This window comes from Macaca mulatta, chromosome 2, assembly GCF_049350105.2.
Source record: "Macaca mulatta isolate MMU2019108-1 chromosome 2, T2T-MMU8v2.0, whole genome shotgun sequence".
Lineage (NCBI taxonomy): Eukaryota > Metazoa > Chordata > Mammalia > Primates > Cercopithecidae > Macaca > Macaca mulatta.
In genome coordinates this window covers 148,289,336-148,361,000 of record NC_133407.1, presented here as the reverse complement: position 1 = coordinate 148,361,000, position 71,665 = coordinate 148,289,336, and the positions used below count along the sequence as shown (strand labels likewise).

The 71,665-nt window shown below is 45.7% G+C and overlaps 1 protein-coding gene and 1 pseudogene across 2 annotated transcripts; one reads left to right on the top strand and one right to left on the bottom strand.

Annotated features, from left to right (window-relative positions):
* The first annotated feature begins 14,394 nt into the window (after window positions 1–14,394).
* On the top strand, window positions 14,395–66,993 carry LHFPL4 (LHFPL tetraspan subfamily member 4). 2 transcript variants are annotated; one of them, NM_001194055.1, is made up of 4 exons: window positions 14,421–14,532; window positions 15,373–15,943; window positions 62,869–63,105; window positions 66,462–66,993. In NM_001194055.1, the coding sequence occupies exons 2-4, from the start codon at window positions 15,538–15,540 to the stop codon at window positions 66,560–66,562; spliced, it is 744 nt and encodes a 247-aa protein (NP_001180984.1). In that variant the 5' UTR covers window positions 14,421–14,532; window positions 15,373–15,537; the 3' UTR covers window positions 66,563–66,993. The 2 variants fall into 2 exon arrangements, with proteins under 2 accessions (XP_077846437.1, NP_001180984.1); XM_077990311.1 differs by lacking the exon at window positions 66,462–66,993 and having other exon boundaries at window positions 14,395–14,532; window positions 62,869–63,526.
* Window positions 27,553–28,102, bottom strand: LOC701084 (small ribosomal subunit protein uS13 pseudogene; annotated as a pseudogene).
* Window positions 66,994–71,665: the final 4,672 nt, after the last annotated feature.

Sequence of the window (71,665 nt, the reverse complement as noted above, 5' to 3'; positions counted from 1 at the left end):
TTTACAAAAACCTATAGGGGAAGGTTTACAGTAGCTTTATTTATACTTGTCAAAAGCTGGAAACAACCCAAATACCCCCAAGTGTCCCTCAGATGGTGAATGGACAAGAAAACTGTGGTTCATCCATACAATGAATTACTAATCAGCAATTAAAAAAGACCAACTACTGACACCAACAACATGGTAGAATTACAAACATGTTATGCCAAGTGAAAGAAGCCAGATTCACTAGGGTACATGTTTTATGATTCTATTTATGTGTCATTGTTGAAAAGACAAAACCCACGGGGATAGAAAAGAAGCAAATAGTTGCCCAGGCCTTTAGGTAGGCTGAGTAGCCAACATCAAAGGGACAGCAGGAAATTTGGGAGATGATGGATCTCTTCTCTATCTTAATTTTGGTAGTGGTTAATACTGGTGGTAATACTGAGCCATTTGGTGCCGGTTTAGCTTGTCAATACTGAAAAGGGTGAATTTTTCTGTGCATAAATTATACCTCAATAAACCTGATTTTAAAAAGTTACACTTTGGGGGGCTTTAAATAGAAGATGGAACTAAAAACGCGTAGGTAACAATAGCAATGAAAATAGAAGAGTACGATTCTAAGTTAAAATATTCTAAGATCCATTTCTGTGTAGGAGGCGTATAGAGACCTTGATTTACTTTAAGGGTAAAGTAAATAAGGGTAAGGGTAAAGGCCAGGCACAGTGGCTCACACTGTAATCCCAATGCTTTGGGAGGCTGAGGTGGGAGGATCTCTTGAGGAATTTAAGATTAGCCTGGGCAACAAAGGCAAGACTTGTCTCTATAAAGAATTTTTTAAAAAGTAAAATAAGTAAAATGTAAGGCTAACTAATAAGGTGTAGAAATAAAATACAGATATCTCTTGCTTAACATCAGTAATCTGTGTTAGAAATCAAAAGTTTTGTGTGAAAACATACAATGGGCAGAAGCCTAGTTCCCATTATTTTAAATTAGCTGGGTGTGGTGGCAGCACCTGTGGTCCCAGCTACTTGCGAGGCCAAGGCACGAGAATTGCTTGAACCTGGGAGGCGGAGGTTGCAGTGAGCCGAGATTGCACCACCGCACTCCAGCCTGGGTAACAGAGTGAGATTCCATCCAAAAAAAAAAAAAGGTAGATTCCAGAAATAAACCCTCACAGATATGGTCAGTTGATTTTTGACAAGAAAACCAAGGCCATTCAATAAGGAAATGACAGTCTTTTCATTCATGGTGCTGGGAAACCTGGATATCCATTTGGAAAAGAATGAAGTTGGACACTTACTTTATACTATGTACAAAAATTAACTTATATGGATCTCAGATTTAAGTGTAAGAGCTAAACGTATAAAACTCTTACAAGAAAAGATAAGGGGAAAAGCATTATAACAACTGGATTTGGCAATGATTTCTTGGATACAACACCAAAAGCACAGACAACAAAAGAAAAAGCAGATAAATTATACTTCATTGAAAATTAAAAATATTTGTGTATCAAAGGACACTATTGAGAGAGTGAAGGGAAAAGAATGAGAATAGACATTTCTTAGACTTTTTTTTTTGAAATGGAGTCTCCTTCTGTCACCCAGGCTGGGTACAACCTCAGCTCACCGCAACCTCTGTCTCCCAGGTTCTCCCGCCTCAGCCTCCCAATTAGCTGGGATTACAGGCACCTGTCACCATGCCTGGCTAATTTTTGTATTTTTAGTAGAGATAGGGTTTCACCATGTTGGCCATGCTGGCCTCAAACTCCTGACCTCAAGTGATCCACCCACCTTGGCCTCCCAAAATGTTGGGATTACGGGCGTGAGCCACCAAGTCTGGCTGACAACAGACATTTCTCCAAAGAAGGCATACAAATGGTCAAAAAACACATGAAAAGATGTACATCTCTAGTCATTAGGAAAATCAAAACCACAATGAAATACCACTTCATACCAAATTGATGCCTATTATAAAAACAAACAAGTAAAAAACTGAAAAATAACAAGTGTTGACAAAGACACAGAGAAACTTGTACATTGCTGGTAGGAATGTAAAATGCTGCAGACACTGTGGAAAATAATTTTGCAGTTCTGCAAAAAGTTAAACATAAAATTACCATATAATCCAGCATTTAATTTCTAGGTATATACCTAAAATAATTGAAACCAGGAACTCAAACAAATATTTGTACACCAGTGTTCATATCAGTGTTATTCACAATAGCTAAAAGGTGGAAACAACACAAATGTCCATCAATGGATGAGGATATGCAAAATGTGGTATATACATACAATAGAATATCATCCCGCCTTAACAAGAATGAAATTCTAATACTTGCTACAATGGATGAACCCTGAAGAAATTACGCTAAGTGAATAAACCAGATACAAAAGGACAAATACTCTATGATTCCACTTACATGAGGTGCTTGGAATAGGCAAATTAATAAAGAGAAAGTAGAATAGAGGTTATCTGGGGCTGAGGGAGAGGGAAATAGGAAGTTATTTTTTAATGAGTACACAGTCTCTGCTTAGGATAAAAACATTTTGGAAATGAAAAGTGGTGATGGTCACGAAACATTGTGAATGTACTTAATGCCAATGAATTGTTATTTAATAATGGTTAAAAGGGTAAATTTTATGTTATGTATCTTTTACCATACACACGCAAATCAAAATAAAAAATCATTGTTTCCCAATCCCAAATGAATAATACAGCTGTTCGTGAACAATTGCTTTATATGCAATAACATGATATTGAGGTGACTCTCTTAGTATCAACAATGACTGAGGTTCATACCCTCTTTGTTGACTTGGGAGAATGCTTTTTAAAAAAATTTTTTGTAGACAGACAGTCTCCCTCTGTCACTCAGGCTGGAGTGCAGTGGCTCAATCATAGCTCATTGCAATCTTGAACTCCTGGACTCAAGTGACTCTCCTGCCTTGGCCTCCCAAAATGCTGGGATTACAGGTATGAGTCACGTTGCCTGGCCAGGGAACCCTTTTCAAAGAATACTTGATTCTGATATTCTACCAATAGTAGTTGGAATGTACCTTAAGATATTTTGGCATGAGTGGTGGCTCACGCCTATAATCCCAGCACTTTGGGAGGCCGAGGCGAGCAGATCATGAGGTCAGGAGATTGAGACCATCTTGGCTAACACGGTGAAACCCCGTCTCTACTAAAAATACAAAAAAAAAATTAGCCAGGTGTGGTGGCGGGCGCCTGTAGTCCCAGCTACTCAGGAGGCTGAGGCAGGAGAATGGCGTGAACCAGACAGGCGGAGCTTGCAGTGAGCCATGATCGTGCCACTGCACCCCAGCCCAGGCGACAGAGCAAGACTCCATCTCAAAAAAAAAAAAAAAAAAAAGATATTTCATGCACTGAGTTTTGTTTTGTTTAAAATGTTTTACTGAGTTTTTTGGGGACAAAATTATAAAATTTTGTCACACAAATATTGGTCAAAAAACGTTAAGTTGAAAGATAGGCAGTTTGTGTAAAGCTCTAGTCTTGAAAACCAGGAGAAAAAAGCTAAATGGGGAAAGTCTCACAAGGTATAAATTATAGATTCCCAAACAAGCAGATGGAAAACCAAGAATAAAGAAAATTTGAACAATGAAATGAAGGCTGAATAGGTGGGGGAAATGCATAGAAAAAAACATAGTAAATGTAAAACACAAAATTAGATGGTAGAAACAAATTTGAATTGATCAATAATCACAATAAATGTAAACAGATTAATTTCACCTATTATAAGACAGAGACTTTTATATTGGATTTCTCTATTTCATTTTTACAAAAGGCATGTCAAAAACATATGACACGAAAAGGTTAAAGGTAAAGGAATATACACCAGAAAAATACTAGCCAAAAGAATCCTATTTTGAAGCTAACAACCTAGTCTAAATATATGTAGCAAAACTTGACAGACTCACTGGAGAAACTGGAAAATCAGCAATCACAATGGGATATTTCTTTCCCCAACATTTTAAAATGAAAGATTTCAAACATATCAGAAGTTGAAATAATTTTATAGTGTAAAAGAAAAAGTGAAAAAAATAAAAAGAAAAAATAAGTTAAATAAGAAAGAATCTTACAGTGTACAGCCATATACTCATTGCCTAAATTCTACCAATAACATTTTGCCATGTCTTTATCACATATCTCTTCATCTCTCCATCTTTCTATCTATTTATTAGTTTATTTTATTTTTCATGCATTTCAAAGTAAATTGAAGAATCAGAACTCTTCTCCTTTAGGCTTCACTAACAAAGTTGAATATCTGATTGCAATTTTTTCTTTTGAAATAAATTTTGTAGAAAGTGAAATGCACAAATATTATATACATACTTGCTAAGGTTTGACAAATGTATATACCCACACAACCTAAATCCTTGTTAAGATATAGGACATTACCGGCCGGGCGCGGTGGCTCAAGCCTGTAATCCCAGCACTTTGGGAGGCCGAGATGGGCGGATCACGAGGTCAGGAGTTCGAGATCATCCTGGCTAACATGGTGAAACCCCGTCTCTACTAAAAAATACAACAAACTAGCTGGGCAAGGTGGCGGGCGCCTGTAGTCCCGGCTACTCGGGAGGCTGAGGCAGGAGAATGGCGTAAAAACCCGGGAGGCAGAGCTTGCAGTGAGCTGAGATCCGGCCACTGCACTCCAGCCTGGGCGACACAACGAGACTCCGTCTCAAAAAAAAAAAAAAAAAAAAAAAAAAGATATAGGACATTACCATAACCCCATAAAATTCCTTCATATCAATTTTCTATTGTCCAGTCAATCATAATGGGAGATCTTAATATATCTTTCTTAGAAATTGATGGATCAAACAGACAAATAAATTAGTAATGATCTACAAAATGTGAACAACAAATTAACAGGCTTGAGCTAATAGACATGTAAAAAACTTTCTTCCATTAACAGAGAATGCACATTATTTTGTTTTATTTTACTTTTATGTATTTATTTATATATTTATTTATTTAGATAGGGTCTCACTCTGTCACCTGGGTTAGAGTGTAATTGGCTCGATCGCAGCTCATTACAGCCTCGAACTTCTGGGCTCAAGTATCCTCATGTCTCAGCCTCCCAAGTAGCTGGGACTGCAGGTGGGAGCCACTGTGCCCAAATCATTTTTTTTTTCTTTGGTAGAGATGAGGTCTTGCTATGTTGCTCAGGCTGGTCTCAAACTCCTGGCCTCAAGTGATGCTCCAGCCTTGGCCTCCCAAAATGTTAAGATTATAGATGTGAGCCACTGGGCCTGGCTCACATTATTTTGCAGCACACAAATAACATTTATGAGGATAGACCATATACTAGGCCTCAAAGGGATACTCACAAATTCTGAAATATTAATATCACACAGCCCACATTCTCTGACCACGATGCTGGCAAAGCCCTATTGCCATGGCTTGGGAAGATGTTGCCTGAGCACGCAGAGAACCATGGACAGGAAAGCAGGATCCATGGGAAGGGAATAATTTCACAACCCTGTCACATGAGCAGCTGGATCCTTCAGGAACCTATTCCTGCTGATGTCAGTTTTCATCGGGTCTGTGTCACCTGCACCCCAAGAGTCCTAAATGAGGCAGATGCTTACAAGTAAAGACATGGTACAGTTGTGCAGGCATCTCGCTAGTGTATGACTAATTCCTGACATTTTCCTTTTTCTTAAAGTATAAAACACTTAACTCGGCATGGTGGTGTGCACCTATGGTCCCAGCTACTCAGGAGGCTGATGTGAGAGGATCACTTGAGCCAAGGAGGCAGAGACTGCAGTGAGCCAAGATTGCACCACTGCACTCCAGCCTGGGCAACAGAACGAGACCTTGTCTCAAAAGGAAAGAAAGAAAAAATAAAGCACCCTGTCTTTACAAAAAATTTTTTTAATTAAAAAAGGTATAAAGCACATTATTTTATTTAATCATCCATAAAATAGTATTTTTTGCAATAGACTCTTTGCAGATGAAGCAATTGAGATTCAGAAAGTAAGTTTAGGTGATTCATTCAAGATCTCAGCTCCAGTTGGCCCATTCAAATGGTTCTCAAAATCTCGGAGTGACCCTCTGACATTCTAACTATGCTCCATCTGTTCCCTTGTTCTTCTATTATACAGTGTGCTCCTCAAAGGCATGGAATAGGTCTTATTCATCTTTGTGTCCCCAGTGCCTGGCAAAGGGCCTGTTATAGCACTGACATTTGTTGACATAGGCATAAAATTGTGCCTACCTGTATTAGTTTGCTAGGGCTGCCATAACTACAGACCATGTGGCTTTACACAGCAGAACTAATTTTCTTTTCTTTTTTCTTTTCTTTTTTTGAGATGGAGTCTGGCTCTGTCACCCAGGCTGGAGTGCAGTGGTGAGATCTCGGTTCACTGCAAGCTCTGCCTCCTGGGTTCATGCCATTCTCCTGCCTCAGCCTCCCGAGTAGCTGGGACTACAGGCACCTGCCACCACGCCTGGCTAATTTTTGTATTTTTAGTAGAGGCAGGGTTTCACCGTGTTGGCCAGGCTGGTCTCGAACTCCTGATCTCAAGTGATCTGCCTGCCTCAGCCTCCCAAAGTGCTGGAATTACAGGCATAAGCCACTGCACCTGGCCAGAAATTAATTTTCTCACCGTTACGGAGGCTAGAAGTTCAAGTGTTGGCAAATTGTGTTTCTTCTGAGGCTTCTCTCCTTGGCTTGTGATTGAAGGAATAAATGACTCGCTCCCTAAGTCAAAGAGCAAGAGATAATGTGTGGGATTGAGAGAGGAAAGAGCAAAATACAGCACTAGCTAGGACTGCCAGGAACATGACCCAGAAAACTAATTCAAACCATTATTTGAAATGGCGATTTCAAATTAAAAAGAGAGATCTAAGCAAATCATTGAAAGCCAGGTATAATTTTGGAAAGCCAGATACAGTTTTGATCATAGTATCTCAAACAGCATTAAGAATCTCTCCATCAGCTGGGCACAGTGGCTTGCACCTATAGTTCCAACTGTTCAGGAGGCTGAGGTGGGAGGATTGCTTGAGCCCGGGAGTCCAAGACCAGCCTGGGCAACACAGCAATACCCCTTCTCAAAAATTAAAAAAAAATCTTCCATCTGTCAATCCACCTTCTGAGAATATGTTGACCTTATTTTCTCAGGCTCTGCCACAGAATTGTGGACATGACCATCTGCAACCTAAAGTCAGCATCTTTACAATTTATGATTCAAGGAATGAAAAACTGAGCCCATCTCTCTCTCTCTCTCTCTGTCTCTGTCTCTCTCTCTCTGTCTGTTCTCTCTCTCTGTCTTTCCCCTTCCCCCAGGGAAGATGCTGATTGATTAGGATGGGCTCAGTTGTCCATCCTGAGGCCAAAGCATTAAAGCCAGGTGGGCAGGGCAGTATGATTAGCTGAACTGGAACACACATCTACTGCTATGACCCCAAGAGGGCAGGAGGGGCTATTATCAGAAATAAAGGAGAGAGTACTGGATAGAAGAAATCCAGCCAGGTGTGGTGACTCATGCCTGTAATCCCAACTCTTTGGGAAGCTGAGGCAGGAAGCCTCTTAGCGAGGCCCAGTCTCTATTTAAAATAATAATAACAATAGACAAATCCTACAGGTTTTCCGTTTCAGCATATACTGATGGCTTCATACACACATTTAATTTAAAGACTAATAACCTTAAGATATGACTATCCTGTTTATCTTCACAAGCACAAATTTATCTATTTTATATATTAATGCTTTGTAGACTTCATAAAGAACCTATAAAGAGCAAATTCTATAGGTAAATATGAATTGTTTAGAATTTTCCATCTCTCCCACATTTTCAGAGGAATAATGATTTTTTAAAGGCAGAATGGTTGAATGTTTTCACATCTGCAAACAGACTTTCTTGTTTCTTTCTTTAGTCTCTCTCAGTTTTCTTCAACTTTAGTACCTATGAAGTACGGGATGGGATAATATACATGAAACCTTAGTTATTGTATTTTATGGGCAATTAAGGAATTTTTCAAGGATAATTTATACCGTACACCTCCCTAACTATATTTGTCTTTAGGACCTAACCTCACACAGAAGATAAAATCCTCTGTGCTAATGTTAACTAGACCATCTACTGTGTGGCCAGATCCTTATGTATTTTACCATGTGAGGTTAAGCAGTTGTAGGTTCAATTTTGTAAGTAAGAAAAATGAGGTTCAGATAATTTACGTAAACTCATACAAGAGGAATGATAGACAATGAAGGGTCAGAAAGGTGAGGGGTTGGGAGGAGGAGGATGATGAGAAATTACTTAATGGGTACAATGTACATTATTTGGGTAAGGAGTACCCTAAAAATTCTGACTTTACCACAACACAATCTATGCATGAAACAAAATTGCACTTGTACTCCATACATTTAATTTTTTTTTTTTTGAGGCAGAGTCTCGCTGCCTTGCCCAGGCTGGACTACAGTGGTGTGATCTCAGCTTACCACAACCTCTGCCTCCCAGGTTCAAGCGATTCTTGTGCCTCAGCCTCCCGAGTAGCTAGGACTACAGGTGCACACCACCATGCCTGGGTAATTTTTTTTTTTGAATTTTTTAGTACAGACAGAATTTCACCATGTCAGTCAGGCTGGTCTTGAACTCGTGACCTCAATTGATCCACCTACCTTGGCAACCCAAAGTTCTGGGATTACAGGTGTGAGCTACCATACCTGGCCTGTACTCCATAAATTTATACTTTTAGTTTTTTAAAAAATAACAACAACAACAACAAGTCAAACTCACACAAACTCTTAGGTATCAGGGTTAGAATACAAATATCTATTTATTTGACTTTACAACTCTGATTCCTATCCTTGGGGGCTCAGGAACTTTGGAAAGTTTGATGTAAGGGATGCATGCATGAGGTGTAGTTGAAAACACACATACAGGTTTCATTCCTGGAACTCCCACTTTCTAGCTGTACAATATTAATGGCAAATAGCTTTTGAATGTTTTCCAAGTGCTCAGCACTTTGTGTGCACAATATCTCATTCAATCTTCTTGAAAACTTTTGGAATAAGACACTACTATTGTTATTCCCACTTTAAAGATGAGGAAACTGACACAGTTGATAAGGTACAGAAATGACGCTTGAACTCAGATGGTCTGATGCCAGTGCTTGTGTTTGTAACCAAACGATATGGATATAAAAAGGAAACGAGCAGTTGTAAAGAACTGAATCATAGGCCGGGCGGGCATGGTGGTTCACGCCTGTAATCCCAACACTTTGGGAGGCTGAGGCAAGTGGATCACTTGGGGCCAGGAATTCGAGACCAGCTTGGCCAACACGGTGAAAACCCCATCTCCACTACAAATACAAAAATTAGTGGTGGTAGCATGCACCTGTAGTCCCAGCTACTTGGGAGGCTGAGGCAGGAGAAATGCTTGAACCTGGGAGGCAGAGGTTGCAGTGAGCCAAGATCGCGCCATTGCACTCCAGCCTGGGTGACAGAGCAAGACACTGTTTAAAAAAAAAAAAAAAAAAATTAAATCCACTCTTGAAAATGGTTTATTTGACACTTCAATTAAAAATGTGGGTTTTGGAGCAGATTGCTTGGGGACAAACCCCAGCTCTTCTACTTGCTAGAGGTGTGAATTTGGGTAAATCAAAGAACCTCACTGTCCTCATCTGTAAAATGGGCATACAGTAGTACCTACCTGCATTAGTTTGCTAGGGCTGCCATAACAAAATATTACAGACTGTGTGGTTTGAACAACATGAATTAATTTTCTCACAGTTTTGGAGGCTAGAAGTCTAAACGTTGGTAAATGTTTCTTCTGAGGCTTCTTTCCTTGGCTTATAAATGACTGCCTTCTTGCCATGTCCTTGCACAGTTATCCCTTGGTCTCTGTGTTGTCTGTGTCTTAATCTCTTTTTATAAAGATTCCAGGCATTTTGGATTAGGGCCACCAGTATGTCCTCTTCTTATCTTCATTATCTCTTTAAAGGCCCTGTCTCAAAATACAGTCACAATCTAAGGTACTAGGCAATTGGACTTTAACATATGAATTTTGTAGGGGATACAATTCAGCCATAACACTACCTCATAGAGTTATTGTGAAGATTAAATGAGACGATACATGTAAGGCAATGAACAGGGGACCTAGAATGCAGTAAGAGCTACCAGCAAGTTGCAAATCATTCCTCAGCAGGATATTGGCTGGAAGTACCCAGGGCTTCTCTTCTCATCCAAATGCAATCCGGCATCATACTTGCTTAAGATTTACAGTCCCCATTTGAATCACACAAGTCTTCCATTCTGGTCTGGCCCCTCCCTGGGGTCGATAAGATGTTCTTCTCGTAGAGAGCTCTCAGATTTTCTTTCTGTAACTGCTCCAAGTTTAGTCTTTAAAATGAGAACACGTCCTGTCCCAACTCCTTACGGCTCAGCAAGTGCATTTCTAATACTACTGCTATTTAAACTCTTTGGACAAGTCACTTATTATTAAACTTTAATGATAATCACTTACATTTATAGCCTCTTTCAGTTTACAAAGCTCTTTTCCTATCCATTACCTCCTTTAATCCTTACAACATCTGTGGGAAGGAATTACGTTCTTCTCTATTTGACAGATGAAGAAAACAAGGCTCTGAAGAGTAGCATTGTCATCCCAGGTTACACAATTAACATGTGGCAGAGATGGGCTTCAAATTCTGGTCTTTTACTTTCAATCTATCAGGAGTAGCTCACCCATCCAGGCATTTTTCTTTTTTTTTTCTTTCCTTCTTTCCTTCTTCTTTCCTTATTTCCTTCTTTCTTTCTCTCTCTTTCTTTCTCTCTTTCTTTCTTTCTCAGAGTTTCACTGTTTTTGCCCAGGCTGGAGTGCAATGGTGCAATCTCGGCTCACCGAAACCTCCACCCCCAGGTTCAACCAATTCTCCTGCCTCAGCCTCCTGAGTACCTGGGAATACAGCACATGCCACCACGCCCAGCTGATTTTTGTATTTTTAGTAGAGATGGGGTTTTGCCGTGTTGGCCAGGCTGGTCTTGAACTCCTGACCTCAGGTGATCCACCCGCCTCGGCTTCCCAAAGTGCTAGGATTACAGGTGTGAGCCACCATGCTTGGCCCAGGTACTTTTCTATAAAAGTAGTACACTGGATAAATAATGCCCCTGCTCTCTCTCTTTTGGAGGAATGTAGGTAAGTTGTTGAGGTTAGTTATTTTGATTGGAAGTGATTAAAAACTAACTCAAACTGGCTTAAGCAAAACTTGTATTGGGTAACTTTAAAAAAAAATTTTGGAAGTATATTTTCAGACACAGATGGATCCAGATGCTCAAACTATGTCACCAGAATGTATGTTCTTTCTTTCTTTCTCCCTTCCTTCCTTCCTTCCTTCCTTCCTTCCTTCCTTCCTTCCTTCCTTCCTTCCTTCCTTCCTTCCTTCCTTTATTTCTCTCTCTCTCTCTCTCTCTCTCTGTCTTTCTCTCTCTTTCTCCCTTTCTCTCTTTCTTTCTCTTTTTGTGAGAAGTCTCCTCACTCTGTTGCCCAGGCTGGAGTGCAGAGGCGGGATCTCGGCTCATTGCAACCTCTGCCTCCTGGGTTGAAGTGATTCTCCAGCCTCAGCCTCCCGAGTAGCTGGGATTACAGGTGCCTGCTACCATGCCCGGCTAATTTTTGTATTTTTAGTAGAGGTGGGGTTATGCCATGTTGTCCAGGCTGGTCTCAAACTCCTGACCTCAAGTGATCTGCCCGCCTCGGCCTCTCGAAATGCTGGGATTACAGGTGTGAGCCACTGTGCCTGGCCTCCCTCTCCATTTCATAGCTTCCATTTGTGTCGTAGCTTCCCTTTGTGTCGATCTTATTCTTAGACAAGCTCTCTGCTGAAGCTCTGTCTCCACTAGCTTCAGCTCACAATTCCCTCAGCTCAACACACTCAACAGAAAGAGAACACTTCTTTTCTATAAACTGCAACGCATGAGCTGGATATCATTCTCAACTCTTTGACCTGGGTTATGGGCCCACTTATGAACCACTCACTGTGTCCAGGACAATGGAGTATTCTCATTGTCCAGGCCTGATCATTTGACCCCTCTGGAGTGGAGTATGGTGTGTGTGTGTGTGTGTGTGTGTGTGTGTGTGTGTGGTGGTGTGTGTGTGTGAGAGAGAGAAAGAGAGAGAGAAAAAGAGAGAGAGAGAGAGACCCACTAAGGGATCAAGTGAGGAGAAAGAAGATTCTTCAAATAAAAAGCACTGTTGTCAGGAGTGAGTGGGTGGTAGGCGGATCTCTACAGGGTGTCTTTGCTCTGCAGAGCAACCACAGAGGAACTGGGGGTCCATCTTAGCAAGAACTCTCACTTCTTGCCTTGAGGAAGAGTGATAAGTGGACTTTTATGATTTTTTCCCAGGACTGCTTAACCTGGCTCAGTAGGCTAGACAATAAGGCAATAATTCAAGCAAAGTAAGGAGTAAAGAGTAATGAATAACCTGGTATGTTCCGGACAGGACCCAAACCAGGAGCAGCCCCAGAGGGGACTCTGAGATGCTCTTTGATGGTGGCCATCTCCCTGCTCCCTGCCCCCAGCACCTTCCATCTCCCTGTGAAGCTGTGAGCTCTGGCAGGGACCATGTCTGTTTTACTGACCACCTTCTCCCCAGTGCTTAGCCTGAGGGTAACTGTGCCTGGCACATCACAGGGGCCTCACACATTTATTGGATGATTGAATAAATTAATGAACCAGGTTGATCAGTCTGACTGGCAGGATCTACCTACCTCTCTGGATAAGTCAACCCCCTTCTTTGACCTCTGTTCCCCATCTGTAAAGTGGGAGAAGATATAGAAAGAAACGCTCTCCACAGACCCTGCAGCTCATGATTCCAGGATCGCAGGGTTCTCAGGAAACAGCCAGGATGCCTCTCAAGAAGCCAAATGGAAGGGGAAGTCAAATTTATTGGGCACTTCATGTTCAGGTGCTTAATGAGACTAATTCACATGGTTCCCAGGTCTCCAAATTGTGGGATTTTATGGATCCATAACTTTAATAAAATTTGGGATTGAAATAGGCTACCTATTTTTTATTTTGGCAAATAAAGACATTTTAAAAACCTCCCATTAACTATCACCACTATTTCTTAAAAGAAGAGGGTTTTTTTTTTTTTTTTACACTAAGCAAGTAGGAAATACACAATCTCAAAATAAAAGAGCAGTCCCACTTCCCCACTGGAAAAAAGACAATTGGCAATCTTACATGATTTTTTTTTTTTTTTTTTTTGGCAGATAAAAATGCATTTCTTGTCTCTGTAGCCCAGGCTGGAGTACAGTGGCACAATCATAGCCCACAGCAGCCTTGAACTCCTGGCCTCAAATGGTTCCCCCATCTTACCCTCCCTGGGATGTAAGGGAGGGTAAGTAGCTGGGATGACAGGCACAAGACACTGTGCCCAGCTCCAGATATACATTTTGAGATTGACCCATGTATGGGGTCCAGTATTTGAGACCTACTAGCATGGATTACTTTTTGCCACCCCACCCCACTTACATACCTGTGAAGTGAGACTTAATCCACCCACTTTACAGATGAGGAAACAGATTTAGGGAGACTGGTATTGCAAGGTCACAGAGACAGTTTTAGACTCAGTTTGTCTGGGTTCAAACCCACATCATCTTGATAAATCCTAAGCCAAGGCTCTTTTCCAACAGGGAAAGAAATGACCCACACGGGCTCCCTTGAGGTGCCCCTGGGGTGTTCTGTGACCTAACCCTGTGCCTGGTCTTTGATGCTTTTTCCTTAACACATCTTTATGGTGTGCCTACTTCACACCAGGCGCTGGGCTGGGGGCAGGGGAGAGTGTAGGGAGGGAAACCAAAAATGTCCCAGCCCCTTTCTCTCCTGTCCCCTAGTACTCACTCTGGGTCCCGTTCCCCAGGCCTCCCTCCTTGCCCTAGCAGCCAACGAATCCCCATCGCAGGCGTGGGCTGCTACCAGTTTAGGGGCTTCCCTCTCCCAGGGGTGTTGGCAGTTTCCTAGGAGACTCTGGGAACCTTCAACGCCTCCAAGACCTAAAGGACTGAAAGCGTAATGGTGCAACTTCAGGCACTGTGATAGGTTCTAGGGGAGGTAATTGGGAGTAAGAGATCCAGTTCAAATCCTATCAAATAATACCCCCTCCAGCCCCTCCCCCCACTCCCATAGGCTTTGTGGGGCCTCACAGCCCCTCAGCTCAAGCTGGAAGAAGGGAGTCCCCTACACCAGGGGGCCCTACTGTGGAGGGGTGCTTGCTGCCCCGGCTGGGGGACCCCAGGGATCGTGGCCACCCTTCCCCCCAACTGCCAGAACCAGGAGCACCCTTTCCTGGTTCCGCCCCGCCCCGTCCCGCACGCCCGCGCGGGAGCGCGCCTCCGCCGGGCCGCGCCGGTGCACGAGAGCGCGCGCCTCGGCGCGGGAGCGCGCCCCGGGGAGAACCCGAGCAAGATGGAGGCCGCGCAGAGGCCGCCGCCTGGGCCGAGGCAGCCGCTGCTGGGAGCGCCGAGCCGCGGCGCCTAGGCCGTGCCAGTCCCGGATCCGCTACCCTCGACCGTGCCCAGGTTGGTCTCCCCGCACCCTTTCCCTGCGACCGCAGCCTCGCGCGCGTCCGGCCTGGGCGCGGGGCAGCCGCCCCCCCAACCCCGGCCCTACTCGGGCCCGGCCGCTCCCCAGCCCCCCGGGGACAGCCCCTGCCCACCGCCTGCTCCTCGCGGGCCCCGCTGCCCACCAGCCCCGGTCTTTCGGTCCTTTGGCCTGGAAACCCCCTCTCCCCAAACCTGGCCCGCCAATCCTAGGCTCCCTCCAGCCTACCTCCAGCCCTGGCTTCTGAGGACAGCCCCCCCTCCTCGCCCAGTGTCCAGCAGTCCCAGCCCCCGACCCCCCTCTAGTTGTATCCTAATTCTGCCACTTTGCCCTCTTAGACCCTCATACCAGCCCCCATTCCCCGTCCCAGCCCCCATATCACCTTCCCAACCACCCAGTCCCAGCCTCTTAAATTGCTTCTTCCCCCATCCTAGAAGCGCCCACCACCGCCTCATAGTCCCTTCCTAGACACCCAATACCAGACCTCCTTCTACCCCTTAATACCAGTCCCCAAATTCCCTTCCGAGCTCCCTAAATTCAGCCCCTCTGCTAGTCCTCCAATACCAGTCTCCAGCCTCCATTCCACCTCCCCCTGTCCCCTCCTACTCTCCTAATACCAGCTCCCAAACCCCCTCCTCAACTCCCCCATGGCCACTTTCAAGCACCTTCCCCTACCCCTTCCAGGTCTCATATCCCCATCCCAGGCTCCCCCCAACTTTCTCATGGCCCCTTCCTAGGCCCCCAATAGGAGACCTTTGCCAGTCCCCCTAGACACCGCCTCAACACTCTCATGACCCCTTCCTCTCTCCCCTTATCAGCTCCCAGACGCCCCCAGCTCTGCCCCAGGCCCCGCCCTCGCGGGTTCCTTGACTCAGGGCCGCTTCTCGCGTGCGTCCCCAGCTCCCGCCCGACAGCCCGGCGCTCCGTCCCGGGCCGGCGGCCCCCGCCAGGCGCCGCCGCCGCCGGCCCCGCCTCCGGGCACCATGCTGCCCTCGCAGGAGGCCTCCAAGCTCTACCACGAGCACTACATGCGGAACTCGCGGGCCATCGGCGTGCTGTGGGCCATCTTCACCATCTGCTTCGCCATCATCAACGTGGTGGTCTTCATCCAGCCCTACTGGGTGGGCGACAGCGTGAGCACCCCCAAGCCTGGCTACTTCGGCCTCTTCCACTACTGCGTGGGCAGCGGGCTGGCGGGCCGCGAGCTCACCTGCCGGGGCTCCTTCACCGACTTCAGCACCATCCCGTCCAGCGCCTTCAAGGCGGCCGCCTTCTTCGTGCTGCTCTCCATGGTGCTGATCCTCGGCTGCATCACCTGCTTTGCGCTTTTCTTCTTCTGCAACACAGCTACGGTCTACAAGATCTGCGCCTGGATGCAGCTCTTGGCAGGTAGGGGAGGGGGTGGGCGGAACCCCCAGAACAAGCGCCGGGGACGGGTCTCCTTCCTGCCAGGTCCCCTTCCTGAAGGAGTCAGGTAGATTTTGCTTCTCTGTGTTAAGACACTCACCTCCTTGGCTGACGGATCCTCAGTGGGTACTGGGGAGGGGGTGCGCTGGATAAAGACACCTTAGGGCAGGGGACAGAGCCTTGGGACTAGATAGGTGGGTCTGTGTGCTTGGATATGGGTAGACTGCTTTATTGCTGGGCTAGCATTAAGTTAGTGTCTCCAAGGGTCTCTGTTGGCTGTCTTGGGGGAAATATTTATCTGAATGAGGGGTTACTGTAGGTTTGATCGATTTCTATTATGTTGAAAAAAAGCATAAAAGGTGAATCAAGAGATCTGGCTTGGACTTTTAACTTGCTGACACTATCAACTTGGGTGTTTCACTTTACTTCTCTAAGGCTCAGTTTCCTCATCTGTAAAACAGTGGAGAAGGTGCCAAAAGGACAAATGAAAGAGTGTTTTGTAACCTTTAAAATGCTGTGATAAGGGCGAGAGGCTGTCTATTGTGCTTATCCAATGTTTTGAGATGTGAGTGGTCAAAAGCATTGGGTGACATGGGTCTCTGGAGGGCAGGTCTCCATCCCCACCTCCCGCCCCTGCACCATGCAGGAAAGTTCTGGTGCCATGCCCAATGGGAGTGAGTCCCTGGGACCCTCCAAAATGTTTGACCAAGGCAGTCATCTTACCCTAAGAACCAGAGAAGGGCCTTTTGGGAATGAGAAATGCTGAGACAATTTTTCAGGACCCATTAGAGTCCCCCACTTCCACCCACCTTTCGATCAGAGATAGATTTTGAAGACTCAGCAACTTAGGCTTTTGCCTAATTGCTGGCAGGGAAGAGAGTTGGGCTGAGGAAAGTGGGGCCAGGGGATGGGAGGGGTGGGGGAGGAGAGCTGGTGAAGGGAAAAGTTTGGAGTCTTCCAGGGATGAGAAAGAGAAGGGGGAAATGTGATTGTCATGCTTCAGAGATGGTTTTTTAAAATAAGCACCTCAGGACATTCAACAAGTGACTGCCATTCCAAAAGAGACCCCCTGGAGGAGGCATTATATCACTTTCTGATGATTCCATTGCTCAGAGCATTGCAGGGAATTAACTTTGGAACATGGAGTGTAATCACTTGAATATCATCATTGAGGAGAGACCTCTATCTTTTAAATGAGGACTGTAACTTTTGGAAATGGCTGGAAGTCACTCCAGGTCAAGTATAGAGAATACAATGGGTCATCAAATTGATAATTGTCACTTGAAATGACAGCCACGGTGTGAGGACAAAGTCATGAGGCTGGTCTGTTTCCACAAGAGGACTTTTACAAATGCAGGGAGGAATTACTGCCTCATTGGAAGAATTGCCCAAACTCCTAAAAGGACTACTTTGAAGAAGGCAGATGTGGACATCCTAATGGGCTTGTTTCAAATTCATCTCACTCAACTCAATTTAGATGTGGATCTTTGAAGAGGATGAGAAAGGTGAACTATAGGATGTGAGGGGTATGGCTCCATACTTCTCTGTGGTACCCATGGAGGTGATATTATGTATTTCCGTTCTATTTCTCCTGCAAAGGCAAGCTGGAACCCTCAATTCATCAACCTTAATCTGGAGTCTGCAGATGAGTTGCTGACCTCTTGGCATTCAAATTCTCTGTAATCTGTGTGGGTTTAATCTTGGGGATTTGATGAATTGTCCAATAACCCCCATATAATAATAGAATTTCAGGCACCTTAGAGATCAGCTCCTTCAAATCCCACCTTCCCCTCCCCCTGTTTTAGAGAGAGGAAACTGAGTATAGAGATGAGAAGGGCTTACTTGAGATCACATAGCTGGTAAGGGAGGAAGCTAGTTCTACAGCCAGGGGTTCTTGACTTCTGGCCCAGGGCACTTTTCCTTGCATTACTGCCCTACCCATGTGGGCTGAGGGGGCAGTTGGCAGAGTTGGGCAGTTTATTCCACTTTGTTCAGAGATTTCTGAGTTCTTTGGGTGAGTGACTGATTCACTTTGCTTAATAAAGTGACACCAGGCCAGAGGCCAGAGCACTGGACTACAAGTCTTGGGGGTGGGGGTTCTTGGCTGACTTGGGTCTGTGACTCACCATGCATTGTTAAGTAAGCCTTTTAGTTTAAATCTCAATTTCCCATTTGTACAATAGGGGACTGGGAGCAGGTAGATAAGGTGATTTAAAGTATCTCTTGGCCAGGCATGGTGGCTCACACCTATAATCCCAGCACTTTGGGAGGTTGAGGTGGGAAGACTGCTTGAGGCTAGGAGTTGGAGACTAGCCTGGCCAACATAGCGAGACCCTGTCTCTGCAAAAAATAACATAAAATAAATAAAAAATTAAGTATCTCTTTCAGCCCTGTGGGGATCCTGGGACAACTCTTTCATCAAGATCATTCCATTCAGAAAGTGATAAATCAGTCATCCTCAGAGGAACTGTGGAGAATCAAAGGGCTCTGTTTGTGTCACATAAGAATTAAAGTGCTTATCATATGATTTTGTACCTGTTAACTTTTTTTTTTTTTTTTTTAAATTTTGAGACGGAGTTTCACTCTTGTTGCCCAGGCTGGAGTGCAATGGCACCATCTCGGCTCACTGCAACCTCCACCTCCCGGGTTCAAGTGATTCTCCTAACTCAGCCTCCCGAGCTGGAATTACAGGCGCCTGCCACAATGCCTGGCTAATTTTTTGTATTTTTAGTAGAGATAGGGTTTCACCATGTTGGCCAGGCTGGTCTCAAACTCCTGATCTCAGGTGATCCACCCGCCTTGGCCTCCCAAAGTGTTGGGATTACAGGTGTGAGCCACCGCGCCTGGCCTGTTCCTGTTAACTTTTATTCAAGTATTTTGGGGTCCTCTGAGTGCAGAGCATGGGGGCATTGGGAAAATACAAAAAGATATGTATTCTTTTGTTTGTTCTTCACCTGCTCTGAAACCATCCCTATGCTTAGTCCTGTAATACTGATATGCGTAAGATGTCATCCCTGTCTCCAAGGATCTTAGGTCTATAAAATGCAATTCCTGCTCTCAGGGAGCATACTGTCTGGTTAAGTCACTATATTAGTCAGCAGTCTTTCAGTGGCGAACGACAGAAACCCAACTCGAGCTGGCTTAAATAAATTAGAAAAAAATAAACAAGCTAGAGTTTATCGGCTCACTTAATTTGAAAGTCAGGAGTATTTGGCTTTGGGCATGGACAGATCCAGATGCTCACATCATGCCATGAAGAATCTGTCTCTCTCCATTTCTTGGTTCCTCTGTGCTCACTCATTTTAAATCCATTTCTGTCTTCAAGGTGACAAATAAGGCTACTAGTAGATCTAATTTACATTGTTTCAGCTTAGCGGTGCCTGTGGAAAAAGAATAATTCGAGCAAACGTTCCAGGGCTGAGCCAGATTGGCCCCGCTTGGTCAAGTGTCCACCTCTTAATTAATCATGGTGACTTTGTCTAAGGCCTGAGCGCATACTTATCCTCGGAACCGCACATGGACTGATAGTGGAGAAAGATCAGTTCCCTCAAAGATAAATCAAGTGTGATCACCGGAAGAGGGGTAGCATGGGCAAGACAAGTGCCAACAGAAGTTTTCCTCTGGGCAGTCTGAGCACTAATATGTGCGGGCTGGAAATGCCGTGGAAACCCAGAGCAGCAGAGGGGGCTGCCAGCTTAGTTGGGAAGTGAGGCTTGAGCTGGGTGGGGTGTTACCAGGTGGGAGGTATGAGCGAGCATCCTGAATGGAGAGGAAGATCGTGGGCAAAGACATAGCAGTGAGAAAGACACATCTGGCTTGAGTGTGGCATCCACATAGGGGAGCAGCATGAGGAGAGGCGAGGAAGGAATTATGGGGGCCACAGTATGCTGGGTCAAAGAATTTCAACTTTAATCAGCAGCAGTTGGATGCTACTATGACTTATTATTATTAAAGAAAAATAGCTAACATTTTACATGCATTATATAATTTGATCCTCACAACAATCTTGTGGAGTAGGTACCATTATTCATATTTTATAGGTGAGAAAGCTGAGCCTCAAAGAGGAAAAAGTCATTTGTCCAAGGTCATACAGTTGGTAAGTGGTGGAGCCTGAATTGTAACTTCATATGTCTGACTCTAAAACCTGAGATCAGCCAGGCTTGGTGGCTCATGTCTGTAATCCCAGAATTTTGAGAGGCTGAGGCAGGCAGATCACTTGAGCCCAGGAGTTCAAGACAAGCCTGGGCAACATGGTGAAACCCTGTCTCTACAAAAAATACAAAAATTAGCCAGGCGTGATGGCATGTGCCTGTAGTCCCAGCTACTCAGGAGGCTGAGGCGGGAGGATTGCTTGAGCCTGGGAGGTGGAGGTTGCAGTGAGCCATGATCATACCACTGCACTCCAGCCTGCACAACAGAGCGAGACCCTGTCTCAAAAAAACGAAACAAAACAAAACAAAGAACAAAAATTCCTGAGATCTTGGTTAAAGGAGGATTAATGGTGGGGATAGTGACATGTTTTTGCCAGAAGAGTCAACTGCTAACTAAGTACAGAGGCAGGATATCTCTGCTACTTTTTTACCTGGTTGTTCCCATTTACTAAGAATATCCAATGTGCCAGCTTCTATGCTAGACATTTTCACACTCATTGTCGTTTAATCCTCATCTGTTAAAATAACTTGCTCCAAGGTCACACATTTAATAAAAGGTGGAACTAAAACTCAACACAAGTCTAATACAGATCTAGAACCTGTTTGTATCACTGAACTGGAACCTAAGAAGTGAATACACAAATCACAGAACTATAAGCTCCATAGACTAAATGTTACCTGTGGGCCCGGTGTAGTTAGCCAGGGAACACTCTCAACTGGGTTAGAGATTCAAGCTGAAGTATGGTTAAGGGTCGGGGTGCCAGGATAAGTATGTGCTAGTCGCGTAAGATCACAGGATTATGGCCAGGCACAGTGGCTCTGGCTTATAATCCCAGCATTTTCAAAGGCTGAGGCAGAAGGGTTGCTTGAGGCTAGGAGTTCGAGACCAGCCTGGGCAACATAGTGAGACCCCATCTCTACAAATAATTTAAAAATTAGCCAGATGTGGTGGCACTCACCTGTGGTCCCAGCTACTCAGGAGGCTGAGGTGGGAGGATTGCTTGAGCTCGAGAGGTTGAGGCTGCAGTGAGCCATGATCACGCCACGGCACTCTAGCCTGGGCAACAGAGCCAGACTGTGTCTCAAAAATAAAACAAAACGAACAAAGAATAAAGGACTTAGAATCCCTGCTCTGCCACTTTCCAACTGTGGGCCTTGGAGAAATGGGTTTGCCTCTCTGAATCTCAGTTTCTTCATCTGTAAAAACAGAGATTATCATTGCACTTGCTTTGGAAATGAAGGGGGTAAAAATGCTGAGTGTGGTCCTGGTGTATGAGAAGCATTCGATAAATAGTCGCTGTTACTCTTGTGACATAGTCTGAGGGAAGAGCAGTTTATGAGGGATCCTTGATACTTAGCGTTTGGACTTGCCAGGATGACCAAAGGGCTTAAGAAGGCATAAACTGTCAGCTGGAAAGAGTCTTATCAACCCACTTCCCCAGCTCTCTCATTTTAAAGATGTAAGGACTGGGTCTGAGTCTCAGAGAGAAGGGACAAGTTCGTGGTGACACAGTGAGACTTGTACCCAGACCTCTCCTCATTCCATGGAAGGGAGGTGATTCTGACCACATTCATTCAATACTAAGTGCTCTGGTGCCTGGTCCACAACAGAGAATAAAATGTGTAGAATGGAATGGAAGCTGGTGGACCCTGGAGGTGGGAGGTGGCAGGAAGTGGGGTTTGGGGGACCTACAAGTGAGTACCTTTCAGCCTTCCAGATGTGTGTTCTTTTTTTTCTTTTTCTTTCTTTTTTTTTTTTTTTTGAGACCGAGTCTCCCTCTGTCACCCAGGCTGGAGTGCGGTGGCCGGATCTCAGCTCACTGCAATCTCTGTCTCCCAGGTTCAAGTGATTCTCCTGCCTCAGCCTACTGAGTAGCTGGGATTACAGGCACATGCCACCACACCTGGCTAATTTTTTGTATTTTCAGTAGAGACGGGGTTTCACCACGTTGGCCACAACATGTTAGGTCTCAAACTCCTGACGTCAAGTGATCCACTGGCCTCGGCCTCCCAAAGTGCTGGGATTACAGGCATGAGCCACTGCACCTGGCCCAGATGTGTGTTCTTAATTATCAGGGTCTCCGGACTAGGAACCTCAACCAGGAACTCCGATCACTGTGGCATCGAATATTCATCTACATTTCTTTCCATTTCTTTCTTTCTTTTCTTTTATTTGAAACTGTGCCTGGCTCTGTCACCCAGGCTGGGATGCAGTGGTGCAATCATGGCTCACTGTAACCTTGGGCTCCTGGGCCTAAGCAATCCTCCCACCTCAGCCCCCTCAGTAGCTAGAACTACAGGCACACACCACCATGCCTTGTTAATTATTTTATTTTATTATTTTTGAGACAGAGTCTCGCTCTGTTGTCCAGGCTGGAGTGCAGTGGCATGATCTTGGCTCACTGCAACCTCCACCTCCTGGGTTCAAGCAATTTTTAGCTAATTTTTATATTTTTTAGTAGAGATGGGGTTTCACCATGTTGGCCAGGCTGGTCTTGAACTCCTGTGATCTTGAACTCCAGAGCACTCAAGTGATCTGCTCGCCTCAGCCTTTATTCTATTTTTTTTTTTTAGATGGAGTCTCGCTCTGTCACCCAGGCTGGAGTGCAGTGGCCGGATCTCAGCTCACTGCAAGCTCCGCCTCCCGGATTTACTCCATTCTCTTGCCTCAGCCTCCCGAATAGCTGGGACTACAGGCGCCCTTCACCTCGCCTGGCTAGTTTTTTGTATTTTTTAGTAGAGACAGGGTTTCACTGTGTTAGCCAGGATGGTCTCGATCTCCTGACCTTGTGATATGCCCATCTCGGCCTCCCAAAGTGCTGGGATTACAGGCTTGAGCCACCGCGCCCGGCCTATTCTATTTTTTGTAGAGACAGGGTCTCACTATGTTTCCCAGACTATTCAACTCTTGGTCTCAAGTGATCCTCCCACCTCAGCCTCCCAAAGTGCTGGAATTACAGCCTGAGCCACCGCTCCCAGCACATTGCCCTGGGCCTTGTTTCAGATTTGATTTGGGATTTTATTCTTCCACTGTCTTTGTTGTATGTGCATGATACTGATAAACACATTGAGAGAATTTCTTTCCTCTTTCCCTCCTCCTCTCCCTCTTTCCTCTGTTCCTCTCTCATTTCTTTCTTCCTCCCCCAACCCTCCCTTCCTTCCTTCCTCTCTTTTTTTTTTTTTTTTTTGAGACAGAGTCTTGCTCTGTCTCCCAGGCTGGAGTGCAGTGGCCCGATCTCGGCTCACTACAACCTCCACCTCCCAGGTTCAAGTGATTCTCCTGCCTCAGCCTCCCGAGTAGCTGGGACTACAGGCGTCCGTCACCACTCCCGGCTAATTTTTGTATTTTTAGTAGAGACGGGGTTTCACCATATTGGCCAGGCTGGTCTCGAACTCCTGACTTTGTGATCTGCCCGCCTCGGCCTCCCAAAGTGCTGGGATTACAGGCTTGAGCCACCGTGCCCGACCTCTCTCTCTCTTTTTAGTACTTTTGAGTTGCTGTTTTACCTTCTTTCCTCTCTTCTGTTCTCCTTTCCTTTCCTCCCTTTACTTTTGCCTCACTTCCCTCTCCCCGCCCCTCTTCTTTTCTTTCTCACATCAACCTTTACTGACGGTGTTGTGTGTGTGTCAGACACTGTGCTAGCCTCTAGAAATCCTGAGTAAGAATCCTTGCTCCCAGGGAGCTCATAGTCTGATGGGAGAGGCAGGAACAAAAACAGATCGTCACAATATGGTACAATACATGAAACGGGAGATTCATGCACAGGATATTCTGAGGGCAGGGAGGGGACTTCGAACACAGTTAAAGAGAGCCAGGGAATTCTTCCCAAAAGGGTAACATTTGAGCTGAGTCTTAAAGGATGAGTAGGAAAGAGGAACAGGATGATCAAAGGCATGGAGGTGGGAATAGCTGCTGTGTCTGGGGACTCTAAGCAACTAGGCCAGGAAAGGTAAGAGTTGAGACTGGGGAAGTGGGCCAGAGCTGGACTGTAGAGACCTTCTAAGTCATGGTAAGGAGTTTAAACTTTATTTGGGTGGTTTTTTTTTTTTTTTTTTTGCTTGTTTTGAGACACAGTCTCACTCTATGGCCCAGTCTGGAGTGCAGTGGTGTGATCTCGTCTCACTGCAACCTCTGCCTCCCGGGTTCAACCTCTATCTCCTGCTTCAGCCTCCCAAGTAGCTGGGACTATAGATGCCCACCACCATGCCTAGCTAATTTTTGTATTTTTAGTAGAGACAGGGTTTCACCGTGTTGGCCAGGCTGGTCTTGAACTCCTGACCTTGGGTAATCCACCTACCTCGGTCTCCCAAAGTACTGGGATCACAGGCATGAGCCACCATGCCTGAACCTAGACTTTTATTTGTAGACAGCAGTTCATTGTTGAAGGGTTTTAAAAAAATTTTTATTTTAATTATTTCCAGACTTTTGACTTTTTGGAAAAGTAATACAAGTACACAAGACAAAATTTGGAAAGTAAAAAGGGTACACAGGCAGACATAAATCTCCTTTCCATCCTCACTCCCACTTGTTTCTCTCAGAGACAACCCCCATTACCAGTTTCTTGAGTACCCTTTCCAAGAAATTTCTTAAATATACAAGCAAATGCAAATAGTGTTTTTACATAATTAGTGTATTATTTATCTATAGCTGTATAACAAATTACCCCAAGCTGGGCACACGGGCGCTCATCTGTAATCCTGGCACTTTGGGAGGCTAAGGTGGGCTGATCACTTGAGACCAGGAGTTTGAGACCAGCCTGGGCAACATGGTGAAACTCCATCTCTACAAAAACTAGCTAGGCATGGTGGCACACGCCTGTAATCCCAGCTACTCAGTAGGCTGAGATGGGAGCATCATCTGAGCCCAGAAAGGTCAAGGCTGCATTGAGCTGTGATTGTGCCACTGCACTCCAGCCTGGGTGATAGAGTGAGATGTTCCCTAAAACAAAAAACAAAAAAACCCAAAAACAAAAACAAACAAATCACCTCAAAATGTAGTCGCCTGAATCAACAAGCATTTATGATCTTTGTTTCTATAAAGTCACAGTACTTTGGGAGCAGCTTAGATGGGCAGGTAGCTGTGACTCAGGGTCTCTGATGATGTTGCAACCAAGACCTCAGCTGGGGCTACAGTTATCCTAAGGATAACTGGGTTAGAGGACCCACTTTTAAGTTCATTCATGTGGGTGCTGGCAGGAGACCTGAGAATGAGTGCTCCGAGAGAGAAAAAGGAAGAAGCCACACTGCCCACCCCCTTTTTGTGGTATCAATTGTATTGAGATATAATTCATATGTCATATAATTCACCCATATCAAGTGAACTGTTACATGGTTTTTAGTACATTCACGGAGTTATGCAACCATGACCACAACCAGTTTTAGGATATTTTTCATTACCTCAAGAAGAAACCTTATATACTTTAGCTATCACCCCTTAACCCCTGACCCCCCATTCTCCTCAGCCCTAAGCAACCAGTAATTTACTTTCTGTCTCTATGTATTAGCCTATTCTAGACACTTCATATAAATGGGGTCATATAACATGTGACTTTTTTTTTTTTTTTTTTGAGATAGGGCCTTGCTCTGTTACCCAGGCTAGAGTATAGTGTTGCACTCATAGCTCACTGCAGCCTCAATCTCTTGGGCTCAAGCAATCCTTCCACCTCAGCCTCTCAAGTAACTGGGACTACTGGCACGTGTCACCATGCCCGGCTAATTTTTTAAATTTTTAGTAGAAACAAGGTCTCTCTGTGTTGCCCAGGCTGGTCTTGAACTCTTGAACTCAAGCAATTCTTCTGCCTCGATCTCCCAAAGCCACCACACCGGGGTACTATATAGTCTTTTGTGACTGACCTTTTTCACTTAGTATAGCACTTTCAAGGTTCATTCATGTTAGAGCACATATCAATATTTTATTTCTTTTTATGGCTGAATAATATCCCCTTGAATGGACATACTATGTTTTGTTTATCCGTTCATCAGCTGATGGACATTTGGGTTGTTCCACCTTTTGGCTATTATGAAGAATGCTATAAACATTTGTATACAAGTTTTTTTTTTTTTTCTTTTTGAGACAGAGTATCGCTCTGTTGCCCAGGCTGAAGTGCAGTGGTGCGATCTTAGCTCACTGCAACCTGCACCACCTGAGTTCAAGTGATTCTTGTGCCTTAGCCTCCCAAGTAGCTGGGATTACAGGCACACGCCACCACGCTTGGCTAATTTTTGCAGTTTTAGTAGAGATGGGGTTTCACCATGTTGGCCAGGCTGGTCTTGATCTCTCAACCTCAGGTGATCCTCCCACCTTGGCCTCCCAAAGTGCTGGAATTACCGGCATGAGCCACCATGCCTGGCCTTGTGTATAAGTTTCTAGGTAGATACATGCCTTCATTTCTCTTGGGTACATACCTAGAAGTAGAATTGCCTGGACAAATGGGAACTCTGTATTTAAAATTTTGAGAAACTGACAGATTTTCCCAAAGTGGCTTGCCAAATACAAGATCACAAAGATTTACCCCTATGTTTTCTTCTAAAGGTTTTGTAGTTTTGGCTCGTACATTTAGGTCTTTGATCTACCTTTTTTTTTTTCTTTGAGGCGAAGTTTTGCTCTGTCACCCAGGTTGGAGTGCAGTGGTGCAATCTCAACTCACTGCAACCTCTGCCCTCCAGGTTCAAGCGATTCTCTTGCCTCAGCCTCCCTATTAGCTGGGATTACAGGCACATGCCACCACACCTGGCTAATTTCTGTATTATTAGTAGAGACAGGTTTTCACCATGTTGGCTAGGCTGGTCTCAAACTCCTGACCTCAGGTGATCCACCTGCCTTGGCCTCCCAAATTGCTGGGATTACAGGCGTGAGCCACACTGCCTGGCCTTTGATCCACTTTGAGTTAATTTTTGTATATGGTGTGAGATACGGGGTCCAACATCATTCTTTTGCATGTGGCTATTCAGTTTCCTAGCACCAAGATTATTCTTTTTCTGTTGAATTGTTCTGGTATCCTTGTCAAATGTTAATTGACCATAGATACATAGATTGCTTTCTAGACTCTCAATTCTATTCAATTGATCTGTATATCTATATATCTATCCTTATGCCAGAACAGACTGTCTTTTTAAAAATTTTATTTTACCGGGCACAGTCTTGATTACTGTCACTTTCTAGTCAGTTTGAAATCAGAAAGTGTGAGTCCTCCAACTTCGTTCTTCATTTTCAAGGTTATTCTGGTTATCACACTGCCTTTTATGTCCTGATAGCAGACATCACACACCATCACTTCTGCCACACTCTATTACAAGAAATAAGTTCCTAAATCCAGCCCACATTCTAGAGGAGGAGAATTAGGATCCTTCTCTTGAAGGGAGGAATGTCAAAGAATTTGTGGACATATTTTCAAGCCACTGCTAATGGTAATATACTAAACACTTGGTTCTCTGGCTTGCTTTTTTTTTTTTTTGTATATAAACTATTTATTAACAGACAAGGCCTACAGACTTATTTCTTCTTGGACACACCACGGTGCGGCCACGGCGGCCAGTGGTCTTGGTGTGCTGGCCTCGGACACGAAGGCCCCAGAAGTGGCGCAGCCCTCTATGGGCCCGAATCTTCTTCAGTCGCTCCAGGTCTTCACGGAGCTTATTGTCCAGACCATTGGCTAGGACCTGGCTATATTTTCCATCCTTTACATCCTTCTGTCTGTTCAAGAAGCAGTCTGGGATCTTGTACTGGCGTGGATTCTGCATAATGGTGATCACACGTTCCACCTCATCCTCAGTGAGTTCTCCCGCCCTCTTGGTGAGGTCAATGTCTGCTTTCCTCAACACCACATGAGCATATCTTCGGCCCACACCCTTAATGGCAGTGATGGCAAAGGCTATTTTCCGCCGCCCATCGATGTTGGTGTCGAGTACTCACAAAATATGCTGAACTTTTCAGGGATCACTAGAGACATGGCGGCAGTACAAGCGGCCGCGTGTAGGCCTCCTGTGGAAGCGTGGCTTGCTTTTTTACTCAACAATACATCTTGGAGATAGTTCTATATCAGTGTATAAAGAGCCACCTTTTTCTTAACAACTGCATAATAAACTTTTCTATAGATGCATCATAATTTAATTAATATTTATTTACAATATTTTGCTATAATGCTTCAGTGAATAATGTTATATGTAAATTATAATATCTAATACATATGTAAGTATAAGGATAAAGCCCTAGAAGGGGAATTGCTGGATTAAGTGGTATATACATTTACAATTTCACAGACCTATCAACAGTGTCCTTCACAGAGGTTGCACAAAGTCACACTCCCATAAGCAATGTATGATCGTACCTGTTTCTCCATGTCTTTGCCAACTGAGTGTGTTATCAAATATTTCATTTTTTCCACCCTGATAGAAAACACTCTCTTATTGTTGTAATTTGCCTTTCTGTTATTATCAATGAGATTGAATACCTCTTTTATATATGTAATTGTTATATATATGTATATTTTTTTAACTGTCATTTCTTAAATTTTGAAAATCAATGTAATGGCATTTTTCCACTTTGATTTGTAAGAGCTCTTTATATACTAAGAAAGGTAGCCTTCTGTGTGTGAGATGAGTTACAAATATTGCTTCTCAGTTTATCTTTTGACTTTGTCTATGGATTTTTCCCCCATGGGGAAATTGTTTTCTTTTTACTATAAGCAAATCATCAATTCCCTCTTTTATAGTTGCTGGGTTTAGTGTTATACCTAGAAAGGCTCTGAAGTGTTTCAAGTCTGAGGGGAACATGATTGGATCTGGTTGCTGGTGAAGAGGATGGATTGGAGGTATCAGGAGGATAAGGGTTGAACTATTCTTTTTTTATTTTTTTCGAGACGAAGTCTCACTCTATTGCCCAGGCTAGAGTGCAGTGGCGCAATCTCGGCTCCCTGCAACCTCCACCTTCTGGGTTCGAACAATTCTTCTGCTTTAGCCTCCCAAGTAGCTGGGACTACAGGTGCCCACCACCACACCCAGCTAATTTTCATATTTTTTAGTCGAGATGGGGTTTTGCCATGTTGGCCAGGCTGGTCTGGAATTCCTGACCTCAAGTGATCCACCCGCCTCAGCCTCCTAAAGTGCTAGATTACAGGTGTGAACCACCACGCCCGGCCCCAGAGGAGTTTAATGCATTATGAGTGCCCTGGATCAGTAATCTGTACCTGGCACATAGGTGCTTAATTAATGTCTGTTGAATGAATGAATGAATGATGATACCTGATTTAAGTCTCAGCTCTGCCACCCATTCCTTTGGAGGCAGCACAGTTTAGTGGTCAGAAAACCTGAATTTGGGCTGGGTGTGGTGGCTCACATCTATAATCCCAGCACTTTAAGAGGCCGAGGTGGGCAGGTCACCTGAGGTCAGGAGTTCGAGACCAGCCTGGCCAACATGGTGAAATCCTATGTCTACTAAAAATACAAAAATTAGTTGGGCATGGTGGCATATGCCTGTAATCCCAGCTACTCAGGAGGCTGAGGCAGGAGAATCGCTTGAACTGGGAAGGAGGAGGTTGCAGTGAGCCAAGATTGTGCCATTGCACTCCAGTCTGAGTGACAGAGCAAGACTCCATTAAAAAAAAAAAAAAGAAAGAAAACCTGAATTTAAATTCTGACTGTGGTGTTACCAACTAAGTGTTCTCAGGAATATTACCTGATTTCTGAGTCTCAGTTTACTCACCTGTAAAATGGGGACAATAATAATAACTGCCTCATGGCGCTGTTGAAGGATTGATTGTGAATTTGTGTGCACACCACGGCAGAAACAAAACATTTATTAATTTTAGCGATTATTATTTGTTGTTGTGTGACCAGAATCAAATCACTTTGGCTTCAACTTTCCAATATTCCATGGCCTGTGCTAGAACAAGGGAGAAAGGGTTGAAAAGTGGGAACAGTTGGGAGAGGAGCCTGGAGAAGTAGTTAGAGCTGGCTTATGGAGGGCCTTGACCGTGGCTTTGGAGTTCAGGTCTTATTCCTAGATGATGAACAATCACTTTCAGGCATGGGAATGACCAGGGTCAGATGTGGGTTTAAAAGGATGACTTGGGAGGCTGCTATGGAGAATGGACCAGTTGGAGGCTCGATGGAAGCAGGGAGCCCGGGAAGAAGGCGGTCCAGGTGAGAGATGCCAAGGATGGTGGAGGGAGAGGAGGAGAAAGATTGGAGACCTATTTAGAAGACCAATGGGTGTGTTGGGTTCGAGGACAAGGCAGTTCTTACGATGACTCCAAGTTTCTTACGGATAATTGGGTCTGTGGAGTGACATTCACAAAGGACATAGGATGAAGAACAGACCTGGGGTGGAGGAAGAGAAGGTCTGTTTGGGAAACACTGATTTTGAGGTTCTTATGGGATATGCAAGAGGAAAGGTCCAATGAGTGTTACTGCGGTCTGGGGATGAGGAGAAGGTCTCAGCTGTGGATGGAGATTTGAGGCATCATCGTATGAATCTGAGCATAGACGAAATTGCCCAAGGAGAATGTATGGAGGGAGAAGAGACAGCCTAGGGAACAGCAACCTTAAGGAGCAGGTGGAGGAGGAGGAGTCAGAAAAACCAACTGCGAGACAGGAGTCAGAGCAGGAGGAGGCAAATTAGCAACTGAGGGCCTGAGGAAGATAGGCTCGAGGAAGGCCACATGTCTGCAGGAGAAGGTGGACTTGGAAGGGATGGGGAGAGCAGCGGGAGGGTTTTCACCAAATCCTAGAGGTGTATGTGGCAGAGCCAGCCTAGGACAATAGGGTGACCCCGAGGAGGGACAGATGCCAAGGTTATTAACAGGCTGTGGACTCCGTGCAGGCTGGGCCTAGGGTGGCAGATGAGAGTAAATGCTGTTACCAAATAATTACCGCACAAAGTGATGGGGGTTCCATCTCTCCACAAGTCATCTGTGATGCCAGATGCCAGTATTTGTGTTCCCAACAGTGCCCCCCTCCAAAACTGTGAGCCCCTCAAGGTCTGGAACCATGAGTTGAGACTGAATGACTTAGAGGAAGAGTGTCCCAGGGAGAAGGGGTGAATTTGACACGTTTTCAGGGACAGAAAGGATGGCAGTGCAGCCAGAGTGCAAGCGAGAGGCTGAATGGCACCAGAGGAAATGGAGGGAGGCTGGGGCCTGGAAGCCACTGTCAGCTGTTGTCAGGAATTTACTCTGAATGCCATGGAGAGAGAGAGTTAAGTAGGGGAGCTAGTTTCTTTCTTCTCTTTGAGACAGGGTCTTGCTCTGTTGCCCAGGCTGCAGTACAGTGGCACGATCATAGCTCACTGTAACCTCAAATTCCTGGGCTCAAGTGATCCTCGCATCTCAGCCTTCTGAGTAGCTGGGATTACAGGCTCACACTACCACACCTGGCTAACTTTTTTTTTTTTTTTTGAGGCGGAGTCTGGCTCTGCCGCCCAGGTTGGAATGCAGGGGCGTGATCTCGGTTCACTGCAAGCTCCGCCTCCCAGGTTCACGCCATTCTCCTGCCTCAGCCTCCTGCTAAATTTTATTTTACAGATGGGGTCTCATTATGTTGCCCAGGCTGATCTCAAATTCCTGGCCTCAAGCAATCCTCTCATTTCACTCTTCCAAAGTGCTGGGATTACAGGCATGAGCCACTGTGCTTGGCCATGATACCATTTGTTTTTGAATGTTCATTCTGGATGCTGAATGGGGAACAGGTGACGGTGGGGCAAGGGTAGAAGCAGAGAAACTAGTGTGAAGGTGACTGTGGTGATCAGGGAGGAAGGTCATGGATCTTGGAGCCAGGTGGTAGCTGGCAGTGGAAATGGAGAGAAGGGGTCTGGTGCTGGACGTTTTTTGGAGGTTGAGCCCGTCAGCCTTGCAAATGGATTGGGTGTGGGAGGTGAGGGAAAGGGAGGATCTAGGATACCTCCCAGGCTGGCCTCAGCATCTAGGTTGTTGGATGGGACAGGAGTCACCTCATAGGAGCTGATAGGGGCATTAAGATTGGTCCTGGATGGCTCAGATTTTAAAAGGAGAAGCTCGGTCTCCCTTGTAAGATAAGCCCCTGGCCCTGGATGGGCAGGAACAGAGCCGGGTGCTCAGACCTGGTAGGGAGGGCCTGTGGACAGGCATCTCCAACCCACCTCCTGAACTTCCTTCTCCTAGGGGATCTCCCTGTGAGACAATTGTTACCACGGCCCCCTTGTGTCCTGGGGAAGCCATTCCCTTTGAAAGCTGTGGCCCCCCTGGCCAGACCTGGTGGCTCACACCTGTAATCCCAGCACTTTGGGTGAGGTGGGCGGATCACCTGAAGTCAGGAGTTCAAGACCAGCCTGGGCAACATGGTGAAACACCCTCCCAAAAAAAATACAAAAATTAGCTGAGTGTGGTGGCGTGTGGCTGTAGTCCCAGCTACTCAGGAAGCTGAGGCAGGCGAATCGCTTGAACCTGGTAGGCAGAGGTTGCAGTGAGCCAAGATCACGCCACTGCACTCTAGCCTGGGCGATAAGAGTGAGACTCTATCTCAAAAAAATAACAATAATAAAAATAAAAATAAATGAAAGCAAGCAAGCAAGTTGTGGCCCTAGTGTGGACAGAAATCATTCACTGGACTCCCCTCAGTTCCAAAACCAGCCAGGTCCTTCTGGAAAAACCTTCCTAAATTGAAGGAGAGACTGTCAGAGGACACAAGCAGCTGGCTGTGTATTCTGTGCTACACTGATTCTTTGTATATCTCACCTTTTCTAAGAGTTTTATTGCTTTTAAAAAATTATCATTGTTCTTTGTGGAAAAATTGGAGAATATATTTTGAGCAGAATTACACCCATAGTCTTACTCTCTCAGCAATAGTCATTCTTAACTGCATGGTCTATGCTCGTAACAGTATAGAGTGCTGGTTAGAAGCAGGCTGTCTGGGTCCAAATCCTGCAACTTACCAGTTGTGTGACCCTGGATAACTTGGATAACCTCAAACCTCTTGCACCTCAGTGTCCTCATCTGTAAAAAGAAGATAATAACAGTATCTATGCCATAGAGTTGTAGGGATTAAATGAACTAGCATGTGTAAAGTACTTATAGTGCCTGGCATGGTAAATTCTATATAATTATTTGCTGTCAGTGTGTGAACATTTTTCCCAAAAAGAAATTACGTTATGTGTTATTTTAAAAAGTCTTTTGAGACCTAACACATCATGAGTATTTCTTATATATGATTAAACCTTCCTCAATATACTTTTAGTAGCTGAGTAACACTCCGTGATATGAAAGAGCTGTATTCCCGTATCGATATAGTAGGGGTTTTTGTCTTTCCTCCCTTCCTTCATTATTTCTCCTCCCCTTGCTCTTATACCCTTCCTCCTCCTCTTTTTCTTTTTCCCCTCCCTCTTCCTCTTTTATAAACAGCAATGTGATGAACATCCTCATAGTTAAATCTTAGAGGACATCTGTGAACATTTTCTTATGATAAATTCCTGGAAATTGCCAAGCTCAGTCAAAAGGGGTTTAAAGGTTTCATTTTTCTGTTTTTGAGATTAATCCATGATTTCTATAAGTTACATTTGACCTCTGCATTGCCTGTCTTTGCTGCTTTAATGATTTCATTCCAAGTGAACGAAAATCTCTGGCAATAGTCATTTACTAGCAGTCAACCCCCACCCACTTTATGGTTTCTGTCAGTAATTTATTTACCTGGCTTCAAATTCAAAAGGTGCAACAGGTTATCAGAGAAACATCTCCTCCAGCTACCCAATGCCCCTCTTTAGAAGGAGCCAGGGTTGTCAGTGTCTTATAAATACATCTGAAAATATTTTATGTACCTGCAAGAAAATACACCCCCACATACATATGATTTCCTGCCTCTATTGCAATGGGAACGTTGTGCAGTATTTGTTACTGTGAGCCTTGCCTTTCACTCAGCAGGGTATCCGGACATCATTCCACATCAGCACATAAGGAGCTTCCTCATTCTCTTTAATGACTGATTATATTATTGAATGCTACTACAAAGGGGCACTATACCTAATCAGTTACCTATTGGTGGGCATTTAAGTTATTTCCAATGTTTATTTCTTACACATCATGGTTTGCATCCCCCCCTTTTTTTTTTTTTAAGAAAAGTCTTGCTCTGTCACCCAGGCTGGAGTACAATGGGACAATCTCAGCTCACTGTAACCTCTGCATCTCAGGTTCAAACGATTCTCCTGCCTCTCAAGTAGCTGAGACTACTGCATGGTGGCATGCACCGCCATGCCCAGCTAATTTTTTGGTATTTTTTGTAGAGACAGGGTTTGCCATGTTGCCCAGGTTGGTCTCAAACCCCTGGGCTCAAGCGATCCATCTGCCTCAGCCTCCCAGAGTGCTGGAATTACAGGTGTGAGCCTCTGTGCCTGACCCTATGCAACCTTTTTTTTTTTTTTAAAGTCATACATCTACAGCCCAAAGAAAATCACAAAGTGAACATGACTATGAAAAAAGCACCCAGGTCATAAACCTCATTCCTCCTTCCAGTCACTCCTCCAAAGGTAATCCTGACCTTTTTTTTTTTTTTTTGAGATGGAGTCTCGCTCTGTTGCCCAGGCTGGAGTGCAGTGGCATGATCTCAGCTCGCTATAAGCTCCGCCTCCCGGGTTCATGCCATTCTCCTGCCTCAGCCTCCTGAGTAGCTGGGACTACAGGCGTCCACCACCATATCCAGCTAATTTTTTGTATTTTTAGTAGAGATGGGGTTTCACCGTGTTAGCCAGGATGGTCTGAATGACCTGGTGATCTGCCCACCTTGGCCTCCCAAAGTGCTGGGATTACAGGCGTGAGCCACTGCACCTGGCCTGACTTTTAATCCTATAGACTGGTTTTGCCTGTTTTTGAAATGTATATAAACGGAATCACACTTTTGCTTCACATTATGATTGTAAAATTCATCCAGGTTGTTGCAGGTAGCCACAGTTTGTCCATCTTCACTGCTGTATACTATTTCATTGGATTAAACTGCACAATTTATTTATCCATTACATTGTTAATAGACATTCATGTTTTTTCCAATTTGGGACTGTGAGTAAAGCTCCTATGAACCTTCTAGCACATACGTTTTGGTGAACTCATCTACACAGTTCAGCTGGGGACAGCCTGAAAAGAGGGGTCTGGGTCTAGGGGATGGTTCAGTGGGTTCAGCCCCAGCTGATGCTATGGCAAGCAGCTTTTGGAGACTGTAATACCTGGGGTGCTGGAATATCTTCCAGTGCCTGCCCCCTTTGAACTTGTAGACTTTTTCGTTCTGTTGCTGAGGAGGGTCCTAGCACACAGGGGACACGTGGCGTGGGGTGGGCGAGCGAAGGCTCCTTTGGTAGCTTCTGCAGCCCCGCACTGTCCTCTGGTGCCCCTGCAGCAGCAGAATCTTCTGCCCCCACTGAGGCCTGTTTCTTCCCTCTTGCTGAGTTTCCATCTGCAGGGCCTGGGGGACAGGGACCCAGGTGAAAAAGCGGGAGGTGGCAGATCAGAGAGGCCACATCAGGGGAGAAGGGACTGGGGCCTCCAGAGAGTCTGTTCAAAGACAGAAGACCCTGAGCACACCCAGCCTGATCCCCTGTAACAAGTGGCAGTTGTGTTGAGTCATGCACAGTGGGGCAACCGAACACAAAAAAGGCCTCCCTCTAGGAGTGCCCAGCTCAGCAGGGGCCTCTTGAGGATGGTGTAACAGTGTTTTAATGAAACTATTAAAAAGCTAAGCATAGGCCAGGCACGGTGCCTCATGCATGTAACCCCAGCACTTTGGGAGGCCAAGGAGGGAGGCTTGAGGCCAAGAGTTTGAGACAAGCCCAGAAAGAGAGTGAGACTCCATTTCTACAAAAAATTTAAAAATTAGCTGGGTGTGGTGGCTTGTGCCTCTAGTCCCAGCTACTGGGGAGGCTGAGGCAGGAGGATCACTTGAGCCCAGTTGTTTGAGGCTGCAGTGAGCTATGATCACACCACTGTACTCCAGCCTGGGTGAGAGATCAGGACCTTGTCTCTGAAGTATAATAATAATAACAATAACTCAAGGCTGGGCATGACGGCTCATGCCTGTAATCCCAGCACTTTGTGAGGCCGAGGCGGGCGGATCACCTGAGGTCAGGAGTTCAAGACCAGCCTGGCCAACATGGTGAAACCTCGTCTCTACTAAAAATACTTTTTAAATTAGCTGGGCATAGTGGTGCACGCCTGTAATGCCAGCTACTCAGGAGGCTGAGGCACAAGAATTGCTTGAACCTGGGAGGCAGAGGTTGCAGTGAGCCGAGATTGCGCCACTGCACTGCAGCCTGGGTGACAGAGTGAGACTCCATCTCAAAACAACAACTAAAAAAACAATAGCTCAGCGTAAAATGCATTATGAAAAGGCTTTACACAAAGGTACATTGGTAGTACAAGCTTTAATGAAAACAAGCACCTGGGTGTAAAGTATATGTTCTCTTATTCTTTACCCCTTCTTAGACTCATCCTAGTTTTTTTTTTTTTTTTTTTTTTTGAGACAGAGTCTCACTCTGTCGCCCAGGCTGGAGTGCAGTGGCCAGATCTCAGCCCACTGCAAGCTTCGCCTCCCGGGTTTACGCCATTCTCCTGCCTCAGCCTCCGGAGTAGCTGGGACTACAGGCGCCCGCCACCTCGCCCGGCTAGTTTTTTTTGTATTTTTTAGTAGAGACGGGATTTCACCGTGTTAGCCAGGATGGTCTCGATCTCCTGACCTCGTGATCTGCCCGTCTCGGCCTCCCAAAGTGCTGGGATTACAGGCTTGAGCCACCGCGCCCGGCCTGACTCATCCTAGTTTTATTCCCTAAACTCAAGTAATCTTCTTCCTTTGAACTCTAGTTTTTTGTTTTTTTGGGTTTTTTTTTGTCTTTCTTTTCTCTTCTCTTCTTTTCTTTTCTTTTCTTTTTTCTTTTCTTTCTTTCTTTTCTTTCTCGCTCTGTTATCCAGGCTGGAGTGCAGTGGCCCATCTTGGCTCACTGCAACCTCCCCTTCCCAGGTTCAAACAATTCTCCCGCCTCAGCCTCCCAAGTAGCTGTGATTACAGGTGCACATCACCATGCCTGCCTAATGTTTGTATTTTTAGTAGAGACGGGGTTTCACCATGTTGGCCAGGCTGGTCTCGAATTGTTATTTCAGATGATCCACCTGCCTCGGTCTCCCAAAATCCTGGGATTACAGGCATGAGCCGCCATGCCCAGCAGAGTTTCTTAGTTCTTAAAAGCTCTCCTTCCCCGCCTCCTTCCCTGTCTCCCCCATGCCACTTTTCAGAGGTAACCGTCATTAAGCTGCTTCTGTATTCTTCCAGAAATGCTTAGAGATACGCAAGCTTATATGCAGGCATAGCTCGTTTTATTGTGCTTTGCTTTATTACGCTTTACAGATACTGCATTTTTAATAAATGGAAGGTTTGTGGCAACCCTGAGTCGATCAAGTCTGTCGGTGCTCACTTCGTGGCTCTGTGTCACATTTTTGGAATTTTCACACTATCTCAAACTTTTCTATTATGATTATACCTTTTATGGTGATCTGTGATTAGTGATCTTTGATGTTACTATTGTAATTGTTTTGGGGCACCATGAACTGCACCCATATAACACAGCAAACTTCATAAATAAATGTATGTATTTTGATTGCTCCACCTGCTGGCTATTCCCCTGTCTCTCTCCCTCCTTTGGCTTCCCTATTCCCTGAGACACAGCAGTTTTGAAATTAGGCCAATTAGTAACCCTGCAATGGCCTCTAAGTGTTCAAGTGAAAGGAAGAATCATACATCTCTCACGTTAAGTCAAAAGATTAAAATGTGGGCTGGGCACGGTGGCTCACGCCTGTTATCCCAGCACTTTGCAGGAGGCTGAGGCAGGAGGATTTCTTGAGATCAGAAGTTCAAGACCATCCTGGGCAAATAGTAAGACTGTCTCTAAAAAATAAGTAAAAAAATAAGTAAATAACAAAAGCTGTTAATGATGAAGTAGTGAGGAAGGCATGTCAAAACTGACATAAGCCAAAAGTGAGGGCTCTTGTGCCAGTTGGCCAAGTTGTGAATGCAAAGGAAAAGTTCTTGAATGAAATAAAGTGCTACTCCAGTGAACACATGAATGATGAGAAAGAAAACAGCGCTATTTCAGATACAGAGAAAGCCTTAGTAGTCTGGAGAGAAGATCAAACAAGTCATAGCATTCCTTTAAGCCAAAGCCTAATCCAGAGCAAGGTCCTAACTCTGTTCCATTCTGTGAAGATTGAGAGAGGTGAAGAAGCTGCAGAAGAAATGTTGGAAGCTAGCAGAGGTTGGTTCATGTGGTTTAATAAAATGAGCCATTTCCATAGCATAAAAGTGCAAGGTGAAGCAGCAGGTGCTGATGTAGAAGCTACAGCAAGTCACTAGAAGATGTGGCTAAGATCACTGATGAAGATGGCTAGACTAAACAACAGATTTTCAGTGTAGATGAAACAGTCTTCTGTTGGAAGAAGATGCCATCTAGGTCTTTCATAGCTAGAGAGGAGAAGTCAGTGCCTGGCTTTAAAGCTTCAAAGGACAGGCTGACTCTCATGTTAGGGACCCATGCAGCTGGTGACTTTAAGTTGAAGCCAGTGCTCGTTTACCATTTGAAAATTCTAGGGCCCTTAAGAATTATGCTAAATCTGCCGGGCGCGGTGGCTCAAGCCTGTAATCCCAGCACTTTGGGAGGCCGAGACAGGCGGATCACGAGGTCAGGAGATCGAGACCATCCTGGCTAACACGGTGAAACCCCGTCTCTACTAAAAAATACAAAAAAAAACTAGCCGGGCGAGGTGGCGGGCGCCTGTAGTCCCAGCTACTCGGGAGGCTGAGCCAGGAGAATGGCGTGAACCCAGGGGTGGAGCTTGCAGTGAGCTGAGATCTGGCCACTGCACTCCAGCCTGGGCAACAGAGCGAGACTCCGTCTCAAAAATAAATAAATAAATAAAAGAATTATGCTAAATCTATTCTGCCTGTGTTCTATAAATGGAACAACAAAGCCTGAATGATAGCACATGTGTTTACAGCATGGTTTACTAACTATTTTAAGTCCACTGTTGAGACCTATTGCTCAGGATAGAAAAAAAAAATATTCCTTTCAAAATATTAGTGCTCATTTACAATGCACCTGGTCACACAAGTGCTCTCAGGAAGACGTACAAGGAGATTAATGCTGTTTTCATGCCTGCTAACACAATATCCATTCTGTAGTCCATGGGTCAAGGAGTAATTTTGACTTTCAAGTCTTATTATTTAAGAAATACATTTTGAAAGGCGATAGCTGCCATAGATAAGTGGTTCCTCTGTTGGATCTGGGCAAAGCAAATTGAAAGCCTTCTGGAAAGAATTTACCACTCTAGATGTGCCATTAAGAACATTGGTGATTCATGGCCGGGCGCGGTGGCTCACATCTGTAATCCCAGCACTTTGGGAGGCCAAGGTGGGCGGATCACAAGATCACGAGTTCAAGACCAGCCTGGCCAACATGGTGAAACCCCGTCTCTACTAAAAATACAAAAATTAACTGGGTGTAGTGGTGCGCACCTGTAGTCCCAGCTACTCAGGAGACTGAGGCAGAAGAATCGCTTGAACCTGGGAGGTGGAGGTTGCAGTGAGCTGAGATCGTGCCACTGCACTCCAGCCTGGGTGAGAGAGTGAGACTCCATCTAAAAAAAAAAAAATTGGTGATTTTCCTCAACCCGGGAGGTGGAGGTTGCAGTGAGCCAATATCATGCCACTGCACTCCAGCCTGGGCCACAGAGTGCAACTCCATTTCAAAAAAAAAAAAAAAAGTAAAAAGGTTGAGGGGCCGGGTGCAGTGGCTCATGCCTGTCGTCCCAGCACTTTGGGAGGTCAAGGTGGGCAGATCACCTGAGGTCAGGAGTTCAAGACCAGCCTGGCTAACATGGTGAAACCCCATCTCTACCAAAAATACAAAAATTAGCCAGTGTGGTGGCACACACCTGTAATCCCAGCTACTCGGGAGGTGGAGGCAGGAGAATTGTTTGAACCCGGGAGACGGAGGTTGCAGTGAGCTGAGATTGTGCCACTGCAGTGCAGCCTGGGCAACAGAGCAAGACTCCATCTCAAAAAATATATAATAATAATAATAATAATAAATGGAACATTGGTGCTTCATGAGAGGAGGTCAAAATATCAACATGAACAGGAGTTTGAAAGAGGTTAATTCCAACCCTTATGGATGACTTTGAGGGGCTTAAGACTTCAGTGGAGGAAGTAACTGAAGATGTGGTGAAAATAGCAAGAGAACTAGCATTAGAAGTGGAGCCTGCTGATGGGTCTGAATTGCTGCAATCTCATGATCAGACTTGAATGGATGAGGAGTTGCTTCTTATGGATGAGCAGAGAGTGGTTTCTTGAGATGGAATCTACTCCTGGTGAAGATGCTGTGAGCACTGTTGAAATGCCCACAAAAGATTTAAAATATTACATAAACTTAGTTGATAAAGCAGGAGTAGGGTTTAAGAGGATTGATTCCATTGTTGAAAGAAGTTCTGTAGATAAAATGCTATCAAACAGTATCATATGCTACTGAGTAAAGTTTTGTGAAAGAGTCAATCGACGTGGCAAACTTCATTGTTATCTTATTTTCAGAAATTGCTACAGCTATTCAAACCTTCATTACAACTTGCTGAAGGCTGGCTCAGATGATAATTTAGCAATAAAGTATTTTAAAAATAAGGTATATACATTGGGTTTTTTAAAGACATATGCTATTGCACACTATTAGAGTATAGTGTAAACATGACTTTATATGCACTGGGAAACCAGATAATTTGTGTGACTTGCTTTATTGCAATATTTGCTTTATTATGGTGGTCTGGAACCAAACTTGCAATATCCCCAGGGTATGCCCATGCATGTGGTGTGTGTGTGTGTGTGTTATTTGAAAAATTAATTTTTACAATTATTGGTTTTCTGGGTTTTTAAAAAAATTATTCCATCACACTAGTCTACCGTATATGGGTTTTGTTTCTGAGACAGCATCTGGCTCTGTTGCCCAGGCTAGAGTGCAGTGGCATGATATTGGCTCACTGCAACTTCTGCCTTCTGACCTCAAGCAATCCTCCCACTTCAGCCTCCCGAGTAGCTGAGACTACAGGCGCTTGGACCATGCCTGACTAATTTTTTGTAGAGATGGGGTTTCACCATGTTGCCCAGGCTGATCTTGACTCCTGGGCTCAAGCAGTCGTCCCACCTCACCACTCCCAATAACTGAGACTACAGGCATGCACCATGACGCTCACTAACTTTTTGTATTATTTTTTTAGTAGAGACAGAGTTTTGCCATGTTGCCCAGGCTAGTCTCAAACTCCTGAGCTCAAGTGATCCACCTGCTTTGGTCTCCCAAAGTGTTAGGATTACAGGCATGAGCCACGATGCCTGGTCAAAATTATGTTTTTAAATTTCACAAGTAGCATATGAATATACACACTCTGCAAAAAGCTGAAATATTACAAAAAGACTAAAGTCCCCATCCGAGCCCCACCCAGAGGCCACCACTCTTATAAACTTCATTTCTATCTTCCCTGATCTTTTTCTGCACATTTACATACATATCCATAAGGAAGCTATATCATGTCATCTTCCGTGTGCCCCTGCTTACTTCTTTCTCCCTTCCCTTCCCTTTCCTTCTGTCTCCTTCCCTCCCTCCTTCTCTTCCTTCCTTCCTTTCAGTGAAATACGTGTACATGAAATTTACCATTTTAACCTTTTTTTTTCTTTTTTTCTTAAAACAACAAAAATTTATTCTTGTTCTGAGGCTAGAAGTCCAATATCAAGGTGTAGGCAGGGCCTGACGTCCCCTGCAGACTCTGGGAGGGAAACTTCCCTGATCTCGTCTCCCTTCTGTTGGCTGTCAGCTCCCCTTGGCATTGTTGACTTAAAGCAACATCACTCCAATCTCTGGTCTTCACGTGTGTGTGTGTTTGTGTGTGTGTGTGTGTGGGGGGGTGTGTTTCTCTTCTCTTCCTATAAGGACACCAGTGATTGGACTTAGAGCCCACCCTAATGACCTTATTTTGTCTTGCATCTTAATTATATCTACAGGCACCCTGTTTCCAAATGAGAGCACATTCACAGGTACCAGGGATTAGGACTTGAACATATCTTTTTGGGGGAATGCAATTAGACTCATTATATTCACCATCATTTTAAGAGATGCTTGAAGGAGGGAGATGATATGAGGGATGTTAGACCACAGCCAACTATAATTGTGAGCAAAATAAAGACAGTTATTCAAACTATTGTCAGATTCTTCTGGGGACATTCTTTTTTTCCCCATTTTCTTATTGTGGTAAAGTACACATGACATAACATTTATCATTTTTACTGTCTTTTGGTGCACAATTCTGTAGCATCAAGTACATTCACATTATTGCTCAGTCATTACCACCATCCATCTCCAGAACTCTTTTAATCTTGCAAAACTGAAACTTTGTGCCCATTAAACACTAGCTCCACATTCCTCCCTCCCCCAAGCCCTGGCAACCACCATTTCACCTTCTGTCTCTATGAATTTGGTTACTCTAGGTAGCTCATATAAATGGAATCATACAGTATTTGCCCTTTCATGACTGGCTTATTTATATACCTTGCGAAGTGTCTTCAGGATTCCTCCATGTTGTATCATGTGTCAGAATTTCCTCCCTTTTTAAGGTTCAATATATTTCATTGTATGTACATACCATCCCCTACTTTTTATTTTATTTTTTTTTTAAATTTTTTAAATTTTTTTTTTTTTTTGAGATGGAGTATCGCTCTGTCACCCAGGCTGGAGTGAGTGGCCGGATCTCAGCTCACTGCAAGCTCCGCCTCCCGGGTTTACGCCATTCTCCTGCCTCAGCCTCCCGAGTGGCTGGGACTACAGACGCCCGCCACCTCACCTGGCTAGTTTTTTTGTATTTTTTAGTAGAGACGGGGTTTCACCGTGTTAGCCAGGATGGTCTTGATCTCCTGACCTCGTGATCTGCCCGTTTCGGCCTCCCAAAGTGCTGGGATTACAGGCTTGAGCCACCGCGCCTGGCCCATCCCCTACTTTTTAAAAACTAGAAGGATCATGCCTATGTATGGTCTTTCTACCTGCTCAATATGTCAGAGAAGAGAAGTAGTTAACAGCATGGACTCAGGCCCCAGGAAGCCTAGGTCAGACTTATCATTTAACCTTTCTGTGCCTGTTTCATAACATATAAAAATGAGGTAACAATGAATTAATACACATAAAGCAGTTAAAACAGTGTCTGGCACATTTTCCATTTTTTCAAACGTGGAAACACATTTGATTTTTTTTTTAAATTATGATTGCTTTTTTTTCAGATGATGATGTGTCAAAGAAATTTTGCTCTTTCAATCCTTAAAGTGCTACCCATTCTTTCTCATTGTTGCAATGCATTTCATAGTATGCATATCCAATTTTATAAAAAACATAGATGAGTGGACTTCTGGTTTCTGGTCAGGGATGTAAGAAGCTTGGAAGTTGCTACTCTATCCTAACAGCAAGTAAAAAGCCAAACAAACTGAAAAATCAACACTCTTGCTAGATCCATGAGAGACATAAGGTCACAGGGCAAACTGCTGCCCCCAAAATTGGAGAGACAGACAGGTGGGTGCAGAGAACCACAACTTCCAGGAGCAGAAGGAACCCATGAGCAGAAACTTTTACGGGAACCAATGCCCAGGCAAGGGAAAACTGAATTGTAATTGACAAATTGCTAGAGGCTCAGTGTGGACAAGTGTGAGACATTAAAAACTCCCAGGGGACCCAGTCATTGGGGGGCTCCCACATTTTGTAAGTTTTACTTCCTGAAGCTCTACCAAGTTCTCACGGTGAATATTGGAGGAAAATCCCCTATGGTTCTGGGAAGAGGAGGGAAAAGGGAACAATTCTGATGTATGCCAGGCTTGTCCTCAGGAGAAACTAGGTAACCAGAGCCTAACCTACTAGGATTATCAGAGAGAGGCTAACTGATCTGGGGGGAAGGAAACTCCATCTGCCTCTAGCCAGGCTGTCCCCACTAAGGAGGGCAAGAAAAAGCAGCACCAACTGAGAAGCATTTGTGAAATTAACAGTCGAAGGCAAAGGCTCACTAAAAGACGGAGACCTCTTTGTAGGACTATAGAATGCTTCCCCTTTCCCCACATCTTACCACCACATCACTAAAAGCCTACTTATAGCAGTTTCTTTTACTCAGTACATTATTTCCAGCTATCAAGAAAAAAATTACAAGGGATACTAAAAGGCAAAAACACAGTTTGAAGAGACAGAGCAAATATGTGAACCTGGCTCAATTATGGCAGGCATGTTGGAATTATCAGACCAGGAATTTACACATATAACTAGAATTAATATACAAGGGCTCTAACAAATAAATTAGCATGCAAGAACAGATGGGCAGTGTAAGCAGAGAGATGGAAATACTAAGAGAGGACCAAAAATAAATGCTAGAGATCAAAAACACTGTAACAGAAAGGAAGAATGCTTTTGACGGTCTTTTAGTAGACTGGACATGGCTGAGGAAAGAATCTCTGAATTCAAAGATATGTCAATAGAAACCTCTAAAAACAAAAAGCAAAGAGAAAAAGACTAAAACAAACTAACAAACAAACTTGAATATCCAAGAACTATATGATGGCTACAAAAGTTGTAACATTTACATATTTAGAACAACAGAGAAAAAAGAAAGGAACAGAAGAAATATCTGAATAATAACTGAAAATTTCCCCAAATTATTGTTAGACACCAAACCATACATCCAGGAAGCTCAGAGAACACCATGCAGATATGCAAAAAAAAAAAAAAAAAAAAAAGAAAAAGAAAAAGAAAACAAACAAAAAACCCTACACCTAGACATATACTCAAACTAGAGAAAATCAAAATAATGAAAAAATTCTGAAACAAGCCAGAAGGAAAACAAGAAACATACCAACTAAAAACAACAAAAAACAAACATCTTACCTATAGAAAAGCAAAGGTAAGAATTACATCTGACTCAAAAACTGTACAAGCAAGAAGAGAGTGGAGTGGAATATTTAAAGTGTTGAGAGGGGGAAAAAACACTAGCCTAGAATTGTGTACTCTCTGAAATTATCTTTCAAAAGTGAAGGAGATATAAAGACTTTTTCAGACAAACAACAGTTGAGGGAATTTGTTACCAGTAGACTTGCTTTGCAAGAAGTGTTCAAAGAAATTCTTTAGAGAAAAAATGGGAAACAGTATAGATCAGAAGCTCAGATGTATGTAAGTAAGGGAAGAGTATTGAAGAAGGAATAAGTTAAGGTAAAATAAAACCTTTCTCACTTTGGGAGGCTGAGGTGGGCAGATTACCTGAGGTCAGGAGTTCGAGACCAGCCTGGCCAACATGTTGAAAGCCCGTCTACACTAAAAATACAAAAATTAGCTGGGTGTGGTGGCACACGCCTGTAATCCCAGCTACTAGGGAAGCTGAGGCAGGAGAATTGCTTGAGCCAGGGAGGCAGAGGTTGCAGTGAGCCGACATCACGCCACTGCACTCTGGCCTGGCCCACAGAGTGAGACTCTGTCTCAAAAAAAAATAAATAAATAAATATAAAAACTTTTCATTTTCATTTTCTTTTTTATTTTTTTTCAAGACGGGTCTTGCTCTGTCGCCCAGGCTAGAGTGCAGTCCCACAATCTTGGCTCACTGCAACCTCCGCCTCCTGGGTTCAAGAGATTCTCCTCCTGCCTTAGCCCCCCGAGTAGCTGGGACTATAGGCACCTGCCACCATGCCAGGCTAATTTTTTGTATTTTTAGTAGAGGTGGTGTTTCACCATGTTAGCCAGGATGGTCTTGATCTCCTGACCTTGTGATCCGCCCGCCTCGGCCTCCCAAAGTGAGCCACTGTGCTCGGCCCTCTTTCTTTCTTTTTTTTCTTTTTTTATTTTTGAGACGAAGTCTTGCTCTGTCGCCCAAGCTAGAGTCCAGTGGCACGATCTCTGCTCACTGTAACCTCCGCCTCTCCGGTTCAAGCAATTCTCCTGCCTCAGCCTCCCAAGTAGCTGGGACTACTGCCATGCACCACCATGCCCAGCTAATTTTTGTATTTTTAGTAGAGACTCCTGACCTTGTGATCCACCTGCCTTGGCCTCCCAAGGTGCTGGGATTACAGGCATGAGCCACCATGCCCGGCTCTTTTTCTTTTCTTTTTTTTTTTTTGAGACAGTCTTGCTTTGTCGCCCAGGGTGGAGTGCAGTGGCGGGATCTTGGCTCACTGCAAGCTCTGCCTCCTGGGTTCACGCCATTCTCCTGCCTCAGACTCCCGAGTAGCTGGGACTACAGGTGCCCACTACCACACCGGCTAATTTTTTGTATTTTTAGTAGAGACGGGGTTTCACTGTGTTGGCCAGGATGGTCTCAATCTCCTGACCTCATGATCCGCCCGCCTCGGCCTCCCACAATGCTGGGATTACAGGCGTGAGCCACCACGCCTGGCCTTTTTCTTTTTTCTTTTTTTTTTTGAGACAGAGTTCCTCTCTTGTTGCCCAGGTTGGAGTGCAATGGCACTATCTCAGCTCACTGCAGTCTCCACCTCCTGGGTTCAAACTATTGTCCTGCCTCAGTCTCCCGAGCAGCTGGGATTACAGGCACCTGTAAAAATCACCATACCTGGTTGATTTTTGTGTTTTTTGATAGAAACAAGGTTTCATCATGTTGGCCAGGCTGGTCTTGGTGATCTGCCCACCTTGGCCTCCCAAAGTGCTGGGATTACAGGCATGAGCCACCACGCCCAGTCAAAAACTTTCGTTTTTGTTATGCATAATTGATCTAACAGATAACAGTTTAATTAGAGCAACAATGTTTTCACTTATACACACACACACACACACACACACACACATGCTTATTTATGCTTAAAGTGAGTGAATGATAATAGTCATACATAGGATTATTCTCTTATTATAAGGTACGTGTTGGTCGGGTGTGGTGGCTCAAGCCACTGTCTGTAATCCCAGCACTTTGCGGGCCGAGGCGAGCAGATCACAAGGTCAAGAGATTGAGACCATCCTGGCCAACATGGTGAAACCCTGTCTCTACTAAAATAATAATAATAATAATAATAAGGTACTTGTACTGCCTGTGAAGTGGTATAGTGTATTTGAAAATTGACTTACATTAGTTGGAAATGTATATTGCAAACTTTAGGACAATTACTTAAAAAAAATTTTAAGTGGCCGGGCGCGGTGGCTCACGCCTGTAATCCCAGCACTTTGGGAGGCCGAGGCGGGCGGATCACAAGGTCAGGAGATCGAGACCACGGTGAAACCCCATCTCTACTAAAAATACAGAAAATTAGCCGGGCGCGGTTGTGGGCGCCTGTAGTCCCAGCTACTCGGGAGGCTGAGGCAGGAGAATGGTGAACCCGGGAGGCGGAGCTTGCAGTGAGCCGAGATCACGCCACTGCACTCCAGCCTGGGCGACAGAGCAAGGCTCCGACTCAAAAAAAAAAAAAAAAAAAAAAAAAAAAAAAATTTTAAGTATAACTGATGTTCTAAGAAAAGAGAGAAAAATGGAATCATTTAAAATGTTCAATTGAAACCACAAAAGACAGGAAAATAGTAGAAAATAAAAAAGAGATAGGGCAACAAATAGAAAATAGTAACAAATATGGTAGATGTTAATCCACCTATATCAATAATCATTTTGAATATAATGGTCTAAATGCACCAATTAAGACAGAGATTATCAGGATGGATTTTTTAAAAGACTCAGTTATATGTTGTCTCTTAAGAAACCCATTTAAATATAAAGATACATATTGATTAAAAGTAAATAAATGGAGAAAGATATACCATATTAATACTAATTAAAAAAAAAAGTGGAGGCTGGGCGCGGTGGCTCATGCCTGTAATCCCAGCACTTTGGGAGACCGAGGCGGGTCCTGAGCACACGAGGTCAGGACATCGAGACCATCCTGGCTAACACGGTGAAACCCTGTCTCTACTCAAAAAATACAAAAAAATTAGCTAGGCATGGTGGCGGGTGCCTGTGGTCCCACCTACTTGGGAGGTTGAGGCCGGAGAATGGCGTGAACCTGGGAGGCGGAGCTTGCAGTGAGCCGAGATCATGCCACTGCACTTTAGCCTGGGTGACAGAGCGAGACTCCGTCTTAAAAAAAAAAAAAAAAAAAGAAGTGGAAAAAAAATTAGCCAAGCATGGTGGTGTACACCTGTAGTCCCAGCTACTCAGGAGGCTGAAGTGGGAGGATCACTTGACCCCAGGAAGTCAAGGCTGCAGTGAGCTATGATCATGCCACTGCACTCCAGCCTGGGCAACAGAGCAAGACTGTCAAAAAAAAAAAAAAAGAAGAAGAAGAAGAGGAGGAGGAGGAGGAGGAGGAGGAAGAGGAAGAGGAAGAGGAAGAGGAAGAGGAAAGTGAGAATGACTATATTAATTTAAGACAAAGCAAACTTAATGGCAAAGAAAGTTATCAAGGGTAAAGAGAGTCACTACCAAATGATAAGACACAATGATCCTTAACATGCATGTGCCTAACAACAGAGCACCAAAATACTTGAGGCAAACTGATAGAAATGCAAAGAGAAATAGATGCATCCACTCTTGTAGTTGGGGACTTCAAGACCTCTTTATCAGAAATGGAAAAATCCAGGCAGAAAAATCAGTAAGGACATAGATGAACTTAACAACACCATTAATTAAATGCATATAATGGATATCTGTAAACTACTTCATTTGACAACAGAAGGATACACATTCTTCTCGAGTTCACATGGGACATTCACCAAGACAGATCACATTCTGGACCAAAAAACACACCTTAACAAATGTAAGAACCAGAAATTTTACAATATCTGCTTTCAGAACACATTGGAGTTAAAATATAAATCAATAACAGAAAGATAGCTGGAAAATACCAGAATAATTGGAGATTAAACAACACACTTCTCAATAACACATGGATCAAATAAGAAGTCTCAAGATAGAGGCCGGGCATGGTGGTGCACCCCTGTAATTTCAGCACTTTGAGAGGCCGAGGCAGGCGGATCAGGAGTTCAAGACAAGTCTGGCAAACATGGTGAAACCCCGCCTCTACTAAAAATACGAATATTAGCTGGGTGTGGTGGCACATTCCTGTAATCCCAGCTGCTCGGGAGGCTGAGACAGGAGAATTGCTTGAACTTGGGAAGCAGAGGTTGTAGCGAACCGAGATTGCACCACTGCACTCCAGCCTGGGTGATAGAGCAAGACTTCATCTCAAAACAAACAAACAAACCAAAAACAAAACAACAACAACAACAACAACAAAAACTCAAGATAAAGTTTAAAATATTTTATTTATTTATTTATTTATTTATTTATTTATTTATTTATTTAAATTAGTGACGGAGTCACACTATGTTGCCCAGGCTTGTGTCAAACTCAAGTGATCTTTCTGCCTCAGCCTCTCAAAGTGCAGGGGTTACAAGTGTGAGCCAGCTTATACTTAGGCTGAGGCAGAAGGATTCCTTGAGCTGAGGAATTGAGGCTAACCCGGGCACCATAGGGAGACCTCATCTTTAAAAAAAAAAATTAGCCAGGCATGGTGGCCCATGCCTGTGGTCCCAACTGCTCAGAAGGATGAGGTGGAAGGATTGCTTGAGCCCAGGAGTCTGAAGCTGCAGTAAGCCATAATTGTGCCACTGCACTACAACCTGCTGATGAAGCAAGATTCTATCTCAAGAAAAGAGAGGAAGAACGAGAGAGAAAGAAGAGAAACAAAAGTTAGAGCATCAGTTGAATTGAAAACAAGAAATCAATAAAGAAAATCAACAAAACCAAAAGTTACTTTTTTGAAAAGATCAACAAAAGCAATAGTCCTCTACCCAGGTTAACTATGAGAGAGAGAGAGAGAAACTCAAATTTGTAATATCAGAAATGAACAAAGAGGCCAGGTACGGTGGCTCATGCCTGTAATTCCAGTACTTTGGGAGGCTGAGGCGAGTGGATCACCTAAGGTCAGGAGTTGGAGATCAGCCTGGCCAATATGGTGAAACCTCATCTCTACTAAAAATATAAAAATTAGGTTGGGCACAGTGGCTCACGCCTGTAATCCCAGCACTTTGGGAGGCTGAGGCGGGTGGATTGCCTGAGGTCAGGAGTTCAAGACCAGCCTGTGCAACATGGAGAAGCCCCATCTCCACTAAAAATACAAAAATTTAGATGGGCAAGGTGGCATGCACCTGTGATCCCAACTACTCAGGAGGCTAAGGCACAATAATTGCTTGAACCCAAGAGGCAGGGGTTGTAGTGAGCTGACATTGTGCCACTGAACTCCAGCTTGGGCAACAGAGAAAGAGACTCTGTCTATAAATAAATAAACAAACAAACAAAAATTAACCAATGTGGTGGCGCATGCCTGTAATCCCAGCTACTTGGGAGGCTGAGATACAAGAATCACTTGAACCCAAGAGGTGGAGGTTGCAGTGAGCCATTGCACTCCTGCCTAGGTGACAGAGTGAGACTCTGTTTCAAAGAAAAAAAAAAAGGGAAATGAACAAAGAAACATCACACAGATCTTGTGGACATAAAAAGGATAATAAAGAAATGTTTTTTTTTGTTTTTTTTTGTTTTTTTTTTTTTTTTTGAGACGGAGTCTCGCTCTGTCGCCCAGGCTGGAGTGCAGTGGCGCTATCTCGGCTCACTGCAAGCTCCGCCTCCCGGGTTTACGCCATTCTCCTGCCTCAGCCTCCCGAGTAGCTGGGACTACAGGCGCCCGCCACCTCGCCCGGCTAATTTTTTTGTATTTTTAGTAGAGACGGGGTTTCATTGTGTTAGCCAGGATGGTCTCGATCTCCTGACCTCGTGATCCGCCCGTCTCGGCCTCCCAAAGTGCTGGGATTACAGGCTTGAGCCACCGCGCCCGGCCAGAAATGTTTTTTTAAACAACTCTATGAACACAAATTTGATAACGTAGATGAAATGGACCAACTCCTAGAAAGACAATCTTCTAAAACTCACACAAGAAGAAATAGGCAATATAAATAAACCTATATCTATTGAAGAAATTGAATTAGTAATCAATAACCTTCCAAAAGAGAAAGCACCAGGCCCTAATGGGTTCACTGGTGAATTCTACCAAACATTAAAGGAAGAAATTACAAGAATTCTCTACATTCTCTTTCAGAAAATAGGTACAGAGAGAAAACTTCCTAACTCATTTTATGAGGCCAGCATTACACTAATACTATAACCAGAGAAAGACATTACAAGGAAAAAAACCTGTAGACCAATATCTCTCATGAACATAAATACAAAATCATCAACAAAATATTAGCAAGTCAAATCAATAATCTATAAAAAGAATGGTACACCTAGACCAATTGGTATTTATTCCAAGTATGCCAACCTGGTTTAGCATTAAAAAACAATTAATGTAATCCATCACATAAACAGGCTAAGGAAGCAAAATCACATGATTTTATCAGTAGTCACAGAAAAAAAGCATTTGTTGAAATTTAACACCTATTCACAATAAAAACTCTCAATGAACTAGGAATGGGGGAAACTTTCTCCAGTTGACAAAAAAACCTACAACAGACATTATATTTAATGGTAAGAAACTAGATGTTTTCCCACTAAGATCAGCAGGAAGGCAAGGGTGTCCCCTCACCACTGCTTTTTGAAATCATGCTGGAAGTCCTTAACGCAATAAGACAAGAAAAGGAAATAAAAGGAATACAGATTGGGAAGGAAGACGTAAAACTATCTTTGTTTGTAGATGATATAATCATCTATGTAGAAAATCCCAGAGAATCAACCAAAAGAAAAAAACAGAACAAAACAAAACAAAAACCCAACCTCTTATAGCAAGATTGCAGAATACAAGGTCAATATAGAAAAGTTAATCATATTCCTGTGTACCAGAAACGAACAAGTGGATTTTTTTTTTCTTTTTTGAGACAGAGTCTAGCTCTGTCGCCCAGTCTGGAGTTCAGTGGCTCAGTCATAGCTTACTGTGGCCTGGGCTCAACCAATCTTCCCACCTTAGCCTCCTGAGTAGCTGGGAACATGCCACCACACCTGGCTAAATTGTTTCATTTTTTGTACAGTCAGGGTCTCTCTCTGTTTCTCAGACTGGACAAAGTGGATATGAAATGAAAAACACAATATCATTCTAATTACCACCCCAAAAATGAAATCTTTAGGTATAAATCTAATAAAATATGTACAAGATTTATATGAGAAAAATTACCAAACTCTAATGAAAGAAATAGAAGAAGAGCTAAAATAAAGGGAAATACATACCATGTTCATGGGTAGGAAGACTCATTATTTTCAAGATGTTTGTTCTTCCCAACATGATTTTAGATTCAATGCAATCTCAATCACAATCCTGGCAAGTTATCCTGTCCATATTAGCAAACTGATTTTAAAGTTTGTATGGAGAGGCAAAAGACCCAGAATAGCCATACAATATTCAAGGAGAACAAAATCAGAGGACTGATATTACCCCCACTTCAAGACTTACTATAAAGCTACAGTAATTAAGACAGTATGTGGCTGGGTGCAATGGCTCACGCCTGTAATCCCAGCACTTTGAGAGGCCGAGGTGGGTGGATCGCCTGAGGTCAGGAGTTCGAGACCAGCCTAGCCAACATGGTGAAACCTCTTCTCTACTAAAATTACAAAAATTAGCCAGGCTTGGTGGTGTGTGCCTGTAGTCTCAACTGCTCAGGAGACTGAGGCAGGAGAATTGCTTGAACCTGGGAGGCAGGGGTTGCAGTGAGCCTAGATCGCGCCACTGTACTCTAGTCTGGGCACCACTGTACTCTAGCTTGGGCAACAGAGCGAAACTCCACCATCTCAAGGGGAAAAAAAAAAAAAGTGTGGTACTGGTGAAAGAACGGACAAATTGATTGATAGGACAGAATGGAGAGCCCAGAAACAGACCCACGTAAATATAGTTAGTTGATCTTTGACAAAGGTTCAAAGGCAACACAATGGAGAAGAGATAGTCTCTTCAACAAATGGTGCTGGAACAACTGAATATCTACATGCAAAATGATAATAATAATAATAATATGGACATAGACATTACATTCTTCAAAATGTTTCACAGACATAAATGTGAAATCTATGAAACTCATAGAAAATAATATAGGGGGAAAAAAGCTAGATTACCTTGGGTTTGGCAATGACTTTTTAGATACAACCCTGAAGGCCCAATTCATGAAAGAAAATGTTGGTAAGCTGGACTTCATTAAAGTTAAAAAGTTCTGTTGTCAGAGACACAGTCTAGAGAATGAAAAGACAAGTCACATACTGGGAGAAAATCTTTGCAAAAGACATGTCGGCCGGGTGCCGTGGCTCACGCCTATAGTCCTTGCACTTTGGGAGGATGAGGTGGGTGGATCACTTGAGGCCAGGAGTTTGAAACTAGCCTGGCCAACATGGCAAAACCCTATCTTTACTAAAAATACAAAACTTAGCCAGGCGTGGTGGCATGTGCCTGTAGTCCCAGTTACATGGGAGGCTGAGGCAGAGAACTGCTTGAACCCAGGAGGTAGAGGTTGCAGTGAGCCGAGATCTCCCCACTGCACTCCAGCCTGGGTGACAGAGGGAGACTCCCTCTAAAAAAAAAAAAAAAAAAAAAAAGACGTATCTGATAAAGGACTGTTATCTAAAATATACAAAGAACTCTTGAGGCTGGGTGCGGTGACTCATGCCTGTAATCCCAGCACTTTGGGAGGCCAAAGCGGTCAGATCACCTGTGGTCAAGTTTGAGACCAGCCTGGCCAACATGGTGAGACCCCATCTCTACTAAAAATACAGAAATTAGCCAGGTGTGGTGGAGCATGTCTGTAGTCCCAGTTACTTGGGAGGCTTAGGCAGGAGAATTGCTTGAACCCGGAAGGCAGAGGTTGCAGTTAGCTGAGGTCATACCCATGAACTCCAGCCTGGGCAACAGAGCAAGACTCCATCTCAAAAAAATTAAAAAAGAACTCTTAAAACTCAAAAATGAGAAAAGAAACAACCTGATTAAAAATTGGGCAAAAGACCTTAACAGACACCCCAAGGAAGATATACAGATGGCATGTTAGCATATGAAAGGATGTTCCACATCATATGCATCTGGGAAATACAATTTCAAACAACAATGAGATAATACTACATACTTATTAGAATGGCCAACATCCATAACACTGACACCAAATGCTGGTAGGATGTGGAGCAACAGAAACTCTCATTCCTTGCTGGTGGGAATGCAAAATGGTATAGTCATTTGGAAGGCAGGTTGGCAGTTTCTTCTAAAAATAAACTTACTCTTACCATATGACCCAGCAATCATACACCTTGGTATTTACCCAAAGGCGTAAAAAACTCATGTCTACACAAAAACCTCCACATAGATATGTACATTAGCTTTATTCATAATTGCCAAAATTTGGAAGCAACCAAGATATTCTTCAGTAGGTGAATGTATAAATAAACTATGGTACATCCAGAATATAGAATATTATTGAGCACTAAAAAGAAATGAACTATGAAGCCATGAGGAGATACGGAGGAACCTTAAATGCATATTACTAAGTGAAAGAGTCCCAGTCTGAAAAGCCTACATACTGTATGATTACAATTACATGACATTCTGGAAAAAGGCAAAAGTATGGAGGTAGTGAAACAATCAGTGTGGTTGTCCAGGGTTGGGAGGAGGAAGGGATGAATAGGCAGAGCACAGAGGATTTTTTAGGGCAGTGAAAATACCCTGTATGATATACTATAATGGTACGTAAATGTCATTACACATTTGTCAAAACCCATAGAACGTACAACACCAGGAGTAATCTTTAATGTGAACTATGATCTTTGGGTAATAATGTGTCAATGTTGGCTCATCTGTTGTAACAAATATGCCACCCTGGTGGGGGATGTCGATAGTGAGGAAGGCTGTGCATGTGTAGGGTCAGGGACTGGATGGGAAATCTTTGAATATTCTACTCAATTTTGCTGTGAACCTAAAAATACTCTTAAAAAAAGGCTATTTAAAAATTGATGGGATTATACTATATACAGTATTCTGTACCTTGACTGCCTTTATTTTTTAATCTTTTGTGGAGACAAGAGTCTTGCTATGCTGGTCTTGAACTTCTGGGCTCAAGTGCTCCTTCCACCTCAGCCTCCCAAAGTACTGGGATTACAGGCATGAGCCACCACTACTGACCTTCTTTTTATTTATTAATATATCTTAGAAGATTTTCCATGACAACATATACAATTGTACCCCATTCAATCAAAGGGATTAATACTATGCCATGGCATAGATACCACCATAAGTTATATAGCCAGATGCCTCTTAGTAGACATGTTTTTGGTCCCTTGTTATAGATGGTGGTGCGGTGAACACCCTTGTGTTCATCCTTTGTATACAATCAAGGGTATAGCCATAGGATAAAGTTGAGTCAAGGGGTAAGTACATTTACAAGAGTGCACGTGTCACCCTCACACCCCAAAACCAATGGAGATGTCCTCCCATTACAGTCGATGATGGTGACCACTCAGTCTACCTTGTGGCCTTGAGAAGCAGGTATCACCAAGAGGTGACGGGACTTGCCCAATGGCACACAGTTAAATGATTTTTCCCAATAAATACACTTGATACAAAATTCAAAAAGAACACAACATTATGCCAGTTAGGACTAAGTTTGACTGCATGTGAAATGAAAAACCAAAATAATTGCAATTTAATAACCCAAGGCTGAGTGCAGTGATTCACATCTGTAATCCTGGCATTTTGGGAGTCCAAGGTGGAAGGATCATTTGAAGCTGGGAGTTCGAGACCAGCCTGGGCAACATAGCAAGACCCTGTCTCTACCAAAAAGATTTTTAATTAGTTGGGCATGGTGGGAAATGCCTGTGGTCCCAGCTACTTGTGGGGCTGAGGTGGGAGGATCACCTGAGCTCAGGAGTTCAAGGGTGCAGTGAGCCATGATCCCACCACTGCACTCCAGCCTTGGTGACAGAGCAAGACCCTGTCCCTAAAATAAAATAAAATAAAATAAAATAAAATAAAATAAAATAAAATAAAAAATACCCAAGGTTATATCTTACATAAAACAAATGCCCTCGAGTGAGGCATTCCAGAGCTGGTATGGTAGCCCCTGAAGTCATTAGCAACTTTCTGCTTTCTGCTCACCACTCCTGGGGTATGGCCCCTATCTTTATTGTCAGAATGCCTGCTAGATTCCTGATCATCACATCTGCATTCCAGGCAGCTGAATGGAGAGATGGATCAAGAAAAATGGGACAAAGAGTATCCGATAGCATCCTCATAAATCTGTTTATATAAAGTTGTTTCCTTAATGCCACAAAACACATCTACATGTATTTTACTTAGTTATATGGTCACATTTAGCTGAAAAGGAGGTTGGAAATTGCAGTGTTTGTTCTCCACAGCCAAGGTCTTAGCTGAAAATTGAGGGTTCTAAATACTAAGGAAGAAGGGATGAATAGAAATTGTAGCAAGCTATTTGTTTCTGTCATGGTTAAATTGCAAAAAAAATAAACTTACCTCCTTCCCGAGGCAGCCATTGTTAACATTTTTTGAATATCTAGAAAAAGCCCTTTGTTCAGGACTTTTTTCCCATTCTGCCAAGAGTCACCACGACCTGCTCACACTCCACCCTTACCAAAGTGCCGCGCCACTTCTCACCTCTCATTTGATTTCACAGAAGCTCTGAAATGGGTTGGGCAAATGCCATGATCCTCATTCCATAGGGGAAGAAACTGAGGCCCAGAGGGGGAAACTGACTGCCTAAAATCGCCAAGTAAAGGATGGAGCCGAGCCTCCTGTGGAGGCAGGACAAAGCGGATGTGTTTCCCAAACACAGGACACATGCAAGATGCACCGGGCAGTCAGTGGCAAGCACATGGTTCCATTTCCAATTTCTTTTTTTTTTTTTTTTTTTTTTGAGACGGAGTCTCACGCTGTTGCCCAGGCTGGAGTGCAGTGGCGCGATCTCGGCTCACTGCAAGCTCCGCCTCCTGGGTTCCCGCCATTCTCCTGCCTCAGCCTCCTGAGTAGCTGGGACTACAGGCGCCCGCCACCGCGCCCGGCTAATTTTTTTTTTTTTGTATTTTTAGTAGAGACGGGGTTTCACTGTGGTCTCGATCTCCTGACCTTGTGATCCGCCCGCCTCGGCCTCCCAAAGTGCTGGGATTACAGGCTTGAGCCACCGCGCCCGGCCCAATTTCTTCCATAACTTTAAGGAGAAAGTTTCAGTTTGGAGCTAATGTGTCTTTAACTCCTCTCACACTTACTAATAGGTCTTTTAAACAAAGAGAAATCAGCCCTCAGGCTCAGAGCGCTCAGCAGGCAAAAGTATCTAGCTAGATTCTAAGAACATTGTTTTGATTTCATTACACCTATATTTACAGTGTTTTTCTATTTATGGCAAATGATCCTGGTTTCCTTTTCTTTGAAAGTAATTTAAATTTACTTTTTAAGTAAATGTATCTAAGTTAAAAAGTGAGTTTATTCAAAGAAAAACATGCAGTAAGGAACTATCTGTGCTTGAATACAGATTCCCCCATTCACCAGCTATGTGACACTTGGTGTCACTTACCAGCTATGTGACACTTGGAGAAGACAGTTGGTGCCTCTGAGCCTCAGTTTCCTCATACGTATAATGAGGGTGGTATTTTTTCCTACCTCATGTATTTTTTTTTTTTTTTTTGAGACAGAGTCTTGCTCTGTCGCCCAGGCTGGAGTGCAGTGGTGCGATCTCGGCTCACTGCAAGCTCCACCTCCCGGGTTCACAGCATTCTCCTTCCTCAGCCTCCCGAGTACCTGGGACTACAGGCGTCCACCACCATGCCTGGCTAATTTTTTTTGTATTTTTAGTAGAGATGGGGTTTCACTGTGTTAGCCAGGATGGTCTCGATCTCCTGACCTCGTGATCCGCCCACCTTGGCCTCCCAAAGTGCTGGAATTACAGGCATGAGCCACCACGCCTGGCCGAATTTTTAAAATTAATAATAGGATTAAATGAGATAATGAATGTCAGGAGCTTAGCACCCTGGCACGTAGTTAAGCACTCAACACTTTATTTATTTATTTATTTATTTATTTATTTATTTATTTTTGAGAGGGAGTCTTGCTCTGTCACCCAGGCTGGAGTGCAGTGGTGCAATCTTGGCTCACTGCAACCTCCGCCTCCTGGATTCAAGCAATTCTCCTGCCTCAGCCTCCTGAGTAGCTGGGATTACAGGCATGCGCCACCACATCCAGCTAATTTTTGTATTTTTGGTAGAGATGGGGTTTCACCATGTTGACCAGGCTGGTCTCGAACTCCTGACCTCAGGTGATCTACCTGCCTTGGCCTCCCAGAGTGCTGGGATTACAGGCATGAGCCATCGCGCCCGGTCACTCAACACTATTTTTAACAATATTATTACAATATTACAAATATTAATATTGTTCATCTTAATTTTGTCATAACACCTCCTGGCTGCTCAGAGCAGAGAAAGTCAGTAGGACTGTGGGGTAGCTGGATAGAGATACCCCATCCTAGAGCCTCTGCCCCTACACCAGTGGTTTTGAGTCAGGGATAATCCCCTACACTGGGGACTTTTTTTTTTTAAGACCGTGTCTCACTCTGTTACCTAGGCTGTAGTGCAGTGGTGCAATCTTGGCTCACTGCAGCCTTGATCTTCCGGCTCCCACCTCAGCCTCCTGAGGAGTTGGGACTACAAGTGCATGCCACCATGCCCAGCTAATTTTTGTATTTTTTTGTAGATAAAGATTTTCACCATGTTGCCCCAAAGTGCTGGACTACAGGCATGAGCCACCCATGCCCAACTGACATATTTTAATCAGTATGACTGGGGTTGGTGGTACCCCTGGCATCTGGTGGGTAGAGGCCAGGGACGAAGCTAAGCATCCCACAATGCGTTGGTTGGCCCCTACCGTGAAGAATCATCTAGCTTGAATGTCAAAAGTATTGAGGCTGAGAAACCTTGTGCCATCCTACACCTGTGTATGTGCCTAGCAGCAGCTGGCTCTTCAGCCAGCTCATTATTCCAAAAGAGACTTAAGCTTGGAATCCAAAAGCCTCGGTCTCAGTTTCCTCATCCAGCAAATGGGAAGGCTGAACCCTGCCTTATCTGCAGTCATTCTATCTCCTGATGATTGGCCTTCTTGGGCACTTTCCTGGTCTAGGCTATCTCTACTGGTCCCTTTCTATCTTTCCCCCAGGTGCAAGGAAACCCATCTAATTGGCTTTTCATTTGTTTGACTTCTGATATTCGCATTCCCAGAGTGGCCTCTGGGGCCCCACAGTGACCATCTGAAACCCTGCAGTGTGAGTGCCCCAGCCATCTCTGAGTACCCCTGTTATTGTGGGTGGCAGCTGCTAGTCTTTTTCCTTTGAAGCACACCTTGACATGTGTAACTTTTCTTTTTGTGTGTTGACTTGTTGGCTGTATTCCTCCCCACATGCCTCCACCCTGAAGACAGACACCAAGCCTGCTGTCCCCGGCACACTGCACAGTGCTTGGCACATAGTGGGCATGCAGGAATGTGTTTGTGGGATCTATGAGGCGAGAGGCAAAAAGAGAGGATAAGGTGAGGGGATAGATATAGAGAACGGAGAAAAGGGAGAAAAGAAATAGAGAGGAGGAGGGAGTTCAATGAATGTTAAATGCTGAGAGATCTAAATAAAGGGGAAAGCGGGCGGGGCGGGGGTCCAGACTGAGACTTGAGCTCAAAGTAGACAAGCCAGAGAGAGAGAGAGAGGAATGCGAAGAAAGATGAAAAGGGCGGAGAAGAGAAAGGAATGGAGACACAGAACGAAAGAGAGAGACAGGCAGAAAGAAGGTGCAGGCGCAAAGCAAAAGGAAGAAAACCTCCCCGAGGCCTCAGTGCTCAGGTTGCGGAGGGGAGGAAGACCGCCCGCAGGAGCCTGCGCGGCGCGGCTGGAAGCGCCAGGATGCAGACGCGGTTTCCATGGAGACGAGGATGCTCCCGGCGGGAGCCACCGACTGCTGCGGGACCCGCGCCTCTGGCACCTTGGGAGTGGACGGTCAGAGAGGAGGCGAAGGGACGGTGTGGGTTTGCCACCTCTTCTGACTCTTTCCCACTCCTGCCTCTTGCTGGAGATTTAGAGCCCGGGAATAGGGAGGCAGGAGCGCACCAGCCTGGGAAAGGGCCCTGGGGACTCCGAGGGCGGGGGAAGGACTGGGGCTGAGACCACTCCTCGCCCTGCCCCATTCCCTTCCTTGGTGTTTGACCCTCCTTTCCTTTCAGATAGGGTCCCGGAGGGTCTGGCAAAGTGCAGCGCTATGTGGAGAGATGATGGCCAGGCCTTCTCCACAGGCCCCTCTTCCTCCTCCTGCCCTGTTAATGCTGGAGCACCAGGGCTCAGTCCTAAGCCTTCTGTTCGGTTTCCACCACGTCCAGTCCTCGGGATTTAAGTACCTACAAGTGCCCACAGTTCCCAAATTTGCATGTCCAGCCCTGGCTTTCTCCTGAACTCTGGCCTGTTCAAAGTTGCTAGTTGGTTAACTCATCCAACTTGTTCCCATCACAGGGCTTTGCTTTTGCCATTCCCCTTGGCTGGAACTCTTTTCCCAGCCCTTAGGTGATGAGTTCCACTGGACTGGATAATTGATTTGGAGGAGGAGCACTGGTGTGGGGAGGAGCCCTGCTGCAGTGCCTGTTCGACCACAGTATTGTGGGGGGAGCCTGCATCTGGAAGAGGAGCACGTGTTGGGGAGAGGGGGAGGATTGGCTGGAATCTGGCAGTGCCACGATGGGGACGAGGGCCCACTCCGTTGGAAGCCAGAAGAGGCTGGAGCCTGGGAGCATTCCCTCCACAGTCGATGTGGGAGGGAGCTGGCACAGCCAAGGGCCCCTTCCCACCCGGGGGACTATATGGGCCAGGTGGACAGTGGGCAGAGCTGACCATTACCCCCACTTTGCATCGCTGTCATCTAAAACCCAGGCTAAGCATTCCGTGGGCCTGGTGCAGACTCAGGGTCCCCACGGTTCCAAACAGAGCTCTATGGAACCTTTGGGTCTCAGACACAGTAACCCAAATGCTGGCAGGACTGGCAGTACGAGGGCCACAAAGCTGGTGGAGGGGAAGACCCCATCTTCACAGTGGCCTGCTGAATCTGGGGGTTCTGACTGCCCTGTGACGCAGCAGCTGCCACTCTCCAAGCCAGTCAGTGTTACCAGAGGAACTCAATGTGCTCATTAGCTCAGGCGTGGGTCTCATCCACTAGGCTAAGTGCTGGCCAAGGGCCCACCTGGGCTGGGACTGGGACAGGTGGGTTGCTAAATCCAAAGCAGGTGGATGCTAGCTAGGGAACCATTGCCAAGGCCCTTCTGAGCCTGCCCCTTCTCTTCCTCTTTGCCTTTGTCCCCCTCACCTGAAACCAACTCTCCACATTACTTTCTTATTTGTGTAATTATTACTTTGGGCGTCATAGCTGGTTTTGATAACAGCCAAGATTTACCCAGAACTTACTGTGCCAGATACTTTACATTTTGCTGCCTTTCATAATCTTTACAACCATTTGAGGATGCCATCATTATTCCCATTGTACATATGAGGAAACTGAGGCTTAAAGGTGAAGGAACTTGCTCAGTGTGGCACATCTAGAAAATAGATGAGCCAGGATTTGAGACCCAGCCTTCTTAATCGCTTTGCTATTACGTACCTCTCCCCACAGTACGTTGCAAGCTCCATGAAGCTAAAATCCAAGTCTCCCTACCCCCTAGGCCTGGTCTAGTGCCTGGCATATGGCAGGCCCTGGATAAATGCTACCTGAGTGCCTGGCACTGTGCTAAGTGTCTTACACGCATTACTTCATTTAATCCTCCTAATCACCCTGTGAGGTAAGTACAGTGGTATTGACTGACACAGGCCTGTTCTAGGTTCAGTGGCATCCCCCAAGGTCATACAGCCAAGCTAGGGGAAGAACTAGGCTAAGTCCTATCATTGGCACTTCATAGTCTGTGCTCTTAGCAAAGTGCTCAACTGCGTGAATGAAAGTGTATTCCAGCATCGTGAATAAAAGGAAAACGGTGCCCAATAAACATTTGATGAGTGAAGGACAAGAATTTTAAAAATAACAATGAGGGCAGGCATGGTGGCTCACTCCTATAACCCCAACACGCTGGGAGGCTGAGGTGGCAGATCACTTGAGGTCAGGAGTTCGAGACCAGACTGGCCAACATGGTGAAACCTCATCTCTACTAAAAATATAAAAATGAGCCGGGCATGGTGGGAGGCATCTGTAGTCTCAGCTACTTAGGAGGCTGAGGCAGAATTGCTTGAGCTGGGAGGTGGAGGTTACAGTAAGCAGAGATCGCGCCATTGCACTCTAGCCTGGGCAACAGAGCGAGACTCTGCCTCAAAAAATAAATAAATAAATAAATAAATAAATAAATATATAATAATGAGGATGGGAGAGATGGGAGAGGGAGTTGGTCCCGATGCTAGGGGAAGTTGAAGGAGGTGGCTGTGGGTGGTTATGTTCTCATATTCCCAGAAGGCTTCCTGGAGTTCATCTGATGGGGAAGGGAGAGGGCATTGCAGGTTCCAGAAAGTTTCTGCTACCCGTCCTAGACCTCTTTCTCTCTCTCTCTTTTCCCTGCCCCTGCCCTCTCTCCCTCTCTGGAAGTGGGTAACAAGCATGTGGTTGGATTGACTTGCCCGCAATAGGGTGGGGCCCGGACTGCAGACACTAGGGAGTAATGATCTTTTCTCTTCCTTCCTGACCGTGGTGGTGGGCCCGGTGCTCTGCCCCTCAGCTCTGTGCCTCGTCCTGGGCTGCATGATCTTTCCTGATGGCTGGGACGCCGAAACCATCCGGGACATGTGCGGGGCCAAGACAGGGAAGTACTCCCTGGGGGACTGTTCAGTGCGCTGGGCATACATCCTGGCCATCATCGGCATCCTCAACGCCCTCATCCTCTCCTTCCTCGCCTTTGTGCTGGGCAACCGGCAAACAGACCTGCTGCAGGAGGAGCTCAAGCCAGAGAACAAAGGCGAGTGTGCTGTGGGCTGGGGGGCAGTGGCAGGAGCCAGGCCTGCTCCTGGGAGGCAGGATAATTTCAAATAAAAGGAGTAAAAGGGTTGCATGAATTGGAAACCCTGGCTGGGCGTGGTGGCTCACACGTGTAATCCCAGCACTTCGGGAAGCCAAGGCAGGTAGATCGCTTGAGCCCAGGAGTTCAAGAGCAGCCTGGCCAACATGGTGAAATCCCCTCCCTAAAAAAATACAAAACACTAGCTGGGTGTGGTGGCGAGCACCTGTGGTCCCAGCTACTCAGGAGGCTGAGATGGGAGGATGACCTGAGCCTGAGAAGGTTGAGGCTGCAGTGAGCTGTGATTGTGCCACTGCACTCCAGCCTGGATGACAGAGAGAGAGGCTATCTCGGAAAAAAAAAAAGAAAGAAAAGAAAGAAAGAAAAGAAAAAAAGAAACCCGACTGACAGTACAACCACCTTTAAAATGATTTGATGTTCTCCCTCAGATCTGATCATTTGCCTATGACCCAGCAAACCCACCTCGGGTACAAACCCATGAGAAGCATGCAAAGGCGCTGGTGGCTGCAGCTTCACTGTAGCAAACAACTATATACAGTCGAATGGCCATGGACAGGAGGCCGGATAAATACATGTGGCATGCTCACATCACAGAGCAGCTCACAGCTGTGAAAATGTCACACTTCAGTTATATGTACCACAGTGGACGTATCTCAGCAATATAATATTGAGAGAGGGGAAATAAAAACAAGTTCCAGAAGATGACAGAGTGATATATTTATTGAGCTCGAAACTAAGCAAAACTAAGCAATGTATTGTTTAAACACACATGTACTTGTGGCAGTATTTTTTTTTTTTTTTTGAGACGAAGTCTCACTCTGTCACCCAGGCTGGAGTGCAGTGGCACGATCTCAGCTCACTGCAAGCTCTGCCTCCCAGGTTCACGCCATTCTCCTGCCTCAGCCTCCCGAGTAGCTGGGACTACAGGCGCCCACCACCATGCCCGGCTAATTTTCTGTATTTTTAGTAGAGATGGGGTTTCATTGTGTTAGCCAGGGTGGTCTCCATCTTCTGACCTCATGATCTGCCCACTTCAGCCTCGCAAAATGCTGGGATTACAGGAGTGAGCCACCGCGCCCGGCTGTGGCAGTATTTTTCTTAAAAAAGCAAAGAAATAATAAATATGAAAGGTAGGATGACGGTCATCTGTGGTTATGATGGAAGGGGAGGAAGTGAAGTATATGAGATGGAGCATGGAGGTATATGCAAATTACTGGTAGAGTTAGAGTCCTTTTTTTTTCTTTTTTTTTTGTCTTGAGACAGAGTCTTGGGCTCGCTACAACCTCCAGCTCCCGGGTTCAAGTGATCCTCGTGCCTCAGCCTCTTGCTCTTGAGTACCTGGGATTACAGGCACCTGCCACCATACCTGGCTAACTGTTGTATTTTTAGTAGAGATGGGGTTTCACCATGTTGGCCAGGCTGGTCTCGAACTCCTGGCCTCAAGTGATCTGCCTGCCTCAGCCTCCCAAAGTGTTGAGATTATAGGCATGAGCCACCACACCTGGCTGAGTTATAGTTATTGAATGGTGAGCTCATCAGTGCTTACTATTGTATTTTTTTTAAGAGATTGGGGGAGGGGGGTCTCACTCTGTTGCTCAGGCTGGAGTGCAGTGGTGTAATCATAGTTCACTGCAGCCTCAAACTCCTGGGCTTAAGCAATTCTCCTGCCTCAGCCTCCTGAGTGGCTGGGACTACAGGCATGCGCCATCACGCCTGACTAATTTTTGTATTTTTTGTAGAGACGAGGTTTCCCCATGTTGCCCAGGCTGGTCTTGAACTCCTGGCTTCAAGCAATCCTTCCGCCTTGGCCTCCCAAAGTGCTGAGATTACAGGTGTGAGCCACCTTACCTGGCACATTGTATGCTTTATAATTAGTGTATTGCATATAAACTTTCATATACATCAAGTGGCATTAAAATACAATAAAGAAAAAAGGCCACGTTTAGAGAATTCCAGAGCTCCAGTAACTTGCCCAAAGTCACTTAAGTGGTGAAGGCAGAATCTGAACCCAAGTCCAAGTGCAAAGCCCAAGCTTCTCCCCCTTGTCACGCTGTCTGTCTCAACCTGCTGAGGCCAGAGATTTCCTGCATGGCTTTGGGAGCTCTCCTGGGAAGCTGACCTGCTAACCTGTATTCAGAGGCAGGTTCTAAATAACTGACGCAGTCCCTCAGACCCCGGGATTTCTGTGGTCTTGGTGTGAAGTCAAGGCCTGCCCTCTGGCGGCAGCTTCTAGAAGTGCAAGACTAAGACTGAGATCTGGCCTTTATCAAGAAGGGGTGTGAGGATGTGACTGACGTGAAGTGGGCCCCCTCAGTGTCCCTCTCCTCCCTTCCCAAAGCCCCTTAACAACTTAGTGTTAAAAATCGATGTAAAGGAGCCCCACTTTTCCTCCCTTCAGTGTCCAGGGAACCTCTATCCCTCACTGGGAGTTCAAGATGAGTGAGCCTCCCACTTCAGTTTTAACCCAAAGACCTCCGAGCCAAGAGCCATGGCGCGCACCTGTGGTCCCAGCTACAGGCCGAGGCAGGAGGATCGCTTGAGCCCACAAGTTCAAGCCCAGCCTGGGCGATGTAACAAAACCCAGTTGCTATTAAAAGGAAATATATATTTTTTTTTAAAAAGAAGACCTCTGGAACCAAAGAAAAAATAAATAAATAAATAGCTTCCATTTCCAGCATATTCTATGACCAAACACTGCCAAGTCCTTGGCTGTCATTATTTGTCTCTTTTTGACCCTTCGGAATTACCCTGTGAGGTAGGCTATGATCCTCATTTTGCAGATGAGAAAATCGGGGCTCAGAGACATTAAATGGCTTGCTCATGGCCATCCTGCTGGTCAGGTGAGGCTGGGATTTCAGCCCTTGTACAGTTGGCCCCTCTGATATTTTTTAGTTTGTTTGTTTATTTGTTTTTGAGATGGAGTTTCACACTTTTTGCCCAAGCTGGAGTGCAGTGGTGCAATTTTGGCTCACTGCAATCTCTGCCTCCTGGGTTCAAGCGATTCTCCTGCCTCAGCCTCCCTAGTAGCTGGAATTACAGGCATGCACCACTATGCCCGGCTAATTTTTTCTATTTTTGGTAGAGACAGGGTTTTGCCGTGTTGATCAGGCTGGTCTTGAACTCCTGACCTCAAGTGATCCACCCGCCTCAGCCTCCCAAAGTGCTGGGATTACAGGCGTGAACCACTGCGCCCGGCCCCTCTGCTCACTTTTGCCCTAGGGAATGTGTAAGGAAAGCCCGAATGCCCAGGCAGCCTCTGATTTCTCTAATTCTCTCTCCCTCTCTCTCTCTCTTAGATTTTGTGGGCTCTACAGTAAGCTCCGTGTTGCGGCCCGGGGGTGATGTCTCTGGATGGGGAGTCCTTCCCTGCCCCGTGGCTCACTCACAGGGACCCTGAAAGGCCAGGATCACAGTCCAGGAATTGGCCTGACCTCAGCTTGTCCTGCCTCCTGCCCTCTCGTCACTCCATTCAAGCTCTGAGGGAAGACCCTGATCTCAGACTCACTTCTCACTGACTACCCTGCGAGCTCCAGGCTTTGAGGAGAGGAAAGCCTGGATGTGGCCTGGGGGAGAGGAGAGGCCCTCCAGACCTTCGGAGGGTCTAATTCTTGCTCCTCCCTAAATTTGACCTAAGGGAGCCTGCATCCACCCAGGCCCTTGGGCTTCTCCTCTCCTCTCTAGACTGGCCTGGAGGTCCCTGCAGATCCCCAGGGAGAGCAGAGCTATAGTTCCAGCTCCCCAGGCCCCCTCAGTCTGGAGGGCTGCCGCCTGGCTGTATCCACACCTCTTCTGGTCCCTGCCTCCTCAAGAAATTTATTCTAGATACTGCCCCAGGGTGGGCTGGACTCTTTCCTACTTTTTTTTTTTTTTTTTGGCTGATGTTGGTTCCACCACATCTGCCACAAAGCTCCAGGTGCCACCAGTCTCCCCTGGGACCTCCTCTGCCCCATTCCAGCCTGCTTCCAGCTCACGAAGAGGGAGAGCTGCACCGAGGGACCGCACAGGGCCTTGCTGTCAGCTGCAGACCGGTTCCCTGATCAGCCCAGAGTCAGAAAAGACCTTCAGGCTCTGGAGGCAGCTGGAGGGGGCAAGTGGCCTCGGCAGTTGGAACTTAGAAGCTGCTCAGCCCGGGCTGGCCTGGCCTCCTCTTCCTTTCTGCTGGAACATCTCACCGACGACTGAGCCCTTGACCTTGGCCTGTTTTGCCCAGGCCTCTTCTCTGCTGGGATGTCTCACCAATGACTGGACCCTTGACCCTGGCCTGTTTTGTACAGCACAGACTTCTTGGCCCTGTTGTCAGGGTTGGGGGGTATGGAGGGAACCCCAGAGGTGGGGAGTTGGGGGATGCATTACCCCTTCTGCCCCTTCTCATGCCCTCCACACCCCAGGCATCTACCAAGGGCAGAGACTGTCTTGTCTCTTTGATACTTTTCTGCATAACTTGAACTTGCAGGTCATCTCTGAACAGGGTACCCCTGTCCCCTCTCCTAGGCCTTGTTATCCTGTCCCAGCCTCTTTGTCCTCCTGGCCCACCTCTCGCCTTGCGATATGCCCAGGGTCTGCACCTGTGGGCAGTGCTTGGAGCCGAGGCATGAGTGTATGTGTATGAGTGAAATGTGTGTGCGTGTGTGCGCGTGTGAGAGTGTGTGTGTGTTAGGGGGGCAGGTGAGAAGTTTCTCCCCCCTCCTCCCACTGTGGGAGCGACTCCCTTCCCCTTGGCAGGGAGCAGGTGAGGGAGACTCCTGGTATGTTTTGAACACCCCTCATTCCCCTATGGGTCTGGCAGCAGAGCCATCTCGCCCGGGGAGCCTCCCTGCCCTGGGGCCTGGACAGCTCCCCTCAGCACTAGTTGCCGGTGCAGACCAGCTTCGTCCAGCGCCCCCTCCTCGTGGCCTGGACCCACAGGGAAGGGGCAGTGCCCTGCAGGATGCTGGGGTAAGCTGCCTTGGACCTTGGAGGAGGGGAGAAGGTCACTTGAGCGCCATGTGTTTGCCAACTTTGTGTTCATTTCCACAAGACTTGGACCTGAGAGGGTTTCCAAGAAAGACCCTAGAAGTCCCCTGCCTCCCCACTCTGGACCCAGCTGGAATCAGATGCTGGGGCCTGGGGGGTTCCTGCCACGTGTAACTTACCAAGTCCCAACCCCACTCCTCCACTTACTCCTCCTGGGCAAACGCCTCCCCGCAGTGCTCTGGTCCCAGCGCTGGGCTTCCCTTCCCCCGCAGAGCCTTCCTGGGCAGTCCAGTCGGCCTGGGGTAGGGGTGCTGCGGGACAGAGGGTCCGGGTTAAATGCGGGAGGGTGTGGGAGCCCCGTGGGAGGGAGTGGGGGTAGGAGGGAGTTCCTCAAATATGCAAACCAAAGCCCGGCATTGGAGGGGAAGAGCAGAGCTAGGAGAGAGTGAGGGGAGGGGCCGAGCAAGCGACTGGGACTGGGGGAAGACACTGGGGTGCGGAGAGGAGGGGTGCAGAGACAGGGAGATGAGAGACGATTGGAGAAGGAGCGAGGGGGACGGAGAGGCACAGAGAGAGAGAGCTCGAGGAGAAGAGATCGAGAGAGACAGGGGCAGAGGCAGAGAGATGAGAGACCAGCTGAGAGGCTGCGGGAGAGCTTGGGGTCGGGGAGGGGAAATGGACGGAAAGGCGGAAAAAGGACTCAGGAGCGGGGAAGAGGTAAATGGAGATGTGGGTTAGGGGGCAAGAATGGGATGCAGAGGAGGGAGAGGAGGATGAAGGAGTCAGGATGTGGGGCAGTGAGGAGGGTGTTTCTGTCTGGGCACTGGGTGAGGGGAGAGCTTATTCCCTCAAGGATGCCTGCTACCAGGTGTCCTTGCTACACCTTGTTCCCCAAGGACACCCAGCAAACCTGTGCCCTGGTGAGGGGGTTAGAACTGACCCCTCAGAGGCTGGAGGCCCGGGGCACAGGCAGCCAAGGCCACATCCTTTTGGGGAGGCGTGGAGTGAGGGAAGCCACTTCAGAGGGCAGAGGGGGTCTAGCTGACTTAGGAGGGGGTCAGCGCTGGATGGAGAAGAGGGAGGCCAGTTCCCTGGTGGGGTAGCCTGGCAACATTCCCATGCCACCGCACCTGGCCAGCTGCCATCTTGGCAGAGCCAGGGGGAGATGCACCAGGGAGTCTGGGGTCAGGAAGGCAGAGTTGTGTGGGCTGAAGTCTGCGGGAACCCCAGGGTGACACAGGCAAGGGGTAGAAGTCAGAGTGGGGACCAAACCATAGACCGGGGCCCTGGGTTCTGCAGAGATGTGGATGGGGTGGGTGGCAGGTGCTCCAGTGGGGGGTCCCAGGTGAGGCCCTGATGGCTCTCCTGGGGCAATAAAGACATCATGGGAAGGGGGCTTTGTGGTTTGCCTCTGCTATCGTCAGGCAATCTGGCTTTAGCCTTCAGGAGGAGATAAGCAGAAGAGATCAGTGCCTGTTTCTGACCCCAGGAGGGCCTTTTTGGGCTCCAACCTAGAGCCTTCTGGCTTCAGCTCCCAAGAGAAGTACCCCCCCAACTGTGACCGGATCAGGGGTCTACCACTGCCCGATTTTCTCTGCCTGATCTGGGGACTCAGGAGAGGCCATGGCAGCCACAGCCTAGGGGTGGTTCAGTCCCTGGCCCACAGCGCTGGTCAGTTGAGTCCTTCTGGGAACTGGGGCTATGAAAATTTTCGGCTTTGAGGACAGGTACCCATGGAGGAAAACTTTCCTGAGGGGGTGAGGACCAAAGAATCAAGATCCTTTTCAAGGCCTGCGATAGCCAAGATGATGAGAACTTTTAGATAAGGCTGTGGGGAGAGTCCCTGGCCTTTTGAGCGTCCTGCTTGGGCATGCAGGGAATAACCCTTCTCCAGCTTCCAGTGTGAACTGAGAAAGGGAAATCCTGCCTTTGGAGAAGCTGGGATCTTCCCAGCACCAGAAACTTCTGCAGGCCCCTGCCTGGCTCACGGCTAACCTTTGGGTGGGACTGGAGTTTCCTGAACAGGGAACAAGGGAGCCTTCCGCAGAGCTCTGACAGGCAGGCCTCCGAGGGCCTGTGCTGTGTGCTGTTAGGATAGCTTGGTGTTGTCTACACCCCATTAGTAAGTTCTGTCTGAGTGTGTCCTCGCTGTTCATTGTCTAATTTGGTAACATTTATTTTGGTCCTGACCCCTTCTGCTGCTGCTGGGTTTGAGCTTCAGTGCAGGTGGAATGACATTCAAATAAAGAAACACTTTCTATCACCCATGCTGGCTGCCACTTCTCTGAGTCACTGGGATCAAGAGGGGTAAGATTCCTACCCCATGGATCAGGTTTGGCTGGTATTAACAGGGCCCTACTACTGTGGCTTAACAAGATAGTTTATTTTACCAACACATTAAAAAAAAAAAAAAAAAAAGCCTGGAGGTGGGTAGATCATGGCTGATATGGCTTTCAGTGTTATCCAGAACTTAGGCTCCTATCTTTCTGCACTGCCATTTTCTTTTTTTTTTTTTTTGAGACGGAGTCTTGCCCTGTCACCCAGGCTGGAGTGCAGTGGAGCGATCTCAGCTCACTGCAAGCTCCGCCTCCCCGGTTCATGCCATTCTCCTGCCTCAGCCTCCCCTGAGTAGCTGTGACTACAGGCACCTGCCACCAAGCCCGGCTAAGTTTTTGTATTTTTAGTAGAGAAGGGGTTTCACCATGTTAGCCAAGATGGTCTCTCGATTTCCTGACCTTGTGATCCGCCCGCCTCGGCCTCCCGAAGTGCGGGGATTATAGGCGTGAGCCACCGCGCCCGGCCTGCACTGCCATTTTCAATCCTGGCTACATCCTCAAGAACACCTCATGGCCCAACGTGGCTGCTGGAGCTCCAGTCACCTGGTCCACATTTCATTTGAAGACTTCTGGAAATTCCATAGGACTGTGTCACATGGGCCACATTAACTGTAAAGGAGGCTGAAAACATGTGGTCTGTTATCTCGGCACATTGCCAGCCCAAATAAAACAGGGGTTCTTGGCTAGGCAAGGTGGCTCATGCCTGTAATCCCAGCATTTTCGGAGGCTGAGGTGGGTGGATCACCTGAGGTCAGGAGTTTGAGACCAGCCTGGTCAACATGGCGAAATCCCGTCTCTACTAAAAATACAAAAATTAGCCAGGCATGGTGGTGCGTGCCTGTAATCCCAGATACTCGGGAGGCTGAGGTAGAATTGTTTGAATCCTGGAGGCGGAGGTTGCAGTGAGGTGGGATGGTGCCATTGCACTCCAGCCTGGGCAACAGAGCAAGACTCCATCTCAAAAAAAAAAAAAGAAAAAAATAGGGTTCTGTTACAAAGGAGAAAGGAGTGAATAGAGGGAGTGATACAGTCATCTCTGCACACTTCTGACAGCACAGGTTTGACTTGTCCAAGTCCACACAGGCAGAAAAGAGTGGAGCCTCGTTTGCTCTAGCCAGAGTGCTCAGTCCAGTCACTTTGCCTCTCTCTAAAGCCCCCCTGAATAGAGAGAACAATAGTGACTCCCCGCAAGGGAAGCTGTAAGCAACACA

Bases quoted from the DNA above. Each gene is read 5' to 3' on its own strand.
- LHFPL4 (NM_001194055.1), top strand. From the start codon at position 15,538: ATGCTGCCCTCGCAGGAGGCCTCCAAGCTCTACCACGAGCACTACATG. The intron at 15,944-62,868 runs GTAGGGGAGGGG...TCTGCCCCTCAG, and splicing joins CTGGATGCAGCTCTTGGCAG to CTCTGTGCCTCGTCCTGGGC. The intron at 63,106-66,461 runs GCGAGTGTGCTG...TCTCTCTCTTAG, and splicing joins GCTCAAGCCAGAGAACAAAG to ATTTTGTGGGCTCTACAGTA.